The sequence below is a fragment of the Schistocerca nitens genome, chromosome 8 (assembly GCF_023898315.1).
Source record: "Schistocerca nitens isolate TAMUIC-IGC-003100 chromosome 8, iqSchNite1.1, whole genome shotgun sequence".
Lineage (NCBI taxonomy): Eukaryota > Metazoa > Arthropoda > Insecta > Orthoptera > Acrididae > Schistocerca > Schistocerca nitens.
The window spans coordinates 223,191,353-223,263,441 of NC_064621.1; the positions used below are offsets into that span (position 1 = coordinate 223,191,353).

The window sequence follows — 72,089 nt, forward strand, 5'->3', positions numbered from 1 at the left end:
AAATTTGCTTATTTTAGTGGCGATTCAACGACATGCATGACAGTTTTATGCACGCAAATAGTCAACAGGAAATTGATGCGTGATCAAAGTGCGTTCGCAACGACGCTGAGGTGACAAAAGTCACGGGATAGCGATAGGCACACATACAGACGACTGGCAGTATCGCATGCACTAGGTATAAAAGGGCAGTGCATTGACAGAGCTGTCATTTCTAAGCTGACATTTGTAATCAGTTGATTCACGTGAAAAGTGTCCGACGTGATTACGGCCGCACGACGGGAATTAACAGACTTTGAACGCGGAATGGTAGCTGGAACTAGACGCATGGGACATTCCATTTCGGAAATTGTTAGGGAATTTATTTTCCGAGGACCACAGTGTCACGAGCGTGCCGAGAATACCAGATATCAGGCATCACCTCTCACCACGAGCAAAGCAGTGGCCGACGGTCTTCACTTAACGACCGAGTGCAGCGGCGTTTGCGTAGAGTTGTCAGTGCTAACAGACAAGCAATGCTGCGTGAAATAACCACAGAAATCAACGTGGGACGTATGACGAACGTAACCGTTCGGCCAGTGCAGGAAATTTGACATTGGTGGGGTATGGCAGCCAAAGACGCACGCGAGTACCTTTGCTAACAGCACGATTTCGTCTGGAGCGCCCCTCCTGGGCTCGTTACCATGTCTGTTGGGTCCTAGACGACTGGCAAACGGTGGCCTGGTCACACGAGTTCCGATATCACCTGATAATAGCTAATGGTAGGGTTCGAGTGTGGCTCAGACCCCGAGAAGCCATGGACACAATTGTGGCCGAGCGGTTCTAGGCGCTACAGTCTGGAACCGCGCGACCGCTACGGTCGCAGGTTCGAATCCTGCCTCGGGCATGGATGTGTGTGATGTCCTTAAGTTAGTTAGGTTTAGGTAGTTCTAAGTTCTAGGGGACTGATGACCTAAGAAGTTAAGTCCCATAGTGCTCAGGGCCATTTTTTTTTTTTTTTACACAGTTGTCAACAAGGCACGGTGCAAGCTGGTGGCGGCTCGATAATGGTGTGGGCTGTGTTTACGTGGAATTGACTAGATCCTGTGGTTATGTTGGGCTACTCTGAGGCCATCTGCAGCCATTCATGGTAATCACGTTGCCAAAAAACGATGGAATTTTTGTGGATGACAATGCGCCATGTCACCGGGCCATAGTTGTTCATGATTGATTTGAAGAAATAGTTCAAATGGCTCTGAGCACTATGGATCTTAACATCTGAGGTCATCAGTCCCCCTAGACTTAGAACTCCTTAAGCCTAACCAACCTAAGGACATCACACACATCTATCCCCGAGGCAGGATTCGAGCTTCTGAGCACCATGGATCTTAACATCTGAGGTCATCAGTCCCCCTAGACTTAGAACTCCTTAAGCCTAACCAACCTAAGGACATCACACACATCTATGCCCGAGGCAAGATTCGAGCCTGCGACCGTAGTAGCAGCGCGGTTTCGGATTCAAGCGCGTAGAACGGCTCGGTCACAACGGCCGGCGATTTGAAGAACTTTCTGCACAATTCGAGCGAGTGATTTGGCCATCCAGATAGCCCGGTATGAATCCCATTGAACTTTTATGGGACGTAATCCTGCACCGGCTACACTTTCGCAATTATGGACGGTTATAGAGGCAGCATGGCTCAGTACTTCTGCAAGGGACTTAGTAAGGTGCCACTTACGTGAGGAAGACATTTTTACCAGGTTTAATAAATTGTCTGTCATTGATGTATTCACGATAGTTAGGAAGTGCTGTCGTTCGTAGCCGGCCACGAATCTGAGAGCATTTCCCACGCTCGCTGGCTAGGTGACGAAGTGACCATATGTCGCGCGTAGTGGGGTGGGGCTCGGCGCTGGACCGTAGCAACAAGCGTCAGCCTGGGAAATATACATGACGGGAAGTACCGCCATCTTGGCGCCAAAGTCACCGATTTTGTTTATTTATATTTAATAATTAAAGTCATTTATGACAACGTGAATACTAGGAGGAGCCTCTGGATGTTTAAAACTATTTATCATAATTTTGCTTCGTTAAAAGTACGAACTTGATCGGAATCCACGAACTGTGCCGAAACTACTAAGAGATACGGACTGCGTGCCAAAGTCGACAGTCGGCTTTCAGAGCTCTTTCTGTCTTGTTCGATGGTAGCCTTGCTCTCGGTTTGGGACATGAGTGTTTCATTAGTGGTCTAATAGGAATAAAAGTGATATTACGGCATTCTGAATGTTAATTTCGAGTAAACAGATACACTAAAGTTAATCGACAGCAGTTTCAGATAACTAGCTTCCACCGACAGAGACATCCAATGCGCCAATGAAGAATTTGCACGGGACGACATTTACGAGAACTGCACCGCACACAGGTTGGAGGAAATCCGACTACACGACCCACCAAGGCGGATCAAGGAAGGTCCGACTTACACTCGCAAATTCCGGGTGGAAATACTGACCAGTTGCACTGTACTGTACGTACTGTACGTACTCGCGGCTAAGCTGAGTAATAACAGTATCGGTTTAGAAGCGAGGGGATCTTTCAACGACTTGTTGAGTCCATGCCACGTCGAGTTGCTGCACTACGCCGGTGAAAGGAGGTCCGACGCAGTACATCTACATCCATACTCCGCAAGCCACCTGACGGTGTGTGGCGGAGGGTACCTTGAGTACCTCTATCGGTTCTCCCTTCTATTCCAATCTCGTATTGTTCGTGGGAAGAAGGGCTGTCGGTATGCCTCTGTGTGGGCTCTAATCTCTCTGATTTTTATCCCCATGGTCGCTTCGCGAGATATACGTAGAAGGGAGCAATATACTGCTTGACTCCTCGGTGAAGGTATGTTCTCGAAACTTCAACAAAAGCCCGTACCGAGCTACTGAGCGTCTCTCCTGCAGAGTCTTCCACTGGAGTTTATCTATCATCTCCGTAACGCTTTTGCGATTACTAAATGATCCTGTAACGAAGCGCGCTGCTCTCCATCTCTTCTATCAACCCTGTCTAGTACGGATCCCGCACTGGTGAGCAGTGGGCGAACAAGTGTACTGTAACCTACTTCCTTTGTTTTCGGACTGCATTTCCTTAGGATTCTTCCACTGAATCTCAGTCTTGCATCTGCTTTACCGACGAACAACTTTATATGATCATTCCATTTTAAATCACTCCTAATGCCTACTCCCAGATAATTTATGAAATTAACTGCTTCCAGTTGCTGACCTGCTATATTGTAGCTAAATGAGGAAGGATCTTTCTTTCTATGTATTCGCAGCACATTACACTTGTCTACATTGAAATTCATTGCCATTCCCTGCACCATGCGTCAATTCGTTGCAGATCCTCCTGCATTTCAGTACAATTTTCCTTTGTTACAACTTCTCCATATACTTCAGCATCATGCGCAAAAAGCCTCAGTGAACTTCCGATGTTATCCACAAGGTCATTTATGTACACTCCTGGAAATTGAAATAAGAACACCGTGAATTCATTGTCCCAGGAAGGGGAAACTTTATTGACACATTCCTGGGGTCAGATACATCACATGATCACACTGACAGAATCACAGGCACATAGACACAGGCAACAGAGCATGCACAATGTCGGCACTAGTACAGTGTATATCCACCTTTCGCAGCAATGCAGGCTGCTATTCTCCCATGGAGACGATCGTAGAGATGCTGGATGTAGTCCTGTGGAACGGCTTGCCATGCCATTTCCACCTGGCGCCTCAGTTGGACCAGCGTTCGTGCTGGACGTGCAGACCGCGTGAGACGACGCTTCATCCAGTCCCAAACATGCTCAATGGGGGACAGATCCGGAGATCTTGCTGGCCAGGGTAGTTGACTTACACCTTCTAGGGCACGTTGGGTGGCACGGGATACATGCGGACGTGTATTGTCCTGTTGGAACAGCAAGTTCCCTTGCCGGTCTAGGAATGGTAGAACGATGGGTTCGATGACGGTTTGGATGTACCGTGCACTATTGAGTGTCCCCTCGACGATCACCAGTGGTGTACGGCCAGTGTAGGAGATCGCTCCCCACACCATGATGCCGGGTGTTGGCCCTGTGTGCCTCGGTCGTATGCAGTCCTGATTGTGGCGCTCACCTGCACGGCGCCAAACACGCATACGACCATCATTGGCACCAAGGCAGAAGCGACTCTCATCGCTGAAGACGACACGTCTCCATTCGTCCCTCCATTCACGCCTGTCGCGACACCACTGGAGGCGTGCTGCACGATGTTGGGGCGTGAGCGGAAGACGGCCTAACGGTGTGCGGGACCGTAGCCCAGCTTCATGGAGACGGTTGCGAATGGTCCTCGCCGATACCCCAGGAGCAACAGTGTCCCTAATTTGCTGGGAAGTGGCGGTGCGGTCCCCTACGGCACTGCGTAGGATCCTACGGTCTTGGCGTGCATCCGTGCGTCGCTGCGGTCCGGTCCCAGGTCGACGGGCACGTGCACCTTCCGCCGACCACTGGCGACAACATCGATGTACTGTGGAGACCTCACGCCCCACGTGTTGAGCAATTCGGCGGTACGTCCACCCGGCCTCCCGCATGCCCACTATACGCCCTCGCTCGAAGTCCGTCAACTGCACATACGGTTCACGTCCACGCTGTCGCGGCATGCTACCAGTGTTAAAGACTGCGATGGAGCTCCGTATGCCACGGCAAACTGGCTGACACTGACGGCGGCGGTGCACAAATGCTGCGCAGCTAGCGCCATTCGACGGCCAACACCGCGGTTCCTGGTGTGTCCGCTGTGCCGTGCGTGTGATCATTGCTTGTACAGCCCTCTCGCAGTGTCCGGAGCAAGTATGGTGGGTCTGACACACCGGTGTCAATGTGTTCTTTTTTCCACTTCCAAGAGTGTATATTGTGAATAGCAACGGTCCTACGACACTCCCCTGCGGCACACCTGAAATAACTCTTACTTCGGAAGACTTATCTCCATTGAGAATGACATGCTGTGTTCTGCTATCCAGGAACTCGTCAATCCAACCACACAATTGGTCTGATCGTCCATATGCTCTTTCTTTGTTCATTAAACGACTGTGGGGAACTGTATCGAAACTTAACTGTAGCGTACTTAAGTGTAGCGTACACAGTCACGAAGCTAACGGTAACGGAGATACCCGATTTGAGAGTTGCTCGGAGAGGGGGAGCAGGCGGCTGCGGTGTCAGCTGGGTGTCCCGGCCTGGCCTGGTGTAACGCGAGACGGGCGCGCTATCACAGGAGCCCGTCTGCCGCTGGTGGCTGCCGGCTGACGGATTGGCCGCGTAACGCGGCGCGAAGGCGGCGGAGGCGCGATCGCCATCCATCACGGCGGTCGCCCTCATTTAGCCTCCACCAGCGCCAGCTGCCGCCGCGCGCACTCCGCCGTTGATAAGGAGACGCGCCGGCGGCTCGTCTGCAGCCGACAAACTCTCGTGTGAGAGGCGGGTGCTGTTTATTTGGACGTCACTACTGTTTAAAAATCCCTGGGCTACTAAATCCTGTTTGCAGAGTGCCTTAAGGGGCTCCGGAAAGGCTCAAAATCATGAAAAGTTCAATTTTTACTTTTTTGCGTTTTCTGAATCTGCAGACTATTACCTTTTAATAGATATGTAATTTATTCAATTCCGAAGACTACAACTATTTTTAATTTTTCTTTTGAAGTGTGTTCTACATGGGCGTGACCCACTGTGGCGCTGTTAAACTGCTGTCAAATGGTGTTATTATTAACGTCCGTGTTCATCAGGTACATTTTAGTGATGGGAGATAAAGTATGTGTTCTGGGTAACCTGTGATGGTTCAATATATATCGCTGGTGTGATTGTCGATTGTTTCATGTTTATTTACTCTGTCGTTATCTCGAAAATATTCGTAATTAATTCCGTTTCTTGAGTCTCTGTTTTGTTGAAGTATAATAATGAGTAAAAGTAAAGTTATTAGAAATCCTCTGAAGGCTTTTAAGAAAAGGAGAAATGTTGGAAAGCCAAAGGTATGTGTTATTACTGTAAACAATAAAGACGATAACCAAGTGAGTGAACCTAATCTCTCAAGTACACCTGCCCATAGCAGTCAAAGTGGGAAAGAAAATACTTCACAGAAGAAGCTTGGTTCAATGAGTGAAAACTATGAATGTTTTATGGCGAATCGGATGTGAATGAAATATTTGATATGTCGGTTCTCAAAGGAATTTTTTCAAACTGTGTAAGATGTATTCATTGTAGTGAAGTTGGTCTGGAACTCTCCATAATAAAGCACGTAGGACTTGCTAGTGAAATACAACTGAAATGTGATAAGTGTTCATACATGACCACCTTTTGGAACAGTGTTGCAGTAACTGCAACTGAAGAAAATGGTAGCAAAATCTACGAACACAACATCGAGCGATGCTTGCTTTAGACAAGGAACGCCTTCGGGCTGCAAACAGGGCTGTAAAGAGTCTAGAAATACAAGCAAGAGTAAACAGGAGGAGGAAGAAAAGGAAGCTGGAGGAGGAGTTTGTAGAGGATGAAGATAATCCATCCTATGGACCTGGAATGCACTAAAAAGTTAATCCAATCTTTGTCGCTCGATTCCCAAAACTTTTATTTTCTCATACTAATTACATGTTTTCTAAGGATCTTCCAAACATATTTGTTTCAAACTTTCAGTACCTTCAGTACCTTCTGCATAATTTAACACAGCCTTTTTCCAAAAAACTGTATATTTTTTAATATATAAATAAAAAATTGCAAAAAAATGTTGTGAATTTTCATTACAATTGAAAAAAAATCATCTTTAATAACTGAACTAAAATTTTGTAAAATCCCTGCGTTAAGTTGTAGCCCATATTCCAATAAATAATCTGTAAAAAATTCAACTTCCTACCTCAAATACTTTGTGAGGAAAGATGTAATTTATAACCGTTATTTTAACATTGCAAGTATAGGGCGTTCCGGAGCCCCTTAAAGAATGTGGTGCCAGAACTGTACAGACGGTATAGCCCCCCCCCCCCAACTGAGTATTTGAGAGAAGCAACTAATACAGGCCGGCCGGAGTAGCCGAGCGGTTCTAGGCGCTACAGTCTGGAATCGCGCGACTGCTACGGTCGCAGGTTCGAACCATGCCTCGGGCATGGATGTGTGTGATGTCCTTAGGTTAGTTAGGTTTAAGTAGTTCTAAGTTCTAGGGGACTGATGACCTCAGAAGTTAAGTCCCATAGTGCTCAGAGCCATTTTAACCATTTTTTGAACTAATACAGGGAAATGAGTGTTTCGGACACAACAAGGTTATTTCTGACAAGGGAATCTCCCCATCGCACCCCCCTCAGATTTAGTTATAAGTTGGCACAGTTGAAAAACTGAACACAGATCAATCGAGAAAACAGGAAGAAGTTGTGTGGAACTATGAAAAAAAAATGAGCAAAATATACAAACTGAGTAGTCCATGCACAAGATAAGCAGCATCAGGGATACTCTGAGCTCAAGAGCGCCGCGGTCCCGTGGTTAGCGTGAGCACCTCCAGAACGGGAGGTCCTTGGTTCAAGTCTTCCCTCGAGTGAAAAGTTTACTTTCTTTATTTTCGCAAAGTTATGATCTGTCCGTTCGTTCATTGACGTCTCTGTTCACTGTAATAAGTTTAGTGTCTGTGTTTTGCGACCGCACCGCAAAACCGTGCGATTAGTAGACAAAAGGACGTGCCTCTCCAATGGGAACCGAAAACATTTGATCGCAAGGTCATAGATCAACCGATTCCTCCACAGGAAAACACGTCTGATATATTCTATACGACACTGGTGACGGCATGTGCATCACATGACAGGAATATGTTGTCGACCTACCTAACTTGTACACTTGGCGAATGGGTAAAAAGATTCTTCTACCTTGCCCGATTTAGGTCTTCTTGTGGATGGGATAATCACTCCCAAAAAAGTCATCAAAAAATAAGAGTTTGTCACATAAACTGCAACAGATGAATGCAACAGTTTCACAGTCGCACAGTTTTCCCTGTGCTCTGTCAAAACATTTTCAAATTTTTCCGTGTGTAGACCGTCAAATCCTGCATATGTCCAAGCAAATCTGAACATGTGGGAATTTTGGAGAGCGAAGTTGAAAACTTTTCACTCGAGGGAAGACTTGAACCAAGGACCTCTCGGTCCGCAACTGCTCACGCTAACCACGGGACCACGGCGCTCCTGAGCTCACACTATCCTTGATGTTGCCTGTCTTGCGCATGGACTACTCAGTTTGTATATTTTGCTATATTTTTTTATAGTTCCACACAACTACTTCCTGTTTTCTCGGTTGATCTGTGTTCAGTTTTTCAAGGCCTATCCACTGTGCCAACTTATAACTAAATCTGAGGGGGGTGCGATGGGGAGGTTCCCTTGTGAGCTATGTTCGAAAGTGAGTTAAATGAAAACCTTAAATTTGCAATAACAGATCGAAATTTCGCGCCGTTATCCTGTAAGTTGGTAAGCGTGGTACTAACAGCGTGCAGAATGGCCTGTAGGTGGCAGCATAGTGCAGATGCACACATACCGTCGCAGTATCAGTATAAAGATGGCTGCCCCACTTGCGACTTGCACCAGGGAAGAACAGCGTTCTGTTATTCGGTTTTTGCGTAGTGAAGGTGTGAAACCTATTGAAATTCATCGGCGAATGTAGGTTCAGTACGGTGATGCATGGTTTGTCACAGCAGCAAGTCTACGAATGGAGTATGAAGTTCGCAAGTGGTGTGACTTCAGTGGAAGATGCTCCTCGTCCAGGTCAGGCACAACGAGTTGTGACTCCACAGAACACTGCAGCAGTTTAAGCCATAGTAAAGGAAAACCGCCGAGTGACACGGAATGAAACTGCAGCATGTTTACAGATTAGTCATGGGTCAGCACACCACATTGTGCATGATGTGCTACAGTTTCACAAAGTGTCTGCAAGATGGGTGCCACGGCAGCTGACTCCTGAAATGAGAGAACGACGTGTTGATGCTTGTGAAGAACTTCTTCGGCGCTTTGAACGAGAAGGTGATGTCTTCCTTGCAAGATTCGTTACTGGGGACGAAACCTGGGTTCACTTCCACCAACCGGAAACGAAGAGAGCGAGCAAGGAATGGGCCGTTCCTCATCACCAAAACCAAAGAAGTTTCGAACAGAACCATCAGCAGGGAAGGTTATGCTGACTCTCTTTTGGGACGAAAAAGGCGTCATTTTGGAGCATTACATGCCTAGAGGGACCACTGTCACCAGTGCATCATACACAGATCTCCTAAAAAATCATCTGCGGCCTGCAATCAGATCAAAGCGACGTGGATTGCTGTCAGCAGGTGTCCTTTTGTAACATGACAATGCAAGGCCCCACACTGCCCGTACAACAGTTGCAACAGTCACAGACATGCATTTTAAGTGTCTTCCTCATGCATCCTTCTTACCAGACCTTGCCCCAAGTGATTTCCGTATGTTTGGACCACTGAAAGACGCAATGGCAGGAAAGAAGTTCCGTTCTGATGAAGAGGTACGCCATGCTTTGCATGAGTGGTTGCGCGGAATACCAAAAGAATTTTTTCTAAAGGAATTTATGCACTTTCTAAGCGCTGGAGGACTTGCATTGAGCGTGGGGGAGATTATGTTGAAAAGTGATACAGCTTTGTACCACTTCCGCACAACAAACAATATTTTTAAAGGTCGTGCGGTAGCGTTCTCGCTTCCCACGCCCGGGTTCTCGGGTTCGATTCCCGGCGGGGTCAGGGATTTTCTCTGCCTCGTGATGACTGGGTGTTGTGTGATGTCCTTAGGTTAGTTAGGTTTAAGTAGTTCTAAGTTCTAGGGGACTGATGACCATAGATGTTAAGTCCCATAGTGCTCAAAGCCAATATTTTTAAAAAATTTAAGGTTTCCATTTGACTCACCCTCGTATGTCAAAAGCTGCGAGAACTTTATAATTTTATTATGTTATTTTAAATTGCGGTCACGCGCATCCGAATTTCCACGTTTTAAATGAAATTATCCACACTGGCTGTAAAATACTTTGAATAAAAACTCACTACCCGTTTAGTGTCAACTGAAGATGAAGCCTCAGGTGATCTGTGCAAAATTAATAAGGAACGTTTTTTGTACAAAGCATTCTCAACAGCGGTCTGAAGAATGGGAAGATTGATTGGTTGGTTGGTTGGCTGTGGGAGGGAACCAGACAGTGATGTCATCGGTCGGGGACCAGACAGTGACGTCATCGGTCGCATCGGATTAGGGAACGATAGGGAAGGACGTCGGCCGAGCCCTTTCAAAGGAACCATCCCGGCATTAACCTGAAGCGATTTAGGGAACTCACCGAAAACCTAAATCAGGATGGCCGGACGCGGATTTGAACCGTCGTCCTCCCGAATGCGATTAATGGGTGCTAACCGCTGCGCCAATTCGCTCGGTTCTGAAGAATAAAGGGATACGAAAAATAGTATTATATAGCAGTACCCGAGGAGTACTCACAGAGATTACTTTTTAACAGTTCATAGTGGAGAGGTAATTGCCATCGAGCCAGTTCCCATCATTCACGTCAAGTTAAAAGCAAATAGTGTGGTAAAAGTGATAGTCCGTTGTTAAAATGAGGGGGGATACCAGATCCTGTATAAATAAAGACCGAATGAAAACCAAACTGGCCAAACAGCTATAGACTAGTAACGCACATGACAGTTTTAGTGCATGAATACAATAAAAGGGAAGAGTCATGCCATGTCCCGAGCGGGAAGGTAGTTGAGCGGCAACCTGGCAAGGCAGTACTGACCGCTCTGCAAAGCGGAAGATGATTACAGGTGGCATCATAGGGGACGGAAACAAAACCGTCGCTATAGAAGGCGTGAAGGGTAGGGGGCGGCTGAACATGTGCTAAACTATTTGTAATATCCCTTTATTCTCCAGACCATTGTTAAGAATTCTTCGTAAAAAAAAATTTTTCCCTCATTAACTTTGTACAGATCATCTGAAGATGCGTCTTCAGGTGATACGAAACCCGTCGTTACTTCTTATTATAAGTATTTTACGGCTAATGAGGACCATCTTATTCAAAAATTATAATTTTAACATGTGATTGCATATTAAGTTATGACTCCAGTATAAACGGCCTGAAAATATTCCCTTTTGTATGAAATTTGACCAGTAAATGAACAAAGACGCCATCTCACTACTTTCGCAGGAAGTGAACCAACTTTCATAGCGCAACGGAAAAGTAAAGGGACATCTACCATAGCCGGCCGGTGTGGCCGAGCGGTTCTAGGCGCTTCAGTCTGGAACCGCGCGACCGCTATGGTCGCACGCTCGAATCCTGCCTCGGGTATGGATGTGTGTGATGTGCTTACGTTAGTTAGGATTAAGTAGTTCTAAGTTCTAGGGGGCTGATGACCTCAGATGTCAAGTACCATAGTGCTCAGAGCCATTGGAACGATTTGAACATCAAGCAAAAGTTAAATCAATCCAGACTGTAACAGAGTGCTCTAACATAATCTATCAGTGAAAGTACAGGATGGTTATAATTAAACAGTTTAGGTGGAAAACAATTTAGCGTATGGGTTGTTGTTGTTGTGGTCTTCAGTCCTGAGACTGGTTTGATGCAGCTCTCCATGCTTCTCTGTCCTGTGCAAGTTTCATCATCTCCCAGTACTTACTGCAACCTACATCCTTCTGAATCGGCTTAGTGTATTCATCTCTTGGTCTCCCTCTACGATTTTTACCCTCCACACTGCCCTCCAATGCTAAATTTGTGTTCCCCTGAAGCCTCCGAACATGTCCTACCAACCGGTCCCTTCTTCTTGTCAAGTTGTGCCACAAACACCTCTTCTCCCCAATTCTATTCAATACCTCCTCATTAGTTATGTGATCTACCCATCTAATCTTCAACATTCTTCTGTAGCAACACATTTCGAAAGCTTCTATTCTCTTCTTGTCCAAACTGTTTATCGTCCATGTTTCACTTCCATACATGGCTACACTCCATACAAATACTATTAGAAACGACTTCCTGACACTTAAATCTATACTCGATGTTAACAAATTTCTCTTCTTCATAAACGCGTTTCTTGCCATTGCCAGTTTACATTTTATATCCTCTCTACTTCGACCATCGTCAGTTATTTTGCTCCACAAATAGCAAAACTCCTTTGCTACTTTAAGTGTCTCATTTCCTAATCTAATTCCCTCAGCATCACCCGACGTAATTCGACTACATACCATTATCTTCGTTTTGCTTTTGTTGATGTTCATCTTATATCCTCCTTTCAAGACACTGTCCAATCCGTTCAACTGCTCTTCCAAGTCCTTTGCTGTCTCTGCCAGAATTACAATGTCATCGGCGAACCTCAAAGGTTTTATTTCTTGTCGATGGATTTTAATACCTACTCCAAATTTTTCTTTTGTTTCCTTTACTGCTTGCTCAATAGACAGATTGAATTACATCGGGGAGAGGTTACAACCCTGTCTCACTCCCTTCCCAACCACTGCTTCCCTTTCATGCCCCTCGACTCTTGTAACTGCCATCTGGTTTCTGTACAAATTGTAAATAGCCTTTCGCTCCCTGTATTTTAACCCTACCAATTTTAGAATTTGAAACAGAGTATTCCAGTCAACACTGTCAAAAGCTTTCTCTAAGTCTACAAATGCTAGAAACGTAGATTTGCCTTTCCTTAATCTTTCTTCTAAGATAAGGCGTAAGGTCAGTATTGCCTCACGTGTTCCAACATTTCTACGGAATCCAAACTGATCTTCCACGAGGTCGACTTCTACCAGTTTTTCCATTCGTCGGTAAAAAAATTCGTGTTAGTATTTTTCAGCTATGACTTATTAAGCTGATCGTTCGGTAATTTTCACATCTGTCAACACCTGCTGTCTTTGGGATTGGAATTATTATATTCTTCTTGAAGTCTGAGGGTATTTCGCCTGTCTCATACATCTTGCTCACCAGATGATAGAGTTTTGTCAGGACTGGCTCTCCCAAGGCCGTCAGTAGTTCTAATGGAAAGTTGTCTACTACCGGGGCCTTGTTTCGACTTAGGTCTTTCAGTGCTCTGTCAAACTCTTCACGCAGTATCATATCTCCTATTTCATCTGTATCTACCTCCTCATCCATTTCAATAATATTGTCATCAAGAACATCGCCCCTGTATAGACCCTCTATATACTCCTTCCACCTTTCTGCTTTCCCTTCTTTGCTTAGAAGTGGGTTTCCATGAAAGCTCTTGATGTTCATACAAGTGGTTCTCCTTTCTCCAAAGGTTTCTTTAATTTTCCTGTAGGCAGTATCTATCTTACCCCTAGTGAGATAAGACTCTACACCCTTACATTTGTCCTCTAGCCATCCCTGCTTAGCCATTTTGCACTTCCTGTCGATCTCATTTTTGAGACGTTTGCATTCCTTTTTGCCTGCTTCATTTACTGAATTTTTGTATTTTCTCATTTCATCAATTAAATTCAGTATCTCTTCTGTTACCCAAGGATTTCTATTAGCCCTCGTCTTTTTACCTACTTGATCCTCTGCTGCCTTCACTACTTCATCCGTCAGAGCTACCCATTCTTCTTCTACTGTATTTCTTTCCCCCATTCCTGTCAATTGTTCCCTTATGCTGTCCCTGAAACTCTGTACAACCTCTGGTTCTTTCAGTTTATCCAGGTCCCATCTCCTTAAATTCCCACCTTTTTGCAGTTTCTTCAGTTTTAATCTACAGTTCGTAACCAATAGATTGTGGTCAGAGTCCACATCTGCACCTGGAAATGTCTTACAATTTAAAATCTGGTTCCTAAATCTCTGTCTTACCATTATATAATCTATCTGATACCTTTTAGTATCTCCAGGATTCTTCCATGTATACAACCTTTTATAATTCTTGAACCAAGTGTTAGTTATGATTAAGTTATGCTCTGCGCAAAATTCTACCAGACGGCTTCCTCTTTCATTTCTTAGCCCCAATCCATATTCACCTACTATATTTCCTTCTCTCCCTTTTCCTACTGAAGAATTCCAGTCACCCATGACTATTAAATTTTCGTCTCCCTTCACTACCTGAATAATTTCTTTTATCTCATCATACATTTCACCAATTATTACGTCATCTGCAGAGCTAGTTGGCATATAAACTTGTACTACTGTAGTAGGCATGGGCTTCGTATCTATCTTGGCCACAATAATGCGTTCATTATGGTGTTTGTACTAGCTTACCCGTACACCTATTTTTTTATTCATTATTAAACCTACTCCTGCATTACCCCTATTTGATTTTGTATTTATAACCCTGTACTCACCTGACCAGAAGTCTTGTTCCTCCTGCTACCGAACTTCACTAATTCCCACTATATCTAACTTTAACCTATCCATTTCCCTTTTTAAATTTTCTAACCTACCTGCCCGATTAACGGATCTGACATTCCACGCTCTGATCCGTAGAACGCCAGTTTCTTTCTCCTGATAACGACGTCCTCTTGAGTAGTCCCCGCCCGGAGATCCGAATGGGGGACTATTTTACCTCCGGAATATTTTACCCAAGAGGACGCCCTCATCGTTTAACCATACAGTAAAGCTGCATGCCCTCGGGAAAAATTACGGCTGTAGTTTCCCCTTGCTTTCAGCCGTTCGCAGTACCAGCACAGCAAGGCCGTTAGTGTTGCAAGGTCAGATCAGTCAATCATCCAGACTGTTGCCCCTGCAACTACTGAAAAGGCTGCTGCCCCTCTTCAGGAACCACACGTTTGTCTGGCCTCTCAACAGATACCCCTCCGTTGTGGTTGCACCTATGGTACGGCCATCTGTATCGCTGAGAGGCACGCAAGCCTCCCCACCAACGGCAAGGTCCATGGTTCATGGGGGTAGGTTTATATGCCAGTAGCGTATAATTTTAACATGTGAGTGCATATTAAGTTATGACTCCAGTATGAACGGCCTGAAAGTATCCCCCTATGTATGAAATTTGGCCAATAAATGAACAAAGACGCTATCTGGCTACTTTTACAGGAAGTGAACCAACTTTCATAGCGCAACGGAACAGTAAAGGGACACCTAGCATGAGTTAAATCAATCCAAATTGTAACCGAGTTCTTCTAACTGCTCTAACATAATCTGTCAGTGTAAGTACAGACTGGTTATAATTAAACTTCCGCTACTTGAACCAGTTTGGGTGGAAAACAATTTAGCGTATGGGTACCCAGCTTAATAGGAACGATGTCGACTGTAAGCTGCAGGATTGTTAGTAGTGTTTGAGTCAGAACTTACCATTAGGCGGTGGTACTGATACGGCGGCGTTGGTTTGAAACACAAGCACGAGTGTGTCTTGCTGTTGCAGACAGCCAACATGGGTCTGGCTTCACTTGTGAAGCTGTTTATCAACACGACAGCGGTAGTGCTGCTGCTATTGGCGAGTATCGACGCGTTAATGGTATACCGAGAATTCCTCTTTCTGCAACGCGGTCGAAGAACATGACTCGAAAGTTCGAATTAACTGAGATTTGTGAATTGCTCCTGTGAAAGGCCGACGGGCAATTGCGCCACAAATTGTTGAAGAAGTTACTGTCGCCATGGCTGAGAATTCTGGATGCAATGTGCGATCTTCAAGCAGTGCTGTGTAGATGTAGAAGAAAAAAAAAGTTCATTATAAGTAATTGTTAACATCATTTGCTGAAGGTTTCTTGAACCCCTTGCTTTACTTCACGTCAGATGAGATCTGGTTTCATTTGTCAGATTATGTAAACTACCAGAATCGCAGAGACTGGCCGCAGAACAACCCACATATTCTGAATGAAGAGCCTCTGCACTCAGAGAATATAAGTGTTTGGTGTGCATTAAACAGTGCCAGATATCTAGAGATATTTGACTCTTTCTGTGCACAGTTACTAAATGCGGAGAAACTGTACGCGGTATTCCAACAATATGGAGCTGTCGCTTACCCACAAAACTAAAACACGGCCCACATCACCGCCATTTTGCCTCAAGACAGACTTGTCATTAGAGACCTCTGGCCCCCCAAACCCCCGGACTTAACGTCGTGTGATTTTTTTTTTTTTTTTGTTCATGGGGTGCACTAAAAAGCAAAGAGTGTGCTGACAATCCTCGCACAATAGATAATCCTAAAGAAATTAACAACATCACGCATTCAGAATTACAGCGTGTTGCTGGTAACGTCATCACACGAGGTCAGCGATGCACGAATGCCCCTGGCCGCCACATCTAGCATCTCATATAAACAAGACAGCCAAGCCACTATGAATTGAAGCCGAAAGGCACGCGTTAAAGCTTACGCAGGATGGCGTGAGGTCTGGAACAGGACAATGTCTTGAGACTAGCAAATAAAGTACGTAGCTTCTGGAATACTTAACTTTAATCCATAATTGGTGAACATTGGTCTGACGTTACATGCATCACAAGATAAATAGCAATTGATAATGGCGCCTTGCTAGGTCGTAGCAATTGACGTAGCTGAAGGCTATGCTAACTATCGTCTCGGCAAATGAGAGCGTAATTTGTCAGTGAACCATCGCTAGCAAAGTCGGCTGTACAACTGGGGCGAGTGCTAGGAAGTCTCTCTAGACCTGCCGTGTGGCTGCGCTCGGTCTGCAATCACTGACAGTGGCGACACGCGGGTCCGACGTATACTAACGGACCGCTGCCGATTTAAAGGCTACCACCTAGCAAGTGTGGTGTCTGGCGGTGACACCACATTAACTCCATCTTTTTTAATATTACTGGTATCTGTTCGTTTTAATTAGTTCATTGCTACTTCAATCTCTGGCCTGAAGCGTACTGGTTTTATGTGGGACACCATGTATGAGGAATAGGAGTGTTCCCAGAATTGAACCTTGTGCGACTCACTTTGTGATTTCTCTTCTGTTCCTAAAATTTGCTACCCTTCCAATATTGTTCGAATTATTCAACGCAACTCGAAACCCTGTGTTGTAAGTGCGGCGTAGGGCGCGGAGCTGCGGGCTGCAGCCTTGAGAAGGTCTGGGAGAGCGAGAGTAGACGGACCCTGCGAGCAGCTGAAGAAGCGGCGGCGCTAATTTAACTAAGAGCCTCGCCGGCGGGGCTGGTGGCGGCCCTCGTATACACACTTAACGGGATTAAACGCGCCGCCGCAGCGGGTCGCAGCTAGGCCAATCTGGGACTCAGCGGCAAGAGCCGGCCACATCTGAGCCTGCCCTTCCGATTTGTGTTCACCTGCCTTCAGGCGAGCAGCTCCTTACACCAGGAATAGGCTCTGCCGGATTCAAGAACAGCCTCGATGCCCTCCTGAAAAGCATCATGAACAAAGGGGAAGAGTAAGGTTTCACGTCCCGTACACAACGTGATCATTCGAAACGGAACTCAAGCTCAAGTATGACAAGGGTGGGGACGGAAGCCGGCAGTTTGAACCCTATCACGACTTTAGATTTTAATCTGTGCGTTCATGAAATACGGCGACCCCCAGTTTTAATGCCCTGAAACATTCCTCTTTGTATGAATTCTGACTCATAAATGGACAAAACGCAATCTGATTAACTTTGTTAAATATCTCGTAATGACTGTGATTTCCTTCCCGTCGCCGGCCGGAGTGGCCGTGCGGTTCTAGGCGCTACAGTCTGGAACCGCGTGACCGCTACGGTCGCAGGTTCGAATCCTGCCTCGGGCATGGATGTGTGTGATGTCCTTAGGTTAGTTAGGTTTAAGTAGTTCTAAATTCTAGGGGACTGATGACCACAGCAGTTAGTCCCATAGTGCTCAGAGCCATTTTTTTTGCCTCCCGTCGGGAGAAAAGAAATTTTTAAAGCAGAGTTTTACTTTACTTTCCTTTTCGATAGAGCGGTCTCATATTAGTCTAGTGCCATATTCGTTTTGTCTATATGGCAGGGACAATGACAGTACAACAGTATTGTATGTTAACCGGAGACCTAGAAACGACGGAGAGGCTCCGTCCCTGCTGCAGCTGTAGTGGTGCACAACCCCACGATGACTACCGCAGTCCACTTCACCCCTGCCCCACACCGAACCCAGGGTTATTGTGCGGTTCGGCCCCCGGTGGACCCCCCCCCCCCCTCCCAGGGAACGTCTCACACCAGACGAGTGTATCCCCTATGTTTGCATGGTAGAGTAATGGTGGACGCATACGTGGGGAACTTGTTTGCGCAGCAATCGCCGACATAGTGTAACTGAGGCGGAGTAAGGGGAACCAGCCCGTATTCGCCGAGGCAGATGGAAAACCGCCTAAAAACCATCCACAGACTGGCCAGTTCACCGGACTTCGACACAAATCCGCCGGTCGGATTCTTGCCGGGGACCAGGCGCTCCTTCCCGCCCGGAAAGCCGTGCGTTAGACCGCACGGCCAACCGGGCGGGCGGTAGTACAACATTACAACTCGAATTACTGGTATTCCAGTAGCGATTGAGCAGCGCTACTGCATGGCGTTAGCAGTCAGCGCGGGCTAGGGCGGTGTTGTCGCTGCTGCAGTACGTTATTCTTAGTGTTGTTGTGTCCCTGTTAATACATAATAGTAGAACGAATGTCGCACGATATTAATATGGCATCGCGATCTCTCATAAACACGTAAAATTCCGCTTTAAAAATGTTTGTAAGGGGAAACTAAACCGAAGCTTTTTGTCGACGCTGGGTGGCGCATTTAAAGACGTGGTGAGAATTATTTCTTTGGGCCTACTCCATCTACACATTTCAAAAACAAAACTGCAAATATCTGCCGAAATACCAGATAAAATGCGCCTGACGGCTCTTAGGACCGAGCAGAAAATGAATACAAAATCTCATGTCTTACAATTGATTGCCGTTCAACGGACCATGTGACTTCACATGGCCCTACATTTACAAAGACAGCGAAAAGTAACCCAATATTCATAATAACGCCCGTAATATTTAATGAATGTAAAAGCAGCGAGATTAGCAACTTGCGGATCTGGATGACTGAGTCGAAATTGGATTTTGTTTCCCACGTGTTCTAACGAAACTGCGACCTCGAACAAAGATCTGATGTTCTACAAAATATAATTCTGCACGTGCAGCACAAGCAAACAACGATCTCTCCATAATCCAGGACGATTGTTTTTCATTGCCTAAAACGATTTAGAGAAACAATAGAAATCTTAAATCTGAATCGCCGGTCGCGCAATTGATGTTCGCTCCTTCCCAATGGAAATGCCGCGCTTTAAACTTCACAGTGGAAAGTACATAGGATGGAGGCGGTGTGAACTTTCGACCCAATGTGACACACCGGTGGTGCCACACTATTCCGGTTAATATCTGAAAACATGAGCAACAGTCACCTTTCCAATACGAACACGAGGTCTCTAAATGAGCACTCAGAGGTTGAGATACTTGGGCGTGCTGAAAAGTAAGCCTCCGAATTTTTTGAGTAAAACAAGCTTTACTAGCAATGAATTGAAAATCAGTACCCCTTTTTGATAGTACACAAATTATAGGTTTGCTTTAACGTCCAAACATGTTTCACCACAGTTGTGGCATCTTCAGTGAAGTTTTCTTTCATTTTTTCTGAAATACATACATACAGATTATCTTTAGGTTAGGAAATATGCTTTATCGTATTTTGTTGTCAATTAAATTCGTTTATTTTACAGTGTGTGTGTTCTAGGACTGCCAACTGAAATCAGCCATAGTGCTAAATTAGTATAGCATGTCATCTCCAAATATTAGGATGTTAAGATAACATCCTCATTGAATTTTTGTTTATAATACAGCCTTTAAAACATATGTTCTGGTAAACATCTTGGTATTATGCGCGTTTTTTATCTTACACCATTGCAGTATTTTGCTGATCCTGAATTGTGGATGGCTTGTTTTCTGTCGTTTTTGTGTAGCTAGACTGATCTGTGGACATGAGCAAAAATTTTATGAAGCTTGAGTATGGAGAACTATTTGGTGTAGTTCATTTTCATTGTTTATGTTTCTATTTTGCTGTTGTTTAAATTACTCATTTGTGAGTACTGCTTGTTGCGACGTTACTGTAACTAGTACACAGAAATTTACGTTTTTGATGCGTTTTGGTTTGACGTCCGCGAACTTTGAATCTGTTCTGTGTGTGGGGGGGGGTCTTATTGTGTGTTGTCTGATAGTTCGTTTAATGTGTTGAACAGTCTTTTGTTGCACAGTACTGTTTGGTCATCGATCACCAGAACAATATTGTAAAGGCTGGACTGTAAACAAAAATTCAGTGCACACAGTATCCTAACGCTCTTGTGTTTGCAGATGACTTGTTATACCATTTTAGAACTGTGGCTGATTTCAGATGGCACCCATAGGACACACATACTGCAGAATCAAAGGTAAAGAACTGTTTTTCACGCACCGCCATGTTTTTTTTTTTTCTCTTCCTTCTTCCAGTCTTCTGACTGGTTTGATGCGGCCCGTCACGAAATCCTCTCCTGCGCCAACCTCTTCGTCTCATATTAGCACTTGCAACCTATGTCCTCACTTATTTGCTGGATGTACTCCAATCTCTGTCTTCCTCTACAGTTTTCATCGAATGAAGCTCCCTCTAGTACCATAGTACCATAGAAGTTACTCCATGATATCTTAACAGATGTCCTATCATCCTGTCCCTTCTCCTTATCAGTTTTTTCCACATATTCCTTTCCTTTCCTCACCGATTCTGCAGGGAACCTCCTCATTCCTCACCTTATCAGTCCACATAATTTTCGGCATTCGCCTGTAGCACCACATCTCAACTTCCTCGATTCTCTTCTGTTCCGGTTTTCCCACAGTCCATGTTTCACTAACAGACAATGCTGTGCTCCAAACGTACATTCTCAGACATTTCTACCTCAAAATAAGGCCAATGTTCGACACTAGCAGACTTCTCTTGACCAGTAATACCCTTGTTGGCTGTGCTAGATTGCTTTCTATGTCCTCCTTGCTCCAACCGTTAAACTCTGCACTTTAGATCCCTGTTGTGGCAAGTTTGCTTCAGCGAAGCGGAAAATTCGACAGAGTAATACGCGTGACATGTTATGTCTCAACCGATATTCAGAATAAAAAATTCGGAGGCATTACCTTTCAGCATGCCCTCCTAAAAGGCGCGTATTATAAGTCAAAATAGATTATTGTAAAATACTTGGCAGTGCCCTAGATGTCTTATTATTCCTTTTATAAAAACGCTAGTGTATGGCCTTCGCTTGCATAAAAGGTTTGCCAAATATCTGTCACGCAGCAATACAGGCGCAGGTAATTTGTAATAAACAAAATTTTCTGGGAAATTTTTTTTTCTTTACACAAAAACATTCATTCTTCTGTAAGCAATGGAGTAATATTAACCAAACGTAGTACAAATACGACCACAAGATGACACATCAAATGTGTGTGAATCCCTGAGGGACCAAACTGCAGAGGTCATCGGTCCTGCTCCACATCTCTGTCGGTATCTTCTAGACCCACACAGACTCTCTTCCTTCACATTACGCATAGGTCCATTCTGCAAAAGCCGGTTATTGAAGCTTTTGTCAGGTGGTCACATTAATGTGAGTGCACAGTATATTTCTTCCATGAGCTTCAATTCCAGATTCAAATTTCTACTTTGTTTCGTTTACCTAGCTATGTGTACAGATTGCATAGCCGTGTCTCACTATTTCTCAAGTACCGTTTCTCTCTCGTGTCTATTGACTGTTAGAATTGCAGTCTGATTTTTGTACATGTTATAGATAATCTCCTGGTTTTTGTATTTTATTCTTGTAAATGACATTATACTGGTCAACCAGTCTTCGAGCGAATATCATTTTTGCCCATATACACCATACGTTACTATTTTTCTACTAATCGACGATTTATAAGATAAGTAATAGTATACTAAGACTGCTGTTCCGCAGTGTGAAATTATTCTGCAATTCGTGTGTACTTAATTACATCATTCTCGAATACTGACAGTGGCATGTCAGAACTGTCTGTTAGCGTTCATGCCCTTCAGACGTCAATCCTTTTACTTTTTCAGTTCCGCAACGGTTATATTTTTGTGTGATCTAATCTACAAAAGAAAATGTTAGTGAGAGAATCTGCGACATGCACTATTTACCTCTGTTGATCCATTGTGGATGCGGACAGTGGCTGGTCAGATATTTAGCAAACAGCCGTATGTTTTCCGAAGGTATTTTAATTACACGAGCAGTTTCGGCATCTCATTAATGCCACCTTCACACTCTTGTGCAATCCATCTCAAGAGAATCAGATACATCGATGTATGCATAACCGGAGCCGTCAATATCTGTATTCCGTTAATTTTTTGTGGCATTTGTAATTCAAAGACTTCACAACAACTCAGTGTAGACGGCTCCGGCTTTGCGTGCAGCAATGTGTCTTATTCTCTAAACATGCAGTGCATAGGGGCCTGAAGACAGCATTAATGAGAGGCCGAAACTGGTCGTGTAAATAAAATAAGCACCTCCGAAAACATACGGCTGTTTGGTGATTTTCCTTTGGTATGCCCAGAATTTATTTTTGATCACTGTCTGTGATAGTGTTCGTATTAAAATGTGTGGCGTGATCGGTCTCCCGTGTTTGAAGACATGGTTTCTGGAGCATGCCAATCATGTGTCATGTTTCGCCCGCAATTGGTGGCTAATCCTTGTTGACTGCGCCCCTTCTTCCATGGTGACGTGTGAGAAAGTAATTAAAGGAGAAACGCACAATTAGTCGTTTTGTGTTACTGTTAATTTTGTTTTTGTGGCACCGAGTATTAATATACAAAACTGCTACCGATTGCACAACCTTGATTGATCATGTTAGACATTTTGTCGAACCTTGACATCACATCTGAACTTGTTTCATTACTTTAGTTGTGACACTCGCGTCTTTCTTGCGCCCCTGACATTCCATTATCTATGGTAATTTTGTCAGTACTTGGCACGCTGTTTCACGTCAACTATTCGTCGCCCCTCACTTCATCTGAGATCTCAGAGAATACGGTATTGTATTTCTTCCCGTATTCCTTCGTTTCTCCGCCTGCCGCGGTGGTCGAGCGGTTCTAGGCGCTTCAGTCCGGAACCGCGCGACTGCTACGGTCGCAGGTTCGAATCCTGCCTCGGGCATGGATGTGTGTGATGTCCTTAGGTTAGTTAGGTTTAAGTAGTTCTACGTTCTAGGGGACTGATGACCTCAGATGTTAAGTCCCATAGTGCTCAGCGCCTTCGTTTCTCCGGAACCCAAATTCATTTTCCCTATCATTGAGGTGAGGTAAGTCATAGGATAGCGATATGCACATATACAGATGGCGGTAGTATCGCGTACACAGGGTATAAAAGGGCAGTGCATTGGCGGAGCTGTCATTTGTGCTCAGGTGATTCATGTGAAAAAATTTCCGAAGTGATTTTGGCAGCCGCAACGACGGGAATTAAAAGATTCTGGACTCGGAATGGTAGTTGGAGGTAGACGCCTGAAATCGCTAGGTAGTTCAATGTTCCCAGAAGTACAGTGTCAAGAGTGTGCCCAGAATATCAAATTTCAGGTATTATGTTCCACCACGGCCTTCACTAATGACCGAGAGCAGCAACGTTTGCGTAGAGTTCTCACAAGGGAACCTCCCCATCGCACCCCCCTCAGATTTAGTTATAAGTTGGCACAGTGGATAGGCCTTGAAAAAATGAACACAGATCAATCGAGAAAACAGGAAGAAGTTGTGTGGAACTATGAAAAAAATTAGTAAAATATACAAACTGAGTAGTCCATGCGCAAGATAGGCAACATCAAGGATAGCGTGAGTTCAGGAGCGCCATGGTCCCGTGGTTAGCGTGAGAGGTCCTTGGTTCAAGTCTTCCCTCGCCTGAAAATTTTACTTTATTTTCGCAAAGTTGTGATCTGTCCGTTCGTTCATTGACGTCTCTGTTCACTGTAATAAGTTTAGTGTTTTGCGACCGCACCGCAAAACCGTGCCATTAGTAAACGAAAGGACGTGCCTCTCCAATGGGAACCGAAAACATTTGATCGCAAGGTCATAGATCAACCGATTCCTCCACAGGAAAACACATCTGATCTATTCTATACGACACTGGTGACGGCATGTGCGTCACATGACAGGAATATGTTGTCGACCCACCTAACTTGTACACTTGGCGAATGGGTAAAAAGATTCTTCTACCTTGCCCGATTTAGGTCTTCTTGTGGATGTGATAATCACTCCGAAAAAAGTGATGAAAACATAAGAGTTTGTGACATAAACTGAAAATAAAAAATTAAACTTTTCACTCGAGGGAAGACTTGAACCTAGGACCTTTCGTTCCGCAGCTGCTCACGCTAACCACGTGACAACGGCGCTCCTGAGCTCACTTCATCCTTAATGTTGCCTATCTTGCGCATGGACTACTCAGTTTGTATATTTTGCTTATTTTTTTCATAGTTCCACACAACTTCTTCCTGTTTTCTCGATTGATCTGTGTTCAGTTTCTCAAGGCCTATCCACTGTGCCAACTTATAACTAAATCTGAGGGGGGGTGCGATGGGGAGGTTCCCTTGTCAGTGCTAACAGAGAAGCAATAATGCGTGAAATAACCGCAAAAAATCAATGTGAGACGATTGATGAAGGTATCCGTTAGGACGGTGTGGCGAAGTTTGACGTTAATGGGCTATGGCAGCAGACGATCGATGCGAGTGTCCTTGCTAGTAGCATGATACAGCTTGCAGCGCCTCTCCTGGGCTCGTGACTATATCGGTTGGACCCTAGACGAGTGGAAAACCGTAGTCTGGTCAGATGAGTTCCAATTTCAGTTTGTAAGAGCTGATGATACAATGCGAGAGTGCCGCAGGCCCCAATGTTAATTGTAAATAGGCTGAAACCCGCATATCAACCAACCAATTTAACAGCTTAAAGCCTAGGAAGAAGGGCTTTGAATTTAACAGGCTGAGGGCCTTAGCTTAAAACATTTCATGCGAACTCGGCTGAAGGTCTCATATCCCAAAAATAACAATGTTATGACTTAATGGGACGAGCAAGATTTTGAATTTTCAGTTTAAGAGAGTTTAAAACTCTGCTGAAGGCCACACAGAGTACTTAAGACTAAAAGGAAATCACTATGTAAAACAAAAGGAGCGGCATTCAGAAGGTTCCAAGGGTCAGCCTGGGAAGTCACTAACACACGTTCAGGTGAGACAGGTAGCCAGACCGACAACCTCTAAATCGGAAGGCAACCCAACCGAAGGGCAGCCGACAAACGAACCAACAAAATCAGTTCTGCTCCACCCGACGAGCAAAACGGCAACAAGACGTCGATAGCTCAACATTATGCCTACTGGTGTCCAATCCAGCCAAGATAGAATAAACGCCCAAAACTACCAACACACCTCAGCTGTCGAACTATATGCCGTGCTGGACAACAACAACACAACGAGGAAAATACACTGCCAAAAACTACGTCAACGCCCAGGGCAGGTAACTAGAATGTTAACGGCCACAAGGCTGAAGATAGCGCTGGTGCACTTCGTTAATGAAGGAGTGAATTAAATTAAGTCAAACCCCATGCAAGGAAACGGCTGCAATTCTAGCCGACATGAATGCACGCACGTTGTTACTCGCGGGAATCTCGCAGAAAGCAACAACCAGGATCAAAGGAAGAGAATTGATAGTAGTCGAGGCTTGACAGTAGGTTAAGTGAGCACTCCAGAGTCGAAGATCGGTGGGCGAGGAACTTCGTAACCCTCGCAAGAAGCGCCTCCCAGCCGCGCGTGCACGCCGCCAGCGGCTCTGGCCCGACTGCGAGCGACGGGGACCACCTCGCTGCTCTGCGCCAACCGACCCACTGTCACCACGCGGACCAAACAGACATCGGCTGATGGGAAGACCGACCCAACGACCAACCAACGGCCGTTCCCGCTCCGGTCTCCTTCAGTCGGACAGTGCATGTGTGTCACCAGTGGTCGGCAAGTACTGGCTGTCCGCACCTCACTAGTGCTCCGTCCCTGAAGCTACTTCGTCGCCGACCACTGCTCCGTCCCCGACTGCACTACTAGTCCGTCTCCAACTGACCGCCAGACACACGACGACCCGGAAATACTATCGTTCACTCCAGAGATGGTGTGACAGTGCACTTGACGATAAGTGCTGCTGTCACTCACGGGCAAGTAAGGCAGAAGTTAGTGACGCCAGTAAATGGAATATGGAGACGAGACAGCAGTACCGTACAAGAAGATGACAATATATGGCATGAGCAAGAGCCGAGCACAGCTCAGTGTGGGCTCTTTTGCATGGAATATACTCGCTCCTCTGGATGTTCGGGTACTTAGAGATCATTTGCAGCCATTCATCGACTGTGTGTTCCCAGACAACGATGAAATTTTTATGATGGCCGTGCGCCATGTCACTGGCCACAGTTGTTCGCGATTGGTTCAAGTACACTCTGGACAGTTCGAGAGAATGATTTCGCCACCCACATCGCCCAACATAAATCTCATCGAACATTTATGGGACATAATCGACAGGTCAGTTCGTGCACAAAATTCTGCGTCGTCAACACTTCTGCACTTACGGACGGATATAGAGGCAGCATGGCTCAAATGTTTCTGCTGGGGCCTTCCAAAGTCTTGTGGAGTCCATGCTTCGTCGACCTGCTCACCGCGCCGGACTGAAGGAGATTCGACACGGTATTGGGAAATATTCTACATCTATATCCATACTCCGCGAGCCACCTAACTGTGTGTGGCGGAGGGTACCCTGAGTACCTCTATCGGTTCTCCCTTCTATCGCTCTGAGCACTATGGGACTCAACTGCTGAGGTCATTAGTCCCCTAGAACTTAGAACTAGTTAAACCTAACTAACCTAAGGACATCACAAACATCCATGCCCGAGGCAGGATTCGAACCTGCGACCGTAGCGGTCTTGCGGTTCCAAGCTGCAGCGCCTTTAACCGCACGGCCACTTCGGCCGGCTTCTCCCTTGTATTCCAGTCTCGTATTGTTCGTGGAAAGAAGGATTGTCTGTATGCTTCTGTGTGGGCTCTAATCTCTCTGATTTTATCCTCATGGTCTCTTCGCGAGATATACGTAGGAGGGAGAAATATACTGCTTGATTCCTCGGTGAAGGTATGTTCTCGAAACTTCAACGAAAGCCCGTACCTAGCTACTGCGCGTCTCTCCTGCAGAGTCTTCCACTGGAGTTTATCTATCATCTCCGTAACGCTTTCCCGATTACTAAATGATCCTGTAACGAAGCGCGCTGATCTTCTCTATCTCTTCTATCAACTCTTTCTGGTACGGATCCCACACTGCTGAGCGGTATTCAAGCAGTGGGCGAACAAGCGTACTGTAACCTACTTCCTTTGTTTTCGGATTGCATTTCCTTAGGATTCTTCCAATTAATCTCAGTCTGGCATCTGCTTTACCGACGATGAACTTTATATGATCATTCCATTTTAAATCATTCCTAATGCGTATTCCCAGATAATTTATGGAATTAACTGCTTCCAGTTGCTGACCTATATTGTAGCTAAGTGATAGGGGATGTTTCTTTCTATGTATCCGCAGCACATTACACTTGTCTACATTGAGATTCAATTGCCATTCGCTGCACCATGCGTCAATTCGCTGCAGATCCTCCTGCATTTCAGTACAATTTTCCATTGTTACAACCTCTCGATACACCACAGCATCATCTGCAAAAAGCCTCAGTGAACTTCCGATGTCATCCACAAGGTCATTTATGTATATTGTGAATAGCAACGGTCCTATGACACTCCCCTGCGGCACACCTGAAATCACTCTCACTTCGGAAGACTTCTCTCCATTGAGAATGAGATGCTGCGTTCTGTTATCTAGGAGCTCTTCAATCCAATCACACAATTGGTCTGATAGTCCATATGCTCTTACTTTGTTCATTAAACGACTGTGGGGAACTGTATCGAACGCCTTGCGGAAGTCAAGAAACACGGTATCTATCTGGGAACCCGCGCCTATGGCCTTCTGAGTCTCGCGTGACGAAAAGCGTGAGCTGGGTTTCACACGATCGTCTTTTTCGAAACCCATGCTGATTCCTACAGAGTAAATTTCTAGTCTCCATGACTCTTGTTACCTCAGTGTATTAAAGCAACCAGTTTTTAGCGTAAGGTAGGCTGCTGGTGATGGCAGCGTGTGACGACAGGTTGTAGCAGCAGTGGTGGGGTGTTAAGGCGGCGGCCCCACCTGGCGCTACTTGTTGCGGCTCGTTGCGTATTAATGCGCGGCTGCTCGCCTCAGCCTGCGGCCAATTTGCGGCCAGCCACGCTCCCAGCTCCCCACACTCCTTTCTGCCGGGTCCTGCTGATTACGTTCCCGTGTCGCCGTGCACTACTTGTTCGCAGAGCCCGAAGAAAGCATCATACTGTGTAAGCCTCGGCCCCCGCGACCGTTACTAGTCTGGGAGTGTGACAGTGTGTCGTGATGTAAAACGGTCCAGCGTTTCGGCCCTACTTCACGTAGCTCCCCTCCCCCTATTACGTGGTATGTTTCGAAAACAAGTTTTTATCAACACAGAAAAGAACTACGACGCACCACGAAGGAGTTATTCCAATAAGACGGTCCGCCCTGTTAGCTGAGTGGTCAGCGTGACGGATTGCCGTCTTACGGGTCCGGGTTCGATTCCCGGCTGCGTCGGGGATTTTCTTCGCTGAGGGACTGGGTGTTGTGCTGTCTTCATCATTATTTCGTCCCCATCCGGCTCGCAGGTCGCCCAATGTGGCGTCGAATGTAATGAGACCTGCACTAAGGCGGCCGGACCTGCCCCGCAAGGGGCCTCCCGGCCAATGACGCCAAACGCTCATTTCCATTTCCATCCTAATAAGACGGAAATCGGTAGATATGACGTACATGTACAGACAAGCAAATGATTACAATTTCAGAAAAATTCAATGATTTATTCAAGAGAAAGAGCTTCAGATATTGAGGCAGTCAATAATTGATCCAGCTGTAGCCCCTTTGCAAGCTGATATTCCGTTTGGCACTGGTAGATAGTGTTGTTTGAAGCCGTCTGAGGGATATCGCGCTAAATTCTGTGCAATTGGCGCGTTAGATCGTCAAAATCCCGAGCTGTTTGGAGAGCCCTCCCCATAACGCTCCGAACGTTCTCAATTGGGGAGAGATCCGGTGACCTTGCTGGCCAAGGTAGGGTTTGCCAAGAACGAAGATAAGCAGTAGAAACTCTCGCTGTGTGCCCAGGATGGCTTGCTATGAAGGGCAACGAAACGAGGCGTACAATGTCGTCGACGTACCGCTGTGCTGTGCCGCGGATGACAACCGAAGGATCCTGCTGTGGAATAAAATGGTACCCGAGACCATCACTCGTGGATGTCGGGCCGTATGGTGGGGGATAGTCAGGTTGGTACCCTACAAGTGTCCGGAGAAGTCTCCGGACACTTCTCCGCTAGTCTCCATGGCTCCGTTTGTAGCGGGACTCATCACTGAAGATAATTCTATTCCAGTCAGTGAGATTCCAGGCCGAAGACGTAACAGAATATCGGTGCAAAGGATCGTAACTCCTGTGAAGGTCAGTTCTATTGAAACTATTAGGTCTACAACTTTGCTTCCGCCGTTTTGCAACAGGCGGCAGTAGTGGCAAGTGGAGTTCGGGTGGTTGGCTATAGGTGTAATACAATAAGCTTAGGCGTTTGTAAACGTAATGCCATAAAAATATTAGTCGATTAGTTCAAAAATGTTCAAATATGTGTGAAATCTTATGGGACTTAACTGCTAAGGTTATCAGTCCCTAAGCTTACACACTACGTAACCTAAATTATCCTAAGGACAAACCCATGCCCGAGCGAGGACTCGAACCTCCCCCGGGACTAGCTGCACACTACATGACTGCAGCGCCTTAGACCGTTTGGCTAATCCCGGGCGGCTTAGTCGATTAGTGATTGCATCATAAGGTTATTCTCGATTAATTACGTCAACTTACGTACCCATTTCTCGCCATTTGCGAGAAGTTTTAATTTTCTACTTTAACATGAAGAAATCTGCGGCTTTGGCTCTTAAAATGCTGGGTAAGACCAATGGTGACGGAACTATTAGTGGAAGAACGTGCAGAGAATGTTTTCAGTGCCTGAAGAACGGTGATTTTGATGTTGAAGACCGGCATAGCGGTGGAAGACAGAACGTTTTCGTAGCTCCTGAAATAGACGAAGACAGTCACAGGACATCATTATCGAAAGCAGGTGATGCGTTCGAGCCCAGCACTGAAACACAAACGGCCACAATACAGCTATTGACACGGAAAGGTAATTTTGCAGCAGGTCAGTGCTCGACCCCATGTCGCAAAACCCGTCAAAATATACATGGAAACGTTCAAATGAGAAGTCCTATCCCTCCCGCCGTATTCTCCATTCGTTGCTCTCTCTGACTACCACCTTTTTCGATCAGTGGCATATAGTCTGGCTGACTATCACTTCCGATCATATGAACAAGTGCAAAATTGAATCGATTCGTGGATCCCCACAAAAGATGCCCAGTTCTTCCGCCACGGAATGCGTTTGCTATCCGGAAGATGGGAGAATGTAGTGGCCAGCGAAGGGCAATACTATGAATCACACTTTTTTGGTTGCAATTTTTTCCACAATAAAGCCCCGAACTTCGAGAAAAAACGGCGGAAGCAAAGTTGTAGACCTAGTATAATATCCGAAATACACGGGGCGCCTGTACATTTCGTCAATAGGCGATGCCATTTTGTTTTGGCTGCTCTAGCGACAAGCTACGGTACTGTCAGTCTGTAAATTAAAGCATAAGGAGCGCTTGTGTTGTAGGAAGTGGCCTTTCTGGGAAGAACATAACTTTGATCTCAAGAACACGGAGAAGAAATACATTGTACAAGGAGATAAGTTTTTAACGTGGTACAATCCGAACAGAATTAGGCCTATATGAGAGGAACAGTCTAAACGATTGTGTCAAGCACTGATGCAATCACTCGCAGACAATTTGAATTGCCGGTCTTTGCGGAAATGCAGAGACCGCTGTGAACTTCCAAACACAAAAACAGCTACTTTCATTATCAGACGATTCTCAAAAGAATTTAACAATGGAATAAAGCCTATATGAACGAATGAAAAACACACTTAGCCTGGAGATAACTTTACACAAACATGGCCAAACTGTCCTACGAGTAGTTGTAGTGGCAATTTAAGTACGAATAAAGCTCTCGTGAAGATCTCATTTTCTACATTTGCGGAATATCGAAGAAAAAAAAATACACAATTTATACAACTGAAAGAAAAACGCTCAAGGACAGCATTCTTATATCTGCGCCCGGAAACCATACCGAGTGCTTGAATAACACAACAGCCCACCAGCAACCACAGTGAGTCAAGATGCGATCGCGCACCAGGTCACTTGTGAGCTTAAAGTAAAGGGGGAACAAAGACATACGTAACAGCTTCTGGCGAACATAACAGCCGTAACACAAAAACTCTCCTTGGTGTCCTGTGGACGCAGACAACCTTTCCTGCCTTCTTCCATCTCTATCTCAGTTCGACAAAACTACCGTGTTATATTGCAGGTTACAAAACTAAGACCAGTCACACAATCATCCATCGTTGCTTTCACACACATGGATGGTACAGGCACAAAAACTACTGTCTCCTCACATACAGGTTACTTGTGGCATCAGCATTAGTTAATGTCCATAGTGAGAGGCTTCGTGTTAAAAAACGGTTCTAATGGACCCATTACAATATTGCTACACTCAATTATTGGCTGGCAGTGGCAGTTTTCCCTAACCGAAAACCTCTCGATACACCTTTGACTCGGTGACACTCTAAAAGCCCAACCTCATATGACATGGAAGATTGGGTGTTCCTTGCTTGGCGTGAGGCACAGTTAGCGATACGCCAGTAAACGCCACACCTGATAGAATGAAATATTCAAAATCAAATTTTTGTTGACCCTCGAAACCTCTACATACGCAGTTGCAACTTAGAACGTGTACCGCGCACAAGGTTACTAAAGTAATAAACACTGTGCAACATTATTAAAGGATCATTTTTTCGAAGTGCGGCAATTGTTTCCCACTGCGACGCAAAGTTTCAGATTTGGCTCAAATGTGTCTACAACCTACCTCTGTAATTGTGAAAAGCGTGGCGCCTTGCTACCTCCCACTCAGTCTCGGCGATGCTTCAAAAAGCAAGGCACTCATGCGAAAACGAGACCGTAGCTCGGAAGTTCACGTGAGCTGTAAGGTCGGTTAAAGACGTCGCATTGACACCATATTTCACCAAAATTCTGCTCAACGCCATCGTGGACGTTTCATACGACAAGAAGGTTGAAGGTTGTCATAGCCCTTATCCACATTTCCCCCTTTTCTTGTGACACCTTTGCGATGGAGGCCAGAAACGCGACACCCAGCATAGAATTCACGCGGTTATTTTGTGGTTGGCCAAGGAAAACACTTCAGACACACCGCAGCTGAGAATCGACACGAAAGGGCCTCAGGGGGTGGCATAAAGAGGTCAGTGAAACTACCCCTTTCCGTGGAACGTTGACTCCCGCACATTTCGCGATCGAAAACGACCGTTTGCTGTGCGGTTAGCAACAAGATGTGCCTGACAACCTTTGACACCGCGGACACTCCCTGGCCTTTTCAACCCTTTCCGGCGGACATCAGAGGCTTCAAAACCAATGAAAGTGATGTCACCCCTTTGGAGTGCACTGCGACCACAATTTTTGCTCGGATGTACAGCGTTGAACAACTAGGGAACGTTCAAAATCATTCCACGAAATTAGAACGTGACCTGAAGCAGCAATGGGCGTTTATGCTTTTGCAGTTCTGCAGTTTCGTCCCGTCCTGTGATGTGATCATTGTCATGTTACTTTTCATTATGAAATCATGTGGTTGCGTTAACCCTCTGAGGCCCAATAACATAAAAAAATTAAAATATTTAGGCAGGGATGTAATTCTTCCGCCCCGACTGTTTACCCTATATATCGAAGAAGAAATAAAAGAAGGGTTCAAGAATGAAATTAAAATTCAACATGAAAGTATATCAATGATGAGATTCGCTATTGACATTGCTATCCCCAGTGAAAGTGAAGAAGAATTATAGGATCTGCTGAATGGAATAGACAGTATGGTGAAACAATATGGATGGAGAGTTAGCCAAAGAAAGACGAAAGTAATGAGAAGTAGCAGGAATGAGAACAGCGAGAAACTTAACATTAGGATTAATGGTCACGAAGTAGATGAAGTTTAGGAATTCTGCTACCTAGGCAACGAAATAACCCATGATGGACGGAGTGACGAGGATGTAAAAGGCAGAGTAGTACTGGCAAAATGGGCATTCCTGCACAACACAAGTCTACTAATATCAAACATAGGTCTTAATTTGAGAAATAAATTTCTGAGAATGTACGTTTGGAGCACAGCATTGTATGGTAGTGAGACGTGGATTGTGGGGAAACTGGAACAGAAGCGAATCAAAGCATTTTATATGTGATGCTACAGAACGACGTTGAAAATTAGGTGGACTGATAAGGCAAGGAATGAGGAGGTTCTCCGGAGAATCGCAGAAGAAAAGAATATGTGTAAAACACCGACAAAAAGAAGGGACAGGATGCTAGAACATCGGTCACGGAATAACTCCCATGGTACTAGAGGGAACTATGGAGAATAAAAACCGTAGAAGAAAACAGAGACTGGAATATATCCAGCAAATAATTGAGGACGTAGGTTGTGAGTGCTACTCTGAGATGGAAGAGGTTGACTCAGGAGAGGAAACCGTGGCGAGCCACATCAAACCAGTCAGAAGACTGATGATTCAAAGAAAACATATATACAAAAAATTATTTTCAAATGTTTCACAAAATTGAGCTTTAGCATCATAGTAAGCAACGGATACAAAAAGAAATTGTCAAAAAGTAAACAAACAATTGTTTGAAGGAGGTGGTTTCATTGCGGAGTATAATTTTTAAATATCCCTTAAATGTAACTTTTATGATAGTAGGAAACAACGAATACAAGAAGAGACTAGCTAAAAATAAACAAACATTGTTTTAAGGAGGTGTCTTCACTTTGGAACCACAGGGACATACAGTTTTCAGCCACCCATAATTTTATGAGATATATTTGAAAGCAATTTCGAATTTTTCTTAGACACAATCCGACGTCTCGAATTTTCCATGAACACACAATGCCTAAATCAAATTACAGTTCTAAATAACAATCAATAATGGGACTAAAATTAATAAATTTATATCAAGTGTATATACTGCCGCAATGGTTTCATTTTGCAACCAGGTATAAAAGCAGTAGTAAAAACCTAAATTTACGTTACATACCTCTGGATATGCTTACCTTCACTGTCAATGATCTCCTCGGTATCATCACTATAAAAAAACCACATGACTCAACCTCTCACAATCACGTAGCACAATCTCCGCACCCACTGCGACTTTCAACGCTGTAACTGCTACAGTGCATTACATTCTTAGAAGTAACTCAGTGAATCACTACATGTATTTGCAGTGCAGTAGCAATAGCATCGATGGGTTGACAGAAATGCACTGGTACTTCCAAACAAAACTAATAAACTAGAGGTTTCAGGCAGAAACCACTGGTACGTACTCAAAGGGATAAGGCACCTGTGCTCGGATTCACATTGTGACGTGTGGTTTTTTTTTGTAGTGATCACACGTCACTGTTTATCCCACTTGCGGTGACCTCATTACCACCGGCGGAAAGTGCTTTGCATTTATCGTTCCAATTTACGAACTTTAATAAATAATACCACACTTAAACTCTTATGTAGACACTACACTTACGTCAGTATGAGGCGTTTCTGTATTAATTACATGTTACGAACGAGATCTAGATACCAAGTAGAGATTTGTTCATTAGGCGTTTCTGCTGCACTCAAAATTCAGAAGACGTTAATGGAAGAACGTTTGCAGTTGCACGCAGAATCGTGATTGTAACCAGATGTGCACCTTTTCATCCGAAGCAAATCTACGGCGACGAATGACTTCCCTCAGTGTTCCAGGATAATGACATGAGAGAGATCGTAACAATAGAGAGGATGTGTAAGGGTTTTCCAGGCCGCGCGGGATTAGCGGAGCGGTCTTAGGCGCTGCAGTCGTGGACTGTGCGGCTGGTCCCGGCGGAGGTTCGAGTCCTCCCTCGGGCATGGGTGTTTGTGTTTGTCGTTAGGATGATTTAGGTTAAGTAGTGTATAAGCTTAGGGACTGATGACCTTAGCAGTTAAGTCCCATAAGATTTTACACACATTTGGTTTTCCAGCGAAGTTTCTGCAGCGTTGTCGAAACAACATGAACGCCAGCTCCGGGAAAGTCGCGGTAAAATAAATGTAAGTGTCGTGTGACAGGTGCCTCCCGTCGGGCAGACCGTTCGCCGGGTGCAAGTCTTCCGATTTGACGCCACTTCGGCGACTTGCGCATCGATGCGGATGAAATGATGATGATTAGGACAACACAACACCCACTCCCTGAGCGGAGAAAATCTACGACCCAGCCGGGAATTGAACCCGGTCCCTTAGGACTGACAGTCTGTCGCGCTGACCACTTCTTTTGTTCTATGCGTTTGGTCTTTGCGGACGTCATAGGACATCCAAGTTGATCGTTGATTCCTTTACTCAGTTTTTTTATTACAGAGGGCCGACTCAGCTACCGGGGGCGGACAAAGTAGCGGTGACCTTTTTCTTTTCACTCTCACTGCTCATTGACTTTCTGGAACACGGGGCCACAATCGACGCACGGCGGTACGTTGCCCCTTCACAAAATTTGAAGCGCACCATCAAGTCAAAACTCTCAGGAATGCTTACGGACGGCGTCATTCTGTTGCAGAAAAATCCGTATATTTTGCCAAGATTGTTACGCTGTGTAAATCCTCCATACAGTCTCGATCTCTCCCCATGTGATTTTCGTGTTTTAGAGCCCTGAAGAAAGATATTCGTGTTTATCGATTTGTTTCGTACGAAGAGGTGCATGTCTGTGTACAATCATGATTTCATACGCAAACGCAGACATTAATTTTCAAATAATAAACATTTTACTTTTTTTTCATCTGTCTCGTTTTCATTGGGCCGTTCCTTTCATTTATTCCATCTACGCTGAAGGCACGCATACTATGCACAAATAAAATCAAACGTGACTTCTTAACACATCCATGAACAACTACTCTCTAAGAAGAACAAAGATACGGAGTGGCCGTGCGGTTCTGGGCGCTACAGTCTGGAACCGAGCGACCGCTACGGTCGCAGGTTCGAACCCTGCCTCGGGCATGGATGTGTGTGATGTCCTTAGGTTAGCTAGGTTTAATTAGTTCTAAGTTCTAGGCGACTGATGACCTCAGAAGTTAAGTCGCATAGTGCTCAGAGCCATTTGAACCATTTTGAAGAACAAAGATATAGAAAGACACTCACAGTACAGCGCAGCCGTTTTGCATCCAAACAGTTTATATAGACTCTTAAGACACAAAAGAACAACACAGCGCGAAGGAATTATCCGAATGAGACGGAAATCGCGAAATTTGATGTACTTTTACAAACAAACGATTACAGTTTCAGAAAGAAACTAATTTACTCAAGAGAAAAAGATTCAAAACTTGAACATGTCAACAACGCGTCGGTCCACCTCTTGCCCTTATAGAATCAGTTATACAGCTTGGCATTGATTAACAGAATTGTCCGATGTCTTCCTGAGGGACAGCGTACCAAATTCTGACCAGTTGGTGCATTAGATTTTCCAAATTCCGAGTTGGTTGGAGGACCCTGTCCATAAAGCTACAAACGTTCGCAATTGGTTAGAGATCCGGCGACCATGCTGGTCAAGGTAGGGTTTGGCAAGCACGAAGACGAGTAATAGAAATTCTCGCCCTGTGCGGGCGGTCGTTATGTTGCTGAAATATAAGTACAGGATGGCTTGCCATGAAGGGCAACAAAACGGGGCGTAGAATATAGCCGATCCACCACGTCCGGGGCCTCTCCAGACACATCTTCTCTGATCATCAGAAGCCAATTCTACTCCAGTCAATGAGACTCCAGGTCTAAGACGTGTCACGAGATTCCCCCTTATAGCGGTGGGATACCAGCCTGAGTGTGTATCGCAATACGGCCCCACAACCAGTTGTGGTGGTGGTCTGGGGCCACCATTTCTTTTCGTAGCAGGACTAAAAGGTTGTCATCCACTGCAACCTTACAGCGCAGCAGTACGTAAACGATATTCTGCGCTCCGTTCTGTTGACCTTCATGGCAAGCCATCCTGGGCTTACATTTCAGCAAGATAATGACCGCCCTGACAAGGCGACAGTTTCTATTGATTATCTTTGTGCTTGCCAGACCCTTCCTAAGCCAACAAGTTTGCAGGATCTCTCGCAACTGAGAACGTCTGTAACCAGCTCGAGTTTTTTTACTATCGAACTCACCAGCGGGACAGAAATTGACAAGGTCAGAAGGACATCCAGAAACTCTATGAATCAATACCAAACCGAATAACTGTTTGATAAGGGCGAGAGATGGACCAACGCGCCCTTTATGTGCTCAATTTTTGAAGCTCTTTTTCTTGAAGACATCAGTCAGTTGGTATACCGTTTTCTTTGTCTTAGAGTGTATTTGATTTATCATTTCTTTTGACAAATATTTCGAAAAAAAATTATCAGTAATGGTAATAATTACAAATGCAATTACAATTTCCAATGCCCGCCCGGTTGGCCGTGCGGTCTAACGCACGGCTTTCCGGGCGGGAAGGAGCGCCTGGTCCCCGGCACGAGTCAGCCCGGCGGATTTGTGTCGAGCTCCAGTGAGCCGTCCAGTCTGTGGATGGTTTTTAGGCGGTTTTCCATCTGCCTCGGCGAATGCGTGCTGGTTCCCCTTATTCCGCCTCAGTTACACTATGTCGGCGATTGCTGCGCAAACAAGTTCTCCACGTACGCGTATACCACCATTACTCTACCACGCAAACGTAGGCGTTACACTCGTCTGGGGTGAGACGTTCAAAAATGGTTCAAATGGCTCTGAGCACTATGGGACTGAACTGCTGTGGTCATTAGTCCCCTAGAACTTAGAACTACTTAAACCCAACTAACCTAAGGACATCACACACTTCCGTGCCTGAGGCAGGATTCGAACCTGCGACCGTAGCGGTGGCGCGGTTCCAGACTGTAGCTCCTAGAACCGCTCGGCCACCCCGGCCGGCGGTGTGAGACGTTCCTGAGGAGTTCACCGTGGGCCGAACCGCACAATAACCCTGGGTTCGGTGTGGAGCGGCGGAGGGGTGAAGTGGACTGCAGTAGTCGTCGTGGGGTTGTGGACCACTGCGGCTGCGGTGGGGACGGAGCCTCTCCGTCATTTCTAGGTCCCCGGTTAACGTACAATACAATACAATTTCCAATTAAAGTTAAAATATGAGAAATAATCTACCGATTGAACGTAAATTTTTAATTTTGGGCCTAAAGAGAATAATGCTTATTACCATTTAATCATTCAGAAACTAAAATTTTGTAATTTCAGACCACGTTTTATGTATCGGGCTGTCTAATTCTAAAACTGTATCGTAAGTTCAAAACGTAACGAAAATAGGGCTATGGACCAGTTCCATTACACCAGCAGTATCTGTGTACATATTTCGTATTGAATGGTTCAACATCTGGTGGTCTACGAGGAGACAATTTTGGGATGACTGGCGACATGGCAGCGATGCAGAATTACGCGGTAGGGAGACAGTAGTTGAGCAGCTGTTTGCAGACGGTGGACAGTAATGGAGGCAGCACGCAGACGGCCCTCGTGGTGTTTGCGCAGGCCGTGAAAACAGTGTCTGGCCGGCCGGCGGCGGCGGCGTGTTTTGACAAATGTTCCACCCGCGGTATTGACCGGGCGGCGCGCTGGCCAGATGGCGGCGTGGCGCCTCCTTGACAAATGGACCAACACTTGAGGCCCGGCGCGGCGCGAGCCCACAAGTGGCCGTGGACCGGCCCGCCCCAGCCAGCGAACACACTCCACACTCCACGCAGCCGCCCGCACACGGCTCGGGGAAGTCCGCGGACGACGCGAGCTGTTAGGAGTTCTGCGACGCCACTGCGTGGAATTTCACGACCCACGGCGTTCCGTTGCGACTGAATAACACGAGTCATTTTTTTTTTTTTTTTTTTTTTTTTTTTTTTTTTTTTTTTTTTTTGCTTCGTGGACATGGACGTGGCCAATGACATGCAAGATCGCGTTCTACGTCACAAGCGGCGCGTACGTCACGAAGGTAGTTCTGAACTCGCTCGTTCGCTCAGCTTAGCAGACAAAATGCGTTTCTAAACCTGTTGCCGGCCAGTGTTGGCCGAGCGGTTGTAGGCACTACAGTCTGGAACCGCGCGACTGCTACCGTTGCAGCTTCGAGTCTTGCCTCGGGCATGGATGTGTGTGATTTCCTTAGGTTAGTCAGGTTTAAGTATTTCTAAGTTCTAGGCAACTGATGACCTTAGAAGTTAAGTCCCATAGTGCTCAGAGCCATTTGAACCATTTTTCTAAACCTGTTAACTCGCAGCTGGCCGTGTAAGTACTAACGACCATTGCATCTTCCACTGGAATCTGCTATTATGAAGTCTTACTGATTAACACTACCACAGCAAAATTTAAGATCAGTACTCGATATAAGTGGTATAACGGCTTGTTATGGCAAACCTACGTTCCTAGCATTTGTGGACTTTAAGGAAGCTCTTGGCAATGTTGACTGGAATACTCTCTTTCAAATTCTGAAGGTGGCACGGGTAAAATACAGGGAGCGAAAGCCTATTTACAATTTGTACAGAAACCAGATGGCAGTTATAAGAGTCGAGGGGCATGAAAGGGAAGCAGTGGTTGGGAAGGGAGTGAGACAGCGTTGTAGCCTCTCCCAGAAGTTATTCAATCTGTATATTGAGCAAGCAGTGAAGGAAACAAAAGAAAAATTCGGAGTAGGTATTAAAATGCGTGGAGAAGAAATAAAAACTTTGAGGTTCGCCGATGACATTGTAATTCTGTCAGAGACAGCAAAGGACTTGGAAGAGCAGCTGAACAGAATGGACAGTGTCTTGAAAGGAGGATATAAGATGAACATCAACAAAAGCAAACCAAGGATAATGTAATGTAGTCGAATTACATCGGCTGATGCTGAGGGAATTAGATTAGGAAATGAGACACTTAAAGTAGTAAAGGAGTTTTGCTATTTGGGGAGCAAAATAACTGATGATGGTCGAAGAAGAGAGGACATAAAATGTAGACTGGCAATGGCAAGGAAAGCGTTTCTGGAGAAGAGAAATTTGTTAACATCGAGTATAGATTTAAGTGTCACGAAGTAGTTTCTGAATGTATTTGTATGGAGTGTAGCCATGTATGGAAGTGAAACGTGGACGATAAATAGTTTGGACAAGAAGACAATAGAAGCTTTCGGAATGTAGTGCTACAAAAGAATGCTGGAGATTAGATGGGTAGACCACGTAACTAATGAGGTGGTATTGAATAGAATTGGGGAGAAGAGGAGTTTGTGGCACAACTTGACAAGAAGAAGGGATCGGTTGGTAGGACATGTTCTGAGGCATCAAGGGATCGCAAATTTAGCATTGGAGGGCAGCGTGGAGGGTAAAAATCGTAGAGGGAGACCAAGAGATGAATACACTAAACAGACTCAGAAGGATGTAGGTTGCAGTGGTTACTGGGATATGATGAAGCTTGCACAGGATAGAGTGGCATGGACAGCTGCATCAAACCCGTCTCAGGACTGAAGACCAAGACAACAACGGCTTGATTATAGCATTTAGTCTTTTCTGCTTAATAGTACCCATTACATGCTGGAAGTGGTGCCTTATGCAGCTATCATTTTAGCATGATTTTATTTTATTGTACGCCAGTACAGCCGTAACAAATTATAAGCAGGCCCATGGACTTCACATCATTATAGGACTAATAACAGTAAGATTCCATAATAGCGGATTCCAGTAGAAGATTCAGTTTTCGTTTGTACGGACACGCCTAATTAAGAGTTAACAGGTGTAGAAACGTAGTTTGTCTGCTGATTTGAGGGAGCGCAGGACTACCTTCGTGACGTACACGTCGCGGCCTGTCTTTCTCGTAGGCCTCGTGGAACTTGGGAGACTCCACACTGGGTTTTATTTTGTCGGTTGAAGCCCTTATTTGGCGGGCCTCGTAAATATAACTTCCGACGAATGAATATACGCTGTTTGAAAGCATCAGCTCATTGAGCACGTCTCGAAAACGCGTCGTTATAGGTGTGATTTTTTATAATAATATGACGGGAAACGTCATATTGGTGCCTAAGAATTTTCGTATTTGGTTGATTTTGTGTAGTGGGCGGTCAACGGAATACGAGAAAATGGAAAAAAATTGACCAGGAGCGAGAAGGACTCGTACTCTGGGGGTTCCGTACAGACTTAATTACGTATACAGGGCGTAGTAAAAACGTACGGCATAAATCGCAGGACACACTCCTTACATATGGACGAAGAAGTTGTGTTACATGGACATTGTTCTGCAGAGGCTTTGTTTCCATGTTACAGCTCATTTTCTGCAGCTTGTTAATCATGGGTAACACACACGAACAGAACGCGTCAGCATACCACGTACAACTCTTTCTCACAGGAAATGTCAAATGTGCCCTCCGTGGGAATTGATACGTGCATCAACCAGGCGTCGTAATAACGACCCATGCTTGTAGTTAACACCGTGACATCGGCAACTACAACTGAAACGGACACGTGACCATCGGCACTGGACGTTGGCGCAGTGGCAGAGCGTTCCATGTTCTAACGAATGCCGGCCGCGGTGGTCTATCGGTTCTAGGCGCGCAGTCCGCTCCCGCGCGACTGCTACGGTCGCAGGTTCGAATCCTGCCTCGGGCATGGATGTGTGTGATGTCCTTAGGTTAGTTAGGTTTAAGTAGTTCTAAGTTCTAGGGGACTTATGACCACAGCTGTTGAGTCCCATAGTGCTCAGAGCCATTTGAACCATTTTTCTAACGAATGCCGATACCTTCATCATGCCGATGGGAGGTCGCGAATCTGTCGTATTCCAGGGGAACCGCTCCTTGGCAGCTGTAGTGCGGGACGGAGACAAGTTCACGGCGGCTCCATTATGCTATAAGGGACATTCACATGGTTACCCATGGGTCCAGTGGAGCTCGTGCAAGGCACCAAGACAGCCACGGAGTATCGTACACTGGTTGCAGGTCACGTACAACCCTTCATTACGATCATGTTTCCCGACGGCAGTGGCATTTTTCAACAAGATAATGCTCCATGTCACAAGGCCAGGAGTGTGATGGAGTGGTTGTGTGTCCAGATTTGGAGCAACTCCCTTCACCGACCTACCAAGGCCTCATTGCTTTCATACCACGACGTGCCGAAGGTGGTCACACCGGCGGCTGATCCGAGTACAGGTTGAATCAGAAATCCACCGACAAACTTGCAGAGGTGGTACTATGGACCAAACCAAGAAAAAAAAAACGCGTGTAGGAAATATGGGATAATTCATACCTTAAGAGTTATGAGCAATTATTTATCATCGCTACTGTGAAGCACATTTCTTCCACCGCAGAAGTCCTCATAGGTCTCGTGGTTTTACGTTTGAGCCCATGTTTACTAGACTCCTTTTTTGTGTTTGTTATGGTCCTACTATGACTTCTGAAAGTTTGTCAGTGCAGTTCTGGTTTACCCTGTGTAATAGGTTCATACTCCTATTGTGTAAGGTACGTTGTGGCGTGTGATGTTTTAGTAGAAAACCCGAAACTCTGAAGTTTACAGGGGCAGCCAGAAAGGCTCTTTACACCAGAAATAAATGCTTGTAGCAGTGTAAGATGGTAAGATATGTAAGATCTGAACTTCTCACTCTGATTATTGATACGGCAACGCGCTCCTCACGTGAACTGCAACAGGATTGCCGCGTGGTCTGAGGAGCCTTGTCACGGTCCGTGCGGCTCCCCACGTCGGAGGTTCGAATCCTCCCTCGAGCACGGGTGTGTATGTTTTCCATAGCGTACGTTAGTTTAAGTTAGATTAAGTAGTGTGTAGGCCTAGGGACCGATGACCTCAGCAGTTTGGTCCCATAAGACCTTACCACAAATTTCCAAAATTTGCAACAGGATTGACGTATAACTGCCACGTGATTGCCCTAGGAGGAGAATAAAGTCTGTGCGATGACCAGTTCCTTGTTCGCCTTTCAATGCTTGGTGAAAATTGTTCAGATATCGTTGACACTGACAAATGTGCGGGTTCGTGAGCGGAAGCACAATATCGATTATAGGTTTCGTGTACACTTCGGGGAGGAGATAACAAATTGTCAGACATTTATCAAACGGGAGAAGGAAGATTATGACCTGGGAAATGTTTTGGATGCCCATCGCGCTGGTCGTCCATCAATCTCAAGGCGTAAAATGTGCTGAAATTAATTTTTCGGTGATGCATTTACTCTTCAAGTCGACCATAAAGCTTGCTGCCGAACTTGGAATTAAAGGGAGCACAATACAATCCACATTAAAGTGGACTTAGACCCGCAAGCATTCCGGCCAATGGTCACCAGTGAACTAACTTACGATGAGTTACCGCGGAGGGCGTATCAGACTGTGCGGGGATCATGGTGGTGCACGTAGGAACGTTTTGGACAATTAACTGTAAGTATTATTAAAGTCACGGGGGCCTTCCAGAAAGTAAAGAACGTTTGCGTCTGCTCATCTGTCTTGTGGCAGCTCCTCATTGGTTTCTGATGTTCAGTGTGATGCGGACAGTTGCCAGATGCGGTTATAAGTCGGATCTTGCCACGTGGTAAGTGCACATATAATGTGAATGTGACCATGGCAGTGTCGATTGGGAGTTTCGTCGACTGTGAAGTGCGAGGTGTTACTCGTTTTCTGGAGTCTGAAAATGTTAGTCCCTGTGAAATTCACCGCAGACTTGTTACCATTTATGTCGAAGCCTGCAGTGAATGCATCCAGTATCCGAAAGTGGTGCATAATGTTTAGGAATGGAGAACAGATGTTCATAGCGAAGAGAGAGATTAGGGCGATCCTCCGTCAACACAGATGCGCTGAAACAAAAGGTGGATCGCATCATGCGAGAGAATCTTCAGTTGATTAGCGAGGTGCTTGAACAATATCAGGAAGTGTCTTGCTCAGTTGTGCACGAAATTTAAACAAATGAAAGTATCAAAATAATTTGTGCACACGTTTGAATTTATCGATGTATCCGGCAAGGTTTAAGAATAGTTTGTCGTTCATTTCGTCGTTGGTAATACTAGTACTCACTTTTTCTGTTGTTCTATGTAGGTTGACTGAAATACAGGATACCAGCGTTAGAGATGTTTTCTATGCGTTAGGTAATATATATATGGCAACTGAAATAAAGGATACCAATGTTAGAGGTGTCGTTATCTTCGCGATAGGTAATATCTGTGTCAACTGAAGTTCAGGACACCAGTGTAAGATTGTACCTTTCTTCGCGGTAGGCAATTTATAGGCCTACAGAAAACAGGATAACAGTGTTAGGTATGCTGTTTTTTTCGACCTGGATAATACTAGTATCCTGTTCTTCAGTTAATCTGCAAAGGTCGGGATACCAATGTTAGGTATGTTGTTCCGTTCGCTGTTGGTGATACCAATGTTTGGTTGGTCGCTTTTTCCTTCGTGGGTAACATTGGTATCCATTTCCTCAGTTGAACAGGATATCAGTGTTCGGTTTGTTGTGTTTTTCGTGTAGCGTAACATGTTTCCTTGATATTTTCGTTAGTATTTTCTTTTGTGGTTAGTGTGTAGTTCTGTTTTTAGGTCGTACCCGTGTGAAACCCTCATAATTCCCACGTCCGTACCGTTAGTTTAATTTATTTTGTGGACTTGGATAAATGACGCTTTTTTTTGTTTTCATTGGTTTGCCATTATGGGTTCCTGTGATGTACAGGGCTATTAAAAATGATTGAAGCGATTTCATAAATTCACTGTAGCTCCATTCATTGACATATGGTCACGACACACTACAGATACGTAGGAAAACTCATAAAGTTTCGTTCGGCTGAAGCCACACTTCAGGTTTCTGCCGCCAGAGCGCTCGAGAGCGCAGTGAGACAAAATGGCGACAGGAGCCGAGAAAGCATATGTCGTGCTTAAAATGCACTCACATCAGTCAGTCATAACAGTGCAACGACACTTCAGGACGAAGTTCAGCAAAGATCCACCAACTGCTAACTCCATTCGGCGATGGTATGCGCAGTTTAAAGTTTCTGGATGCCTCTGTAAGGGGAAATCAACGGGTCGGCCTGCAGTGAGCGAAGAAACGGTTGAACGCGTGCGGGCAATTTTCACGCGTAGCCCGCGGAAGTCGACGAATAAAGCAAGCAGCGAGCTAAACGTACCACAGCCGACGGTTTGGAAAATCTTACGGAAAAGGTTAAAGCAGAAGCCTTACCGTTTACAATTGCTACAAGCCCTGACACCCGATGACAAAGTCAAACGCTTTGAATTTTCGGCGCGGTTGCAACAGCTCATGGAAGAGGATATGTTCAGTGCGAAACTTGTTTTCAGTGACGAAGCAACATTTTTTCTTAATGGTGAAGTGAACAGACACAATGTGCGAATCTGGGCGGTAGAGAATCCTCACGCATTCGTGCAGCAAATTCGCAATTCACCAAAAGTTAACGTGTTTTGTGCAATCTCACGGTTTAAAGTTTAAGGCCCCTTTTTCTTCTGCGAAAAAAACGTTACAGGACACGTGTATCTGGACATGCTGGAAAATTGGCTCATGCCACAACTGGAGACGGACAGCGCCGACTTCATCTTTCAACAGGATGGTGCTCCACCGCACTTCCATCATGATGTTCGGCATTTCTTAAACAGGAGATTGGAAAACCGATGGATCGGTCGTGGTGGAGATCATGATCAGCAATTCATGTCATGGCCTCCACGCTCTCCCGACTTAACCCCATGCGATTTCTTTCTGTGGCGTTATGTGAAAGATTCAGTGTTTAAACCTCCTCTACCAAGAAACGTGCCAGAACTGCGAGCTCGCATCAACGATGCTTTCGCACTCATTGATGGGGACATGCTGCGCCGAGTGTGGGAGGAACTTGATTATCGGCTTGATGTCTGCCGAATCACTAAAGGGGCACATATCGAACATTTGTGAATGCCTAAAAAAAGTTTTTGAGTTTTTGTATGTGTGTGCAAAGCATTGTGAAAATATCTCAAATAATAAAGTTATTGTAGAGCTGTGAAATCTCTTCAATCATTTGTAATAACCCTGTACATGTACGATCTCTGTTAACTGTGCTACATTTCTTTTTGCATTTACGTTATGGCTTTACGTGATGTACGTCTACGATACAAGTTCTCTGTGCTACATTCTTTTGATTACGAACATTCGTTCATGCTCTTAGATCTTTATACGTATCACCCGCCAGGGTAGCCGAGCGCGCTAACGCGCTGCTTCCTGGACTCGGTTAGGCGCGCCGGCCCCGGATCGAATCCGCCCGGCGGATCAACGACGAGGGCCGGTGTGCCGCCCAGCGTGGATGTGGTTTTTAGGTGGTTTTCCATATCCCTCTGGGTGAATACCGGGCTGCTCCCCACGTTCCGCCTCAGTTACACGCGTCGCAGACACTTGAAACAAGTCCGCGCTGTTTCACGATTTACTCTAGACGCAGACAGTTGGGGTACACTGATTCCGTCCTTGGGGGTACGGGGTGGCGGCAGGAAGGGCATCCGGCCATCCCTAACACTAACACTGCCAAATCCTTTGTAACCACGCCGACCCTCCCATCGCTGCGGGACTTTGGCGTAAGCGATAGAAAGAAAGAAATGTTTGTCACGTATCATCTGTTACTTACCTATGACGTCACTGCTCAACGCCAACGATTAATATCCCATTCTGCAGTATTCCCCACTTAAAAGAAATGCCACATAGTCACCAGCATCTGGGATACCACTGCCTTCGACCCTTCAACATGCGTCGGGCTGTTTACGATGGATGACAATATTTCACCCAACAGCGACGAAGAATCATATTAGACAACAGAACCGTAGGAAAGAGTCAGAAAACTTCATGACAATCAGCAGCACCCCGTGATCGGAAAGGGCAGGTTTGCGATTAGTCTCCTGAGCCACTCGCCAACTCATAAAGGATACAGACTGTACTGGAAGACAAAGAAAGACACACGTTAACGAGTAAGTACTTCTGGTAATGTACACTACTGGCCATTAAAATTGCCTTCACCACCAAGATGACGTGCTACAGACGCGGAATTTAACCGACAGGAAGAGGATGCTGTGATATGCAAATGATTAGCTTTTCAGAGCATTCACACTAGCTGACATGAGGAAAATTTTCAACCGATTTCTCATACACAAACAGCAGTTGACCGGCGTTGCCTGGTGAAACGTTGTTGTGAAGCTTCGTGTAAGGAGGAGAAATGCGTACCATCACGTTTCCGACTTTGATAAAGGTCGGATTGTAGCCTATCGCCATTGCGCTTTATCGTATCGCGACATTCCTGCTCACGTTGGTCGAGAGCCAATGACTGTTAGCAGAATATGGAATCGGTGGGTTCAGGAGGGTAATACGGAACGCCATGCTGGATCCCAACGGCCTCGTTATCACTAGCAGTCGAGATGACAGGCATCTTATCCGCATCGTGCAGCCACGTCTCGATCCCTGAGTCAACAGATGGGGACGTTTGCAAGACAACAACCATCTGCACGAACAGTCCGGCGACGTTTGCAGCAGCATGGACTATCAGTTCGGAGACCGTGGCTGCGGTTACCCTTGACGCTGCATCAGAGACAGGTGCGCCTGCGATGGTGTACTCAACGACGAACCTGGGTGCACGAATGGCAAATCGTAATTTTTTCGGATGAATCCAGGTTCTGTTTACAGCATCATGATGGTCACATCCGTGTTTGGAGACATCGCGGTGAGCGCACTTTGGAAGCGTGTATTCGTCATCGCCGTACTGGCGTATCACCTGGCGTGGTGGTATGGGGTGCCATTGGTTACACGTCTCGGTCACCAACTGTTCGCATTGACGGCACTTTGAACAGTGGACGTTACATTTCAGATGTGTTACGACCCGTGGCTCTACCCTTCATTCGATCCCTGCGAAACCCTACATTTCAGCAGGATAATGCACGACCGCATGTTGCAGGTCCTGTACGGGCGTTTCTGGATACAGAAAATGTTCGACTGCTGCCCTGGCCAGCACATTCTCCAGATCTTTCACCTGGCTGAGCAACTGGCTCGTCACAATACGGCAGTCACTACTCTTGATGAACTGTGGTATCGTGTTGAAGCTGCATGGGCAGCTGTACCTGTACACGCCATCCGAGCTCTGTTTGACTCAATGTCCAGGCGTATCAGTGCCGTTATTACGGTCAGAGGTGGTTGTTGTGGGTACTGATTTCTCAGGATCTATGCACCCAAATTGCGTGAAAATGTAATCACATGTCAGTTCTAGTATAATATATTTGTACAGTGAATACCCGTTTATCATGTGCATTTCGTCTTAGTGTAGCAATTTTAATGGGCAGTAGTGTATTACAGGACACCTGGTTTGCGGGTTGTAGCTTCGTCACTGCTGTGGCTGTGGGTACATAATGGCGGCGTGATTACTTGCTGTCATATTCCAGAGCAGACCAGTCGCTCCCCGTCTGTTAAGGTTTCCTCGCAGGCGACGGGCGGACAACGGCGGTGGAAGCGGCGGGAGTGGGCGTAAGGAGTATTGACGGGGCGAGGGTGGCGGCGGCTGCGGGCCCCATCTGGTTGCAGGCTGCGGGGGCGGAGGCCTCTGGGGGCGGCGGAGGCGGGGAGGGGAGGGGCCGGCCGACAAATGGCGGCAACGGCAGCGGCGGGCTGCGCTGCTGATTACACGCGGCCAGCCACGCCCCGACAAGATTCCCGCACTCGCAGCCATTTCTGCAGCCCTCTGTGAGCGCACGCCGCTTAGGCTTACGTACGCTCGTACGTTACTTCTTCGCATCCCGACTGCATCTTCACGCACTGTCAGCTCCTCCCGCGAGTGGTGCTGCCCTGCTTCTATCAACTCCTTATCTACGCTTCCAGTGTCACCTGACGAAATACTGCTCATCCCTTTAAAAGAGCACACAGTTTGTTTTGAATTAGGTGAGATTGAGGTAAAACCAGCTCCAAGATGACAATTTTTGAAGTATATGAAACAAAATCGTCAGAACTTCTGAACTGTTTGCCTTAGGGTATTCACACTGCACGGTTTCGCTGCGGGGCATGAGGGGAATTAGTATGCGCATGCGCACGCGCCTTGTTGTTGGCCATTTGCGCGTGAAAATGTCACGGTACAGCGTGCCCGAGCATATAGCGCTTGTGAAGGCATACAATGCGGATCAAAGGAAGTTTGCGATAGACTTCAAGCTGAAGACAACCGATCCAAGTGTGCTAACAATCAAGAATTTGAAGTTAAAATCTTCTGGGTTATTGGGCCGCGTCATGTTTCTTCTAAAATGTTCGACGTTTCGACCCCTCTGCTGGGATCTTCCTCAGGATCTTTTGGTGTCCACATTCAGTTATCTCGGTTCCCAGATCTCTGCTGATGGCGACTGCAGCCATGAAATCCGGAGACGCCTGTTGCTCGGTAGACAGGCGATGTCAAACTTTGATAAGGTTATAAGGTCCAGAGATATAACAGTAGCAACAAAGATCCGTATTGTGAGGGCTATGGTCTTTCCAGTTGTGATGTATGGATGTGAGACCTGGACCATTAGAAAGGCTGAACGGCTAAGAATTGACTCCTTCGAATTGTGGTGTTGGAGAAAACTTTCTTAGAGTTCCATGGACTGCAAAGAGAACCAACAGATCAATATTGGAGCAAATAAAACCGGATTTCTCCCTGGAAGGTCTAATGTTAAAACAAAAGCTGACCTACTTTGGACACACAGTGCGAAGGCATTCCTCGCTGGAAAAAACATTAATGCTGGGGATGATTGGAGGAACTAGAAGACGAGGACGTCAGAGGATGAGATGGTTCGATGGCATCACAGAAGCAATGTGTTCCAACCTGGAAGGTCTACGGGAGAAAGTGCAAGACAGGAAAAAGTGGCGTGATTTGGTTAATGGGGTCACGAAGAGTCGGAACCGACTAAAGGAATAGAGAGTGGGAGACTGCTAGAACACTGTCAGAGACGAGTGTCGCGTCCACTTATAAAGGGGGAGTTTTCTGGCGTTCGTGCTGGAGAAGTGATAGTATTGGTTAAAGTTCATATGGCTAACATAGGTGGGCCATAGTCATAGGCTAATATTCCCGCTCTGATGAAGAAGAAGGGGAGTTGGTACGTCATCTCCTGTGGATACCATTGGCGGGCCATCGTCATTGGATAGAAAGGCACTATTCCACACTTATGCTGGAGAAGGGTTATTGGTTGAAATGCCTGCTACCGCTATTGGTTGGTCGTCATCAGTGGCTAGATTCTAAACGGACAGAGCAAGATAGGGGGTATGTTTACCCAAAATAATATTGTCCGCCGAGGTGACTTGCAGCGCATTGTTTATGCCACTCTCACACCGCGGCCGCGTATTTACTTCCTTGATGGCGGGGAGCCACGAATCCAGAAGCCTATAGCCGTCCTCTCTATTGAAATTAGATGCATTCTTAGAAATTTCAACCGCTTCTCGGATCTTTCTTCTGTAAATGTTTGTTTATTTAGTGAGTACACGTGAGTTATTAAAATCGATGTCAGAGCCACAGTTCTCGTGATGTTCCGCTGCTGCCGATTTTGCACTTTGTTTTAGCCGCTTGTCCCGTTCGTGTTCCTTAATGCGTTCTTTAACAGTTCTTCCCGTTTCGCCTATATTCACTTCGCCGCAGCCACTTAACACTTGATAGACGCCTGCATTGTGGAGGTAATCAGGTGCATCCGTTTTCCGTCGGAAAAAGTATTTTATTTTGTTTTGACTAAAGAAAGATGTCTGAATACAATTTTTCTTTAAAATTCTGCTTATGCGGTCACTGACCCCAGAAACGAACGGTAACCTGACGGAGTGAGAAGGCGGTTCCTCGTCATTCTTATTAGCGGTATAAATATTCCGTCTAAAAGCCCTGTCGATTGAGTAACTATCATACCCATTTGCCTTCAATGTCCTCTTTAAAAAATTTTAGAAGAACATGACGCGGCCTAATAACCCAGAAGATTTTAACTTCAATGACAACGGCCACGAAAGCCTGCAGACTTACATAATCAAGAATTTGATTCGCAACTTTGAGAGAACGGTTAGTGTTCGTGATGACAGCGTTGGTTGGCAATGTCGGTCGTCCGAGAAGATGCAAACGCCTGAAAACATCGAGAACACGAGCTGCACAACAGGTGCGAATCAACTGGGAGACACTGCAACGAATTGTTCTTGAAGACCTGCATCTCTTCCCACTCAAAATTCAAACCTATCAGCCATTAAGCCCCAGGGCCATGGAACAGTGGTTGTGTTTCACCAACACTTTTGTCCATAGAACTGACGAACAGGACTTTAATGTGAATATGATTTGGTGACGAAGCACACTTTCATTTGGATGGGTTCGTCAAGAAGCAAAATTGGCGCACCTGGGGGACTGAGAATCCGCATTTCGCGATCGAGGTGTCTCTTCACCCTCAATGGGTTAGTTTATGGTGAACTATGGCCAGTCACGGAATAATCGGTGCGATATTCCTTGATGGCACAGTGACTACGGAACACTACGTGAAGGTTTTGGTAGATGATTTCATTCCCAATATCCGATGTGAACTTGATTTGGACAAGATATGGTTCATGCAAGACAGAACTCAATCCCATCGAAGGAGGAGAGTATTTGATTTCCTGGAGGAGCACTTCGGGGACCACATGGGCCTCGATTAGCCGCCGTACTGAACACATGCGACTCCTTTTTGTGGGCCATGCTAAGGACAAGGTGTACAGCAGTAACAAAATGGTTCAAATGGCTCTGAGCACTATGGGACTTAACATCTGTGGTCATCAGTCCCCTAGAACTTAGAACTACTTAAACGTAACTAACCTAAGGACATCACACACATCCATGCCCGAGGCAGGATTCGAACCTGCGACCGTAGCAGTCGCGCGGTTCCGGACTGAGCGCCTAGAACCGCTCGGCCACCGCAGCCGGCTACAGCAGTAACCCCAAAACCTTTGCTGAACTGAAAAGAGCTATTCAGGAAGTCATCGACGGTATCAATATTTCGACACTTCAGCGGGTCATGCAGAATTTCGCTATTTGTCTGCGTCACGTCATTGATAGTAGCCATATCGAACATGCCATAACATAAATCTGAATATCTGAAGTGACGTTCACATGTTCAATAAAGTGTATACGCCGTAGTTTCTAACTAATTTATGTTTTTTTTCATATAGTTCAATAACTATTACTTATATAAATTAATTATTTCTAATGAACAATAAGTTTCAGTCTGGCACCGCGCGACCGCTACGGTCGCAGGTTCGAATCCTGCCTCGGGCATGGATGTGTGTGATGTCCTTAGGTTAGTTAGGTTTAAGTAATTCGAAGTTCTAGGGGACTGATGACCTCAGATATTAAGTTCCATAGTGCTCAGAGCCATTTGAACCATTCTGAACAAGTTTGGAAATTAATGTTTTTCAGATATCTAATGCTAAGGCTTCCTAAAAAGTAATTCCAGCTAATTTTTGTTCTGTTCTCACTATCAGTTGCGGTATTACATGTCGTGCATATTGCTCCGTCGAGTTTCTCGCTGTCGCAAGTTGCAACAGCGGCACAATGCCAGACCACTAGCGCTGCGACATCTGCAACAGTCCAAACCTTGGGTTCTCTGTCACCGATCCTCCTTACAGTCCCAGCTTCGCCCCAGTGTATTTTCATTTGTTCCCAAAACTTTAAGAACAGCTACGAGGACGTTACTTTGATATTGATGAAGCGGTGCAAGCAGAGGTGAGATTGTGGCGCCATCAACAAATTCAAACATTCCACAGTGACGATATCTAAGAAAATTGTCTCTCGTTGGGAGAAATTTGTTCATCGCCAGAAATGTTAGGAAAAAAGTTTCTAGACACGAAGAATAATGAAGTAGAACGTTAATAAAGTATGTTTTATTCAAAAAACTTCAAGAGTGTTCACAAAAAAATTCGGAGGCATTATTTTTCAGCATGCTGTAGTATATTCAGGAACATGATACAAGTCCAGTAAAATATTTCGGGATAAAAAAAAAAGTAATAGCCTCGTTAGGTGCAAACTACCTGAGGGGTGAAATGGAATGCTCCTGTCAATGGAGGGAAAAAACTTGACAACTGGAGAAAGTTTTATTTTCCTGCAAAAATTTACGAAAACATCTACACATATCGAAAATACTACCAAAGGATATTATGAGTACGTTGTAAACCTGAAAACTAGCTTCTAATAAAATACAAAATAAAAAAACTTTAAAGCGGATCTGTACCGAGATGAGACGACGTGTGCGCCTGCAGGCAGGCAATTCCTCAACACCTCTGCAACCCCAGATGCCTGCTAGCATTCCCGTGGGACTACTCACGGCTTGTCCCAGTACAGGTACATTTTTAAACTTCCCAATACAGATGGGCGGCTGCTGCCGATCTCATGGGGATGCAGCCCCACAGTGTTCTTACAGAACGGATGAAACGTCCAGGAGTGTCAGTAGTGTCAAAGATTGCTAAGAACGACGTCCTGTTACTCATCGAACTGTCATCTGTACTTTTTGACCACGAAATGTGTGGGATCAACGCGGGAAGAAAGGGGTTATTTCGTTGACGCTTTAATGTCACCTTCTGAGGTCTTTTCGTGTCGATTCAGAGGGCGATGTGTCTGAAATGTCTTCATCGGCCACCCAACAAGAAAACCGCTTGAATTCAATGCCAGGTGCCGTGATTCCGATTTCCACCGCAAATACGTCATGTGAAAGAGTGGAGCGTGGATAAGATGGTGTGTGTCGACCTTCGCATGGTGTGAACCATCAACGGTGGCGTTGGGCAGAATTATAGTGAAATTTGGTGCCAATGTGACATTACCCCACCTTACACCGCACAAGAACTCCTGAGTTCCATCCTTTGTTTAGTATGGTGTCGACACCTTGCTGTTTGAAGCGTTGTCGTGCTCGAGGATGACGTCACAGGATGCCAGGCTTGTGCACCATTACAGAGAAACGTCGTGGGCGCCTATGAGCCAAATTTCAAAGTTCTGCGTCGCAATGGGAGACAATTACGAAGTTTCGAAAGTCAACCTTCAATTGTGTTTCTCAGTGTCGTAAGGCACTTATTCACTAAGCCATGTTGTTTTATTTCTTCCTCTTCGTGCATTTATTATTGTTTCCGTTGGTGTTCCCATCTCCTTCTCCTAAAAGTTAAAGGCCACAGGCGAGATTTTGCCAAACAAAAAGTTCGTGTTTAATGTACCGGAGTCATTTGACTTCCGAACCATTACGGTTATATTGTGAAGTTCGCTGGAATTTACAATAATCGTGATTGGACTATTAAATCTCAGTAACGTTAGCAGATTAATTGCTATTTCACGTCGCCTCGTTGCCGCGAGGGATTAGCCGAGCGGTCTCAGACGCTGCAGTCATGGAATGTGCGGCTGGTCCCGGCGGAGGTTCGTCCTCCTTCGGGCATGGGTGTGTGTGTTTGTCCTTAGGATAATTTAGGTTAAGTAGTGTGTAAGCTTAGGGACTGATGACCTTAGCAGTTAAGTCCCATAAGATTTCACACACATTTGAACATATATTTTTTTTTTATTTCACCTTCCCAAAAAGCTCCTATCTAAACTACTGAAATTCTTCCAGGATAATTAAGATTAAAAAAAAAAAATACAGATCTAATTGTGATCACTAATTTTTCGTCTACACTTTATATATTTCGTTCATAAAGTCTTATTTCGACCTGATGTTCATTATATCACTGACCTCCGGAGAGAAGCAACGAACGCTTACGGCTGTCAAATGATTTTTTCATACAGTGCGCTTCACAGTTGGTCAATCCCTTCAGCTCATTTCTTAGACTTACGAGAGCGATGACTGGGTTTTGCGTTTCCCTGATGTTTCCAGTTCGTGATATCATCTACATCTACATGGATACTCTGCAAATCACATTCAAGTGCCTGGCAGAGGGTTCATCGAACCACCTTCACAATTCTCTGTTATTCCAATCTCGTATAATGCGCGGAAAGAATGAACACCTATATCTTTTCCGTACGAGCTCTGATTTCCCTTATTTTATCGTGGTGATCGTTCCTCCCTATGTAGGTCGGTGTCGACAAAATATTTTCGCATTCGGAGGAGAAAGTTGGTGGTTGAATTTCGTGAGAAGATCCCGTCGCAACGAGAAACGCCTTTCTTTTAATGATGTCCAGCCCAAATCCTGTATCATTTCTGTGACACTCCCTCCCATATTTCCCGATAATACAAAACGTGCTGCCTTTCTTTGAACTTTTTCGATGTACTCCGTCAGTACTATCTGGTAAGGATCGCACACCGCGCAGCAGTATTCTAAAGGAGGACGGACAAGAGTAGTGTATGCAGTCTCCTTAGTAGGTCTGTTACATTTTCTAAGTGTCCTGCCAATAAAACGCAGTCTTTGGTTAGCCTTCTTCACAACATTTTCTGTGTGTTCCTTCCAATTTAAGTTGTTCGTCATAATGGACTTGAGAACACGCAATTTCCGCAAAATCTGTCTAAAATTGAAGTTGGACCTATCAGTTGATAACTGTTGACGCACTGGATGGGCTGCCTCACGTTCATATGACATGTTGTGGGTATATTCTACAGATATTCTCGCTTTTACTGCCTGAAGATAAAGGGTTGTGGCTCAGAAATCGATTGTATTTAACGCAATTTTGAGCTCTGTTACCGTGCTTGCAGAAACTAATAATGAATTAAAGAGAATCCGCTATTTTACTACAACACAGTTTTATGTTTCATTTAACCCCAGACATGTTTCAACACATTTTGACGTCTTCAGTGGATTTTTGTCTTTTATTGTTTCTAAAATATATACATAGTAATTTTATGCAAGTTAAGAATATAATGTGCGCTGATATGAAACTTCCTGGCAGATTAAAACTGCGTGCGTGATCGAGACTCGAACTCGGGACGTATGTCTTTCGCGGGTAAGTGCTCTATCGACTGGGCTACCCATGCACGACTCGCGACTCGTCCTCACAACGTCGATTCCGCCAGTACCTCGTCTCCCACCTTTCAAACTTCACAGAAGCTCTTCTGATAACTTAACAGAACTAGCACTCTGGAAGGAAGTCCGGAGTTCGACTCTCGGTCCGGGACATGTTAGAGCAACCTATGAATTGAATTTTCGTTTACAATATAATCCTAAAACTATTGCTATGGCTTACAACACAGTTGCATCCATAATTCGCCAATAAGCACGAGAAATCGTAAGAAAACGGTGTTAAAAACCCGCAATACAATCTCCGCAGTAAACCACACCAAAAACAGTTTTTCAAATAAAATTCTCACGAAATTTTACCGATTCCCGTAGATCACCTTAAACATAAAATACAATAACTCATTTAGTAGGCAAATAGTATTCAACTGCAGCTCAGAACAGGCCAATTACAGCAGTGGTAAGCAAAAAAGGGGGCATTTGCCAGTATTTTATCGGAATACATAGTTTGGAGATAATATCCTAAACAAAAATTCAATTCAGACGTTGCCCCAACAACCCTGTGTTGCCCATTCTGATTTTTGTTGGCACAGCCACAGGGCGGACATAATTCGAAAACGGTAAAATTACATATTGAATCTAAAGGACAACAAAATTTGATGTGAACTTATTCCTAACATACATAAAATCTGTAGGCATATACCTCAGAAACAATGAAAGAAAAATAAGAAAAAGCTTTGAAAATACCACAATTATGGTTAAACATGTTTTGGAAATAAAGCAGAAAACTGTGTTCCTACGGGAAGGCTGAACCCTTTAATTAGACACGATTGCATTTTAATTGGAAAGCAAGCTTCATTTGTTTGGCCATGGAAATGAAAACAGAGGAAACAGCACTTATTTTTCCGTTGTGGGAAAAAAAAGAAGAAGAAGAAGAAAAAAGAAGATCCTTGTGTTGGTCTGGGTTTCGCAATCAAGTTGCATATAGATCTGCTGCGTAGTTGTATTATTTTGATTTTTGATGTGAACTTGGCGTGGTCGCCCTTGCCTTGGCAACAATAGTTACTGCAGTATACCCATTATGGATGACGAGCTGCTACTGCGATTTAAATTGTCGATTTATTTGGGAATAAAGACGCAACCAGCCGCGTTTCTTCGTTTTCGTGATACGATTTATTGTGCCATTAGCGTGTTTTCGAATCACTACAGGCTCACCATCAGATGGATGTGTTACAGAAACATTATATCGTGGACCAAGTGTAGCTAAATGCCGTAGTGGTGATGCTGGCGAAAATGACAGAAATTTATTTATCCGTAATGAAAGTTTGCAACTCTCTGCAAAGAACATATGGATGATCTTCGACACAAAAGCTTAAGCAAGTCTTGCTTTGCGCCTCATGCTGCTCATCTATGAACATTCTGGGGGTGATGTCAATGACAATCTTTCTGCGCTACACGTTGATGAGTAAGGGTTACAGATGGATCTTCTTGAACAATTAGAGACTTACATTCACAAGCTAAGGTCACCTCAGAAAATCTTAACGAACAATGCAGACATTTTTCTTACAGAATTTCCAAGACTCCTGGTAGCAAAAGACAAAAAATGATGATAATAATAAGACATGTCTATCTCCCCTGTATAAATCATATTCTACTAGTCATGTAACAACTATGTCATTCTGCAACTCGTTCAGTCTTCAATTACGTAGCAAATACTTCACTCACTTTTCAACTTTTCAGTAACTTTTAGTCCATAGTACGTGTATATTACCAATATAAGAACACTCCTATAGCTAGCAAGATTCACTTAAATATATCATCGGTGCTTGTAAATATTATACTATAACGCAATGCATCTCAAGCCAAAGATCATGTGTAGCAATGTGTGATATCTATCATGTTCATAGTCTTTGTAATAACATACAGTGTTTACCTTCTGTCGTGTGAGTAACACTCATTCCACAAAATTTTCTGCAAACGTAGCATTATTTTGATGCCACACGCAGCATCGACAACCGCAGGAATTGCTATCGACAGTGATACAAGGAAGAATGTAAATGTTATTACTCCTCATTTCACTTGCAGCAATTTAAGCTGTCATCTTAAGTTCCTGTCTTCACCACGCACTTGGAAATCTCCACACATTCGGAAATAGAGAGCCAAATACTTCATGAAAAATATGAATTTTATTGCTGCTCCTTTCAGTCGTAGCAATTTAAGCTGTTCTCTTAGATTCTGGCCTAACCGCACACCGGGAAATCGCCAAATGTCTACTTCATTCTTCGTTATCTATTCACTACAGAAATGTAAATAGCATCGAACTTTGCAGAATATACTTGTATTAGATTCGGAGACAAGTCCCAGAATGTGTCACCAATGCTAAGATGGAGGAAAAAAGCTGCATGTAACGAGACGCGAACCTTACACTCTTCAACTTCTTAAACCACAACATTATCCATTATGGTAGCACTTCGTCATGTGATATTAGTTTCCTGTCTTGGTTATCATAGTGCCTCCTGAAGGCTTGTATCATTGATGCATTATTAACAGACATTTTACGATAATGGTGACATGTTAATAATTTGCAATTAAGCATGAAACACACTCGTATTATAACTTGTAGTATGTCGTTTCAAGTTAACGGCGCACGGAAAATTTATCATTAACTATAAAAACTCAGTCCTGAGAGATCAGTCTTACATGAAAGCATTAACCATCAAAAAATTGGTGTATAACGTCGATTTACGACAGTAATTATAATAGATCGTACCGAGAACAAAGTGTTAAATCTCCAATACGCTGCCATGAGTCTTGTGAGACGCCCGTACCGAACGGTAACGAAAGTCGATAGTAATTTCTGCGGTTGTCGATTTTGCCGTGACGTCAAAATGACGTCACGTTTGCAGGAAATGTAAGTGAGCGTTATTCTGTGCGAGTAAGTGTAAAACCAAGCGCAGCTAGATAATGTGTATATTGAGTGTATTATCTGAAATGTACATTATTGTAACTAATTTACTATGCGCAGCACGACGCAGTGTATTGCAATTACCCAAAACATAATAACATTTCCGTTTCGTACACATTTCGTTATTGATAACTACATTTCCGTCATCTTCTCTAGCCGCATCACCACAGCGTCAAATACACTTTGTCCACAATGTACACTGAAGCGCCAAAGAAACTGGTACAGGCATGCGTATTCAAATACAGAGATATGTAAACAGGTAGAATACGGCGCTGCGGTCGGCAACGCCTACATAATACAACAAGTGTCTGGCGCAGTTGTTAGAGCGGTTACTGCTGCTAGAGTGGCAGGTTTTCAAAAGTTAAGTGAGTTTGAACGTGGTGTTATAGTTGGCGCACGAGCGATGGGACGCAGCATTTCAGAGTTAGCGATGAAGTGGGAATTTTTCCGTACGACCATTTCACGAGTGTACCGTGAATATCAGCAATCCTGTAAAACATCAAGTCTCCAACATCGCTGCTTCCGGAAAAACATCTTGCAAGAACGGGACGACTGAAGAGAATCGTTCAACGCGACGGAAGTGCAACCGCAAATTGCTGCGGATTTCAATGCTCGGCCATCAAGAAGTGTCAGCGTGCGAACCATTCAACGAAACATCATCGGAGTCTAAGGCCCACTCGTATACCCTTGATGACTGCACGACACAAAGCTTTCCGCCTCACCAGGGCCCGTCAACACTGACATTGGACTGTTGATTACTGGGAACATGTTGCTTGGTCGCACGAGTCTCGTTTCAAATTGTATCGAGCGGATCGACATGTTCGGGTATGGAGACAACCTCGTGAATCCATGCACCCTGCATGTCAGCAGGGGACTGTTGAAGCTGGTGGAGGCTCTGTAATGGTGTCAGGCGTGTGCAGTTGAATGATACGGGAACTCTGAACGTCTAGATACGACTCTGACAGGTGGCACGTACGTAAGTAGCCTGTCTGATCACCTGCATCCATTCATGTCCATTGTGCATTCCGACGGACTTTGACAATTCCAGCAGGACAATACGACACTCCACAAGTCCAGAATTGCTACAGAGTGGCCTCAGTAACACTCTTCTGATGTTAAACGCTTCCGCTGGCCACCAAACTCCCCAGACACTAACATTATTCAGCATATCTGCGATGCATTGCAACGTGCTGTTCAGAAGACATCTCCACATCTACATCTACATACATACTCCGCAATGCAGTCAGCCTCAAATGCTGGCTCTCTAAATGTCCTCAGTAGCGATTCACGAAAAGAACGCCTCCCATCCTCCAGAGACTCCCACCCGAGTTCCTGAAGCATTTTCGTAATGATCAAACCTACCAGTAAGAATTTTAGCAGCCCGCCTCTGAGTTGCTTCTATGTCCTCCCTCAATCCGACATGATAGGGATCCCAAACGCTCGAGCAGTACTCAAGAATAGGTCGTATTAGTGTTTTATAAGCGGTCTCCTTTACAGATGAACCACATCTTCCCAAAATTCTACCAATGAACCGAAGACGACTATCCGCCTTCCCCACAACTGCCATTACATGCTTGTCCCACTTCATGTCGCTATGCAATGTTACGCCCAAATATTTAATCGACGTGACTGTGTCAAGCGCTACACTACTAATAGAGTATTCAAACATTGCGGGATTCTTTTTCCTATTCATACGCATTAATTTACATGTATGTATATTTAGAGTTAGCTGCCATTCTTTACACCAATCACAAATCCTGTCCAAGTCATCTTGTATCCTCCTACAGTCACCCAACGACGACACCTTCCCGTACACCACAGCATCATCAGCAAACAGCCGCACATTGCTATCCACCCTATCCAAAAGATCATTTATGTAGATAGAAAACAACAGCGGACCTACCACACTTCCCTGGGGCACTCGAGATGATACCCTCACCTCCGATGAACACTCACCATCGAGGACAACGTACTGGGTTCTATTACCTCCTGGAAGTCTTACGGATCTGTGGACAGCCCTGCAGGATTAATGGCGTCAGTTCCCTCCAGCACTACTTCAGACATTAGTCGAGTCAATGCCACGTCGTGTTGTGGCACTTCTGCGTGCTTGAAGGGGCCCTACGCGATATTAGGCAGGTGTACCACTTTCTTTGGCTCTTCATTGTATGTTCCTGTAACACCTCGATTCGATGATGAGCCTGCAGTGGCTCGAAAACATACTAATTTTGCAACAAGTCGTATAAAAAACCCAAAAACTGGTTGCATATTTATTTCAGAATGAATCACCAGTATTTATTACGACGAGAACGCCAATACTTCAGCGTGAGGGACTCGGTCAGATTGCCGCCAGCGTCGGCTCTTGTAGCCACGATCGGTAATATCCCGCATTCGCTTGCCTCCGATGCAGAAAGTGTCGCCCAGGCGGCAAAAGACGCGCAGCCGAGGCGGTGGCGCCCGCGCGATCAATAGCCGAGCTGACGTTGGAGGCGGGTCGGCGTCTTGCGCCGCGGGAACGACTGCCGCCGCTCGCCACTCACCAGCCAGCCCACAGCCGGCATCGACCCGAGACACGGGCCGCCAGACCGCACGGCACCCGAGACGGGCACCGAGGCTGAGCGAGACAGCCTCAACCCTCTGGTGGAGCGACGCGTCCTTAACCCTGCTCCTTTCCTTAAAAAACTACGCCGAAGTGACAACGATGTGCGCATATACACTACTGGCCACTAAAATTGCTACACCACGAAGATGACGTGCTACAGACGCCAAATTTAACCGACAGGAAGAAGATGGTGTGATATGCAAATGATTCGCTTTTCAGAGCATTCACACAAGATTGGCGCCGGTGGCGACACCTACAACGTGCTGACATGAGGAAAGTTTCCAACCGATTTCTCATGCACAAACAGCAGTTGACCGACGTTGCCTGGTGAAACGTTGTTGTTGGCTGGCTGGTTTTGGGGAAGAGACCAAACAGCGAGGTCATCAGTCTCATCGGATTAGGGAAGGACGGGGAAGGAAGTCGGTCGTGCCCTTTCAGAGGAACCATCCCGGCGTTGTTGTGATGCCTGGTGTAAGGAGGAGAAATGCGTACCATCACGTTTCCGACTTTGATAAAGGTCGGATTGTAGCCTATGGCGACTGCGGTTTATCCTATCGCGACATTGCTGCTCGCGTTGGTCGAGATCCAATGACTGTTAGCAGAATATCGAATCGGTGGGTTCAGGAGGGTAATACGGAACGCCGTGCTCGATCGCAACGGCCTCGTATCACTAGCAGTCGAGATGACAGGCATCTTATCCTCATGACTGTAACGGATCGTGCAGCCACGTCTCGATCCCTGAGTCAACAGATGGGGACGTTTACAAGACGACAACCATCTGCACGAACAGTTCGACGTCGTTTGCAGCAGCATGGACTATCAGCTCGGAGACCGTGGCTGCGGTTTCCCTTGACGCTGCATCACAGACTGGAGCGCCTGCGATGGTGTACTCAACGACGAACCTGGGTGCACGAATGGCAAAACGTCGTTTTTTCGGATGAATCCAGGTTCTGTTTACAGCATCATGATAGTCGCATCCGTGTTTGGAGACATCGCTGTGAACGCACATTGGAAGCGTGGATTCGTCATCGCCACACTGACGTATCACCCAGCGTGATGGTATTGGGTGCCATTGGTTACTCGTCTCGGTCACCTCTTGTTCGCATTGACGGCACTTTGAACAGTGGACGTTACATTTCAGATATGTTACGACCCGTGGCTCTACTCTTCATTCGATCCCTGCGAAATCCTACATTTCAGCAGGATAATGCACGACCGCGTGTTGCAGGTACTGTACGGGCCTTTCTGGATACAGAAAATGTTCGACTGTTGCCCTGGCAAGCACATTCTCCAGATCTCTCACCAATTCAAAACGTGTGGTCAATGGTGGCCGAGCAACTGGCTCGTCACAATACGCCAGTCACTACTCTTGTGGTATCATGTTGAAGCTGCATGGGCAGCTGTACCTGTACACGCCATGCAAGCTGTGTTTGACTCAATGCCCAGGCGTATCAAGGCTGTTATTACGGCCAGAGGTGGTAGTTCTGGGTACTGATTTGTCAGGATCTATGCACCCAAATTGCGTGAAAATGCAATCACATGTCAGTTCTAGTATAATATATTTGTCCAATGAATACCCATTTGTCATCTGCATTTATTCTTGGTGTAGCAATTTTAATGGCCAGTAGTGTACAGATAGTGGTTGTATCGCGTAAACAAGGTATAAAAGGGCAATGCATTGACGGGCTGTCATTGGTTCTCAGGTGATTCATTTGAAAAGGTTTCCAACCTGATTACGGCCACACCACGGGAATTAACCGGCTTTTAACGCGAAATGGTAGTTACAGCTAGACGCGTGGTACATCCCATTTCGAAAATCGGTAGGGAATTCAATATTCTGAGTTCCGCAGTGTCAAGAGTGTGCCGAAAATAACAAATTTCAGACATTCTCTCACAAGGACAACCCAGTGGCCGACGGCATTCATTTTACGACCGAGAGCAGCGGCGTTTGTGTAGAGGTGTCTGTGCTAACAGGCAACCAACACTGTGTGAAATTACCGCAGAAATCAATGTGGCACGTACGATGAACGTATCCGTTAGGAAAGTACTACGAAATTTGCCGTTGATGGGCTATTGCAGAAGATTGCCTTTGCTAAGTGCACGACATCGCCTGCAGCATCTTTCCTGGGCTCATGTCCGTTGGATCCTAGACGACTGGAGAACCGTGTTCTGGTCGGATGAGTTCCAATTTCAGTTGTTAAGAGCTGATAGTAGGGTTCAAGTGTGGCGCATATCCCACGAAGCCATGGACCCAAGTTGTCAATAAAGCACTGTGGAAGCTAGTGGTGCCTAGTAATGTTGTGTGCTGTCTTTACATGGAATGAGCATGAGCTCTGGCCCTACTGACCCAATCATTGACTGGAAATGGTTATGTTAGGCTACTTGGAGACCATTTGCAGCCATTAATGGATTACAACGATGGAAGTTTTATGGTCAATGCGCCACGTTACCAGGCCCCAATTTTACGCGATTCATTGAAGAACATTCTGGACAATTCGTGTGAATGATTTGGCCACCCAGATCGCCCGCCATGAGTCCTATCGAACATTTATGGGACATAATCGTGAGGTCAATTCGTGCACAAAGTACTGCACGTGCAATACTTCTGCAATTGTGCACTAGTACAGAGGCAGCATGGCTCAATATTCCTGCTGGCGATCTCGAGCGACTTGTGGAGTCCATGCCTCGTCGAATTGCTACACTAGGCGGGGCAAAAGGACGTCCGACACCACGTTAGGAGGTATCTCATGACTTTTGTCACGTGAGAGTATAGTTTCCGAAACACTGTTACAGGTGCTAGTAAAAAATCAAATGGCTCTAAGCACTATGGAACTTAACATCTGAGGTCATCAGTCCCCTAAATTTAGAACTTCTTAAACCTAACTAACCTAAGGACATCACACACGTCATTGCCCGGGGCAGGATTCGTACCTGCGAGCGTAGCAGCAGTGCGGTTCCGGACTAAAGCGCCTAGAGCCGCTCGTCCACAGCGGCCGGCACAGGTCCTAACATGTCATTTGCTTTTCGTGCCCTTCGATCAGACTTGGCAGCGAAGCCTAACACACGTGAGTTGCAAATGATTCGTTTCGTTGACATTATGGAATAAACGACAGCACTACCTGTTTCTGGATTCTACAGACTTCGTTGATTAACCGTACGATCTATACACCCCAGCCGATACTAACAATCTAATACTCGCTTCAAGTGTAATTTGATCTCATTCTTTTCAGGTCTCAACATGTGTAGAAAATTAAGGTATAACAAAGTGTAGAAAAACTTTCTTTTCATTTGAGACTTAAGTTAGTTGTTTATTGATAAACAAAGTCGTTGAATTTGGAGCGCTAGCGTATAAAAATAAAGCATTTATGAAAGAACAGACTTTTCGAGGCCATATTGACCCAAAGACAACAGCAGTTTACCGCTGGTCTGCACGGTTTCACACTATCCCCAAAAATTTATCGAGAAAAAAGGAATATTAGGGTTTAACGTTCCATCAAACGTAAGGTCACTAGGGTCGGAGTACAGACTGGAATGGAGGAAGGAATTGAATTGAGTTAACTTCAAAGGAACCATCCCGGCAATTGCCTTCGGCGGTTTAAGTAAACCACGCAAAAACCAGAATCTGTAAGGACTCCAGCCGCCGACTGCCGAATGCGGGTCCAGTGTCTTAGCACACAGCCGCCTCACACAGTAAATTTCTTGAGAGATGCGGGGGAGGGTAGCAGGCCATTGAATGGTTTTCTGCGCAGTCAACAAAGACCTACTAATAGAGGGAGGCCCAAATCCTCACGTTCAAAATAGTTTGATCAAATCTGCACGCTGCTCTCTCTTGTGGACGTCTTTACAAACCTGCATAACTCCTGGAGTCTGCATCCATTTGAACCTAATCAACACATTCAAGCATTGCTTGCTCTCTACAACGTTAACCTTGTACGTTTCTTACCCAGTTAATTATTCCCTTGTGTCTCAGTGTGTGTCCTATCGAGGGCTTTATAAAGACTATAGAGAAGATCCAGAGAAGAGCAGCGCATTTCGTTATAGATTCATTTAGTAAGCGTGAAAGCGTCACGGAGATGCTCGACCAACTCCAGTGGCACACGTTGCAAGAGAGGCTTTCTGCATCACGTTACGCTCTACCGATAAAGTTCCGAGAACGTACGTTCCTAGAAGAGTCAACCAGTGTAATGCTTCCTTCCACGTATATCTCGTGAAAAGGTCGTGAAGTAAAAATATGAGAGATTCGAGGGCACACAGTGGTTCACGAGCAGTCGTTTCTCCGGCGAACCAGACGCTACTGGAACAGGAAAGGGGGTAAATTATCCTAATGTACAAAGTAACCATCTGCCACACACCATAAGGTGGCTTCCTGACTACGTATGTATACATAGATGTAGATATTTGTTATTGTTTATTGTTTCCAGTTCGATTCAGTTACATTATCTTTTTTTTGTCATCAGTCTACTGACTGGTTTGATGCGGCCCGCCACGAATTCCTTTCCTTTGTTAACCTCTTCATCTCAGAGTAGCACTTGCAACCTACGTCCTCAATTATTTGCTTGACGTATTCCAATCTCTGTCTTCCTCTACAGCTCCCTCTAGTACCATGGAAGTCATTCCTTCAAATCTTAGCAGATGTCCTATCATCCTGTCCCTTCTCCTTATCAGTGTTTTCCACATATTCCTTTCCTCTCCGATTCTGCGTAGAACCTCCTCATTCCTTACCTTATCAGTCCACCTAATTTTCAACATTCGTCTGTAGCACCACATCTCAAATGCTTCGATTCTCTTCTGTTCCGGTTTTCCCACAGTCCATGTTTCACTACCATACAATGCTGTACTCCAGACGTACATCCTCAGAAATTTCTTCCTCAAATTAAGGCCGGTATTTGACATTAGTAGACTTCTCTTGGCCAGAAATGCCTTTTTTGCCATAGCGAGTCTGCTTTTGATGCCCTCCTTGCTCCGTCCGTCATTGGTTATTTTACTGCCTAGGTAGCAGAATTCCTTAACTTCATTGACTTCGTGACCATCAATCCTGATAAGTTTCTCGCTGTTCTCATTTCTACTACTTCTCATTACCTTCGTCTTTCTCCGATTTACTCTCAAACCATACTGTGTTCTCATTAGACTGTTCATTCCGTTCAGCAGATCATTTAATTCTTCTTCACTTTCACTCAGGATAGCAATGTCATCAGCGAACGGTATCATTGATATCCTTTCACCTTTTATTTTAATTCCACTCCTGAACCTTTCTTTTATTTCCATCATTGCTTCCTCGATGTACAGATTGAAGAGTAGGGGCGAAAGGCTACAGCCTTGTCTTACACCCTTCTTAATACGAGCACTTCGTTCTTGATCGTCCACTCTTATTATTCTCTCTTGGTTGTTGTACATATTGTATATGACCCGTCTCTCCCTATAGCTTACCCCTACTTTTTTCAGAATCTCGAACAGCTTGCACCATTTTATATTGTCGAACGCCTTTTCCAGGTCGACAAATCCTATGAAAGTGTCTTGATTTTTCTTTAGCCTTGCTTCCATTATTAGCCGTAACATCAGAATTGCCTCTCTCGTCCCTTTACTTTACCTAAAGCCAAACTGATCGTCACCTAGCGCATTCTCAATTTTCTTTTCCATTCTTCTGTATATTATTCTTGTAAGCAGCTTCGATGCATGAGCTGTTAAGCTGACTGTGCGATAATTCTCGCACTTGTCAGCTTACATTATCGACCCACATAATAATAAAAAAGGTTCTGTAGCATCACATTCAAAAAGCTTCTGTTCTCCTCCTGCTTCTACTGTTCGTCGTCCACATTTAACTTAAGAATCTCAAGAAGTTGTACGTATTCCAATATATATTGTCACGTAGAAGAAGGTATAATCAGATGAAGGACGAACACTAACTTCACTTAACGAAGGTTTCAAATGGCTCTGAGCACTATGGGACTTAACATCTGAGGTCATCAGTCCCCTAGAACTTAGAACTACTTAAACCTAACTAACCTAAGGACATCACACACATCCATGCCCGAGGCAGGATTCGAACCTGCGGTCGCGCGGTTCCAGACTGTAGCGCCTTTAACCGCTTGGCCACCCCGGCCGTCAACGAAGGTTTATTAAGCACTTGCACCTACAAGAGCGCGGAGCGAACTGCCTGCGGCCAGAACACTTACAGTATACAGGGTGGTCCATTGATAGTGACCGGACCAAATATCTCACGAAATAAGCATCAAACGAAAAAAACTACAAAGAACGAAACTCGTCTAGCTTGAAGGGGGAAACCAGATGGCGCTGTCGTTGGCCCGGTAGATGGCGCTGCCATAGGTCAAACGGATATCAACTGGTTTTAAATAGGAACCCCCCATTTTTTATTACATATTCGTGTAGTACGCAAAGAAATATGAATGTTTTAATTGGACCACTTCTTTCGCTTTGTGATAGAAGGCGCTGTAATAGTCACAAACGTATAAGTAGGTGATATCACGTAACATTCCGCCAGTGCGGACGGCATTTGCTTCGTGATACATTACCCGTGTTAAAATGGACCATTTACCAATTGCGGAAAAGGTCGATATCGTGTTGATGTATGGCTATTGTGATCAAAACGCCCAACGGGCGTGTGCTATGTATGCTGCTCGGTATCATGGACGACATCATCCAAGTGTCCGGACCGTTCGCCGGATAGTTACGTTATTTAAGGAAACACGAAGTGTTCAGTCACATGTGAAACGTCAACCACGACCTGCAACAAATGATGATACCGAAGTAGGTGTTTTAGCTACTGTCGCGGCTAATCCGCACATCAGTAGCAGACAAATTGCGCAAGAATCGGGAATCTCATTTTTGCACCCGTACCACATTTCTATGCACCAGGAATTGCATGGCGACTACTTTGAACGTCTTATACAGTTCTGCCACTGGGCACAAGAGAAATTACGGGACGATGACAGTTTTTTTTCACGCGTTCTATTTAGCGACGAAGTGTCATTCACCAACAGCGGTAACGTAAACCGGCTTAATATGCACTATTTGGCAACGGAAAATCCACGATGGCTGCGACAAGTGGAACATCAGCGACCTTGGCGTGTTAATGGTGAGGCATTGTGGGAGGAAGGATAATTGCCCCCATTTCTCCTATCGATGGCAATTTAAATAGTGCAATGTGTGCTGATTTCCTACGCAATGTTCTACCGATGTTACTACAAGATGTTTCACTGCATGACAGAATGGCGATGTACTTCAAACATGATGGATGTCCGGCACATAGCTCGCGTGCGGTTGAAGCTGTATTGAATAGCGTATTTCATGACAAGTGGATTGGTCGTCGAAGCAGCATACCGTAGCCCGCACGTTCACCGGATCTGACGTCCCCGGATTGCTTTCTGTGGGGAAAGTTGAAGGATATTTGCTATCGTGATCCACCGACAACGCCTAACAACATGCATTAGCGCATTGTCAGTGCATGTGCGAACATTACGTAAGGCGAAATACTCGCTGTTCAGAGGAATGTCGTTACACGTATTGCCAAATGCATTGAGGTTAACGCACACCATTTTGAACATTTCTTGCATTATTGTGGTATTTACAAGTAATCACGCTGTAACAGCATGCGTTCTCAGAAATGATAAGTTCACAAAGGTACATGTATCACATTGGAACAACCGAAAATAAAATGTTCAGTCGTACCTACGTTCTGAATTTTAATTTAAAAAACCTACCTGTTACCAACTGTTCGTCCAAAATTGTGAGCCAGATGTTTGTGACTATTACAGCACAAAGCGAAAAAAACTGGTCCAACTAAAACATTCATATTTCTTTACGTACTACTCGAATATGTAATAAAAAATGGGGGTTCCTATTTAAAAAAACGGAGTTGGTATCCGTTTGACCTACGGCAGCGCCATCTAGCTGGCCAACCATAGCGCCATCTGGTTTCCCCCTTCAAGCTAGACAATTTTCGTTCTTTGTAGTTTTTTCGTTTGACGCTTATTTCGTGAGATATTTGGCCCAGTCACGATCAATGAACAACCCGGTATATATAGTATTCCAGTACAATGAGTCTTGATATTTGTGGATACTTCTATAATGTACTCGAACCGAATTAGAAATTAAAATTGTACAGTCCAGATGAGTTTTGAACTCACGACGATCCAGGCAGTAGTTTAGTATCATAATCACTACACCACTGTGCTACTTGGCTTCTTCTGTGACAATATTATCAAACTCTGTCTCTACATTTATAGAAGCTATAAATGTACGGGATGGTTATAAATAAATCTTCGATGCTTGAGAGTGGTCGTCGGACAATGAAACTTTGTGGAAACTTTTGGAATGACATGCGGAAGAGAAATAACGAAAAAACCATTGAAAGAAACACATTTTAATTTCCACATGAGAGGGTAACATTCGTTAATCACGTACCACGTTTACGTTCCGGGTTACAAACGTTGCTCATTGTGACAACCACCTGCATTCACGACAGCCCGGAACCGCGCTGTTGTTAGCAGGGCTTTTCGAACGGTGGACCATGGAATGTTAGCTATCGTGCCACAGCTTGTGCACTGCTTGAAGACTGCACATCGTATACAGCATTCTCAGCTGTGGCAACAATAACTTCAACAGCAATTTGTAGTGCAACTGCGCTTGAGTAAAAAATTCCCAAATTCCCAGATAATTCGAACGTCCGAATCCTGTTCCTCAACCCCGGTACGGAAAGACGACCTCTCTGTATTCCTTTAATGCGAAGAGCAGCTGCACTACTGCTGTGGTTTACATAAAACAGCTTTACGAGTAACACTACTCACCGTGTCCAGGCCCATGTTGACCGTCTTCAACTATAATGCACACTGATGTTTCTTATTTCAACCATCCATGACATTAACACTACTAACAACGCAAATCCTGCAGCGCACAGTCTGAACATCAAAAAAAATGTTTGAATGTGTGTGAAATCTTATGGGACTTAACTACTAAGGTCATCAGTCCCTAAGCTTACACACTACTTAACCTAAATTATCCTAAGGACAAACACACACACCCATGCCCACGGGAGGGGGAAGCTCCGTCGGGACCAGCCGCACAGTCCACGACTGCAGCGCCTTAGACCGGTTTTTATTATTATTATTATTATTATTAGTATTATTGTTCTCATTTTGTTCTCTTTCGTTCGTTGCATGTGCTCGGGGCGGACATCGTAAGACATCTGCTTAAGATCGTTGTTGATCGATTAACTCAGTTTTTTTATTACAGAGGGCTGCTAACCCTCTGACCGAACACGCTGAGCTACCGTGCCGGCGAGCGCTCGGCTAATCCCGCGCGGCGTCTGAACATCATTCCTATAAAGTTGGATACCCATACTGTTACGGCGTGAAGTCAACACCGGCACGCCACTCGGGAACGAGAGAGCAGAGGCGGCATAAGCGCCGCGCGCAACTGGCTGCGGCCGAGTTCTACTGGAGCTTCACGAGTAGCGACCTGAATAGATGAGTCAACTGTACGAGGGGCGTTTGAAAAGTCCGTGCAAAAATAAAAACTACTTACGTGTTTGGGGTAAACCTTTTGTATTTTCCGACATAGTCTCCTTTTAGACTATACACTTCGTCCAACGCTGTTCTAATTTGTTGATCCCTTCCGAATAATAGGAATTGTCCAAGTCTGCAAAACAGCTATTAGATGCTGCAATCGTCTCCTCGTTTGAATAAAATCTTTGTCCCGCAAGCCATTTCTTCAATTTGGGGAACAAATAGTAGTCAGAGGGAACCAAGTCTGGAGAAAAGGGGGGATGTGAAACGAGTTGGAATCCTATTTTCATTAATTTTGCGACCGCAACTGCTGAGGCGTGTGCTGGTGCATTGTCGTGATGGAAAAGGACTTTTTTGCGCTCCAATCGCCGGCGTTTTTCTTGCAGCTCGGTTTTCAGACGGTCTAATGACAATGAAAAATATGCACCTGTAATAGTTTTACCCTTTTCCAGATAGTCGATGAGGATTATCCCTTGCGAATCCCAAAAGACAGTCCCCTTAACTTTTCCGGCTGAAGGAATGGTCTTCGCACTTTTTCATGTATATTCTCCCTTGGTAACCCATTGTTTAGATTGTTGTTTGGTCTCAGGAGTATAGTGATGTATCCATTTATACACAGTGACGAAAAGACGCCTAAAGCCCTGCGGATTCTTCCTGAACAGCTACAAACCATCCTTGCAACACTTCACACGAATCCGTTTTTGGTCAAACGTGAGCAATCGCGGAACCCATCTTGCGGATAGTTTTGTCATGTCATAATATTTATGCACAATATTATGCACCCGTTCATTCGAGGTGCCCACAGCACTAGCAATCTCACGCCCCTTAACTCTTATATCTCCATCACCATATCATGGATTTTATCAATGATTTCTGGAGTCGTAACCTCCGCAGGGCGTCCAGAACGTTCAGTATCACTTGTGCCCATATGGCCACTCCGAAAATTTTGAAACCACTTATAAACTGTTCTAATCGAAGATCAGAGTCACCGTA

At 45.1% G+C, this 72,089-nt stretch overlaps 1 protein-coding gene across 1 annotated transcript; it reads right to left on the reverse strand.

The window, feature by feature from the left end:
- Positions 1–48,470: 48,470 nt before the first annotated feature.
- On the reverse strand, positions 48,471–48,986 carry LOC126199492 (serine/arginine repetitive matrix protein 1-like). Its single transcript, XM_049936414.1, has one exon. The coding sequence runs from the start codon at positions 48,984–48,986 to the stop codon at positions 48,471–48,473; it is 516 nt and encodes a 171-aa protein (XP_049792371.1).
- Positions 48,987–72,089: the final 23,103 nt, after the last annotated feature.

What these genes read in the sequence shown, in the direction of transcription:
- LOC126199492 (XM_049936414.1), bottom strand. Translation starts at nt 48,986, where the DNA reads ATGAGCAGTATTTCGTCAGGTGACACTGGAAGCGTAGATAAGGAGTTG.